This window comes from Scyliorhinus torazame, chromosome 16, assembly GCF_047496885.1.
Source record: "Scyliorhinus torazame isolate Kashiwa2021f chromosome 16, sScyTor2.1, whole genome shotgun sequence".
Lineage (NCBI taxonomy): Eukaryota > Metazoa > Chordata > Chondrichthyes > Carcharhiniformes > Scyliorhinidae > Scyliorhinus > Scyliorhinus torazame.
The window spans coordinates 194,425,551-194,497,639 of record NC_092722.1 but is presented as its reverse complement, the minus strand read 5'-3'; the positions used below and the strand labels follow the sequence as shown (position 1 = coordinate 194,497,639).

The 72,089-nt window shown below is 53.9% G+C and overlaps 1 protein-coding gene across 1 annotated transcript; it reads right to left on the bottom strand.

The window, feature by feature from the left end:
* Positions 1 to 17,560: 17,560 nt before the first annotated feature.
* On the bottom strand, positions 17,561 to 62,750 carry LOC140392322 (uncharacterized). Its single transcript, XM_072477637.1, has 5 exons — positions 62,661 to 62,750; positions 59,529 to 59,583; positions 34,999 to 36,100; positions 25,388 to 25,560; positions 17,561 to 17,690 (listed from the first exon to the last, which is right to left on the bottom strand). Exons 1-5 carry the CDS (start codon positions 62,731 to 62,733, stop codon positions 17,561 to 17,563), a joined length of 1,533 nt encoding a protein of 510 aa, XP_072333738.1. The 5' UTR covers positions 62,734 to 62,750.
* Between the last annotated feature and the right edge of the window lie 9,339 nt (positions 62,751 to 72,089).

Here is a 72,089-nt window from a genome sequence, read left to right as displayed (position 1 = left end):
CCCCACCAGTACTGTACCCCAGTGTTATACAGTGACAGACCCGTCCCCACCAGTACTGTACCCCAGTGTTATACAGTGACAGACCCGTCCCCACCAGTACTGTACCCCAGTGTTATACAGTGACAGACCCGTCCCCACCAGTACTGTACCCCAGTGTCATACAGCGACAGACCCGTCCCCACCAGTACTGTACCCCAGTGTTATACAGTGACAGACCCGTCCCCACCAGTACTGTACCCCAGTGTTATACAGTGACAGACCCGTCCCCATCAGTACTGTACCCCAGTGTTATACAGTGACAGACCCATCCCCACCAGTACTGTACCCCAGTGTTATACAGTGACAGACCCGTCCCCACCAGTACTGTACCCCAGTGCTATACAGTGACAGATCCGTTCCCACCAGTACTGTACCCCAGTGTTATACAGTGACAGACCCGTCCCCACCAGTACTGTACCCCAGTGTTATACAGTGACAGACCCGTCCCCACCAGTACTGTACCCCAGTGTTATACAGTGACAGACCCGTCCCCACCAGTACTGTACCCCAGTGTTATACAGTGACAGACCCGTCCCCACCAGTACTGTACCCCAGTGTTATACAGTGACAGACCCGTCCCCACCAGTACTGTACACCAGTGTTATACAGTGACAGACCCATCCCCACCAGTACTGCATCCCAGTGTTATACAGTGACAGACCCGTCCCCACCAGTACTGTACCCCAGTGTTATACAGGGACAGACCTGTCCCCACCAGTACTGCATCCCAGTGTTACACAGTGACAGACCCGTCCCCACCAGTACTGTACCCCAGTGTTATACAGTGACAGTCCCGTCCCCACCAGTACTGTACCCCAGTGTTATACAGTGACAGACCCGTCCCCACCAGTACTGTACCCCAGTGTTATACAGTGACAGACCCGTCCCCACCAGTACTGTACCCCAGTGTTATACAGTGACAGACCCGTCCCCACCAGTACTGTACCCCAGTGTTATACAGTGACAGACCCGTCCCCACCAGTACTGTACCCGAGTGTTATACAGTGACAGACCCATCCCCACCAGTACTGTACCCCAGTGTTATACAGTGACAGACCCATCCCCACCAGTACTGTACCCCAGTGTTATACAGTGACAGACCCATCCCCACCAGTACTGTACCCCAGTGTTATAGTGACAGACCCATCCCCACCAGTACTGTACCCCAGTGTTATACAGTGACAGACCCGTCCCCACCAGTACTGTACCCCAGTGTTATACAGTGACAGACCCGTCCCCACCAGTACTGTACCCCAGTGTTATACAGTGACAGACCCGTCCGCACCAGTACTGTACCCCAGTGTTATACAGTGACAGACCCGTCCCCACCAGTGCTGTATCCCAGTGTTATACAGTGACAGACGCGTCCCCACCAGTACTGTACCCCAGTGTTATACAGTGACAGACGCATCCCCACCAGTACTGTACCCCAGTGTTATACAGTGACAGACCCGTCCCCACCAGTACTGTACCCCAGTGTTATACAGTGACAGACCAGTCCCCACCAGTACTGTACCCCAGTGTTATACAGTGACAGACCCGTCCCCACCAGTACTGTACCCCAGTGTTATACAGTGACAGACCCGTCCCCACAAGTACTGTACCACAGTGTTATACAGTGACAGACCCGTCCCCACCAGTACTGTACCACAGTGTTATACAGTGACAGTCCCGTCCCCACCAGTGCTGTACCCCAGTGTTATACAGTGACAGACCCGTCCCCACCAGTACTGTACACCAGTGTTATACAGTGACAGTCCCGTCCCCACCAGTGCTGTACCCCAGTGTTATACAGTGACAGACCCGTCTCCACCAGTACTGTACCCCAGTGTTATACAGTGACAGAGCCTTCCCCACCAGTACTGTACCCCAGTGTTATACAGTGACAGACCCGTCCCCACCAGTACTGTACCCCAGTGTTATACAGTGACAGACCCGTCTCCACCAGTACTGTACCCCAGTGTTATATAGTGACAGACCCGTCCCCACCAGTTCTGTACCCCAGTGTTATACAGTGACAGACCAGTCCCCACCAGTACAGTACCCCAGTGCTATACAGTGAAAGACCCGTCTCCACCAGTACTGTACCCCAGTGTTATAGAGTGACAGACCAGTCCCCACCAGTACTGTACCCCAGTGTTATACAGTGACAGACCCGTCTCCACCAGTACAGTACCCCAGTGTTATACAGTGACAGACCAGTCCCCACCAGTACTGTACCCCAGTGTTATACAGTGACAGACCCATCCCCACCAGTACTGTACCCCAGTGTTATACAGTGACAGACCCATCCCCACCAGTACTGTACCCCAGTGCTATACAGTGACAGACCAGTCCCCACCAGTACTGTACCCCAGTGCTATACAGTGACCGATCCGTTCCCACCAGTACTGTACCCCAGTGTTATACAGTGACAGACCCGTCCCCACCAGTACTGTACCCCAGTGTTATACAGTGACAGAGCCTTCCCCACCAGTACTGTACCCCAGTGTTATACAGTGACAGACCCGTTCCGACTAGTACTGTACCCCAGTGTTAAACTTGACAGACCCATCCCCACCAGTACTGTACCCCAGTGTTATACAGTGACAGACCCGTTCCGACTAGTACTGTACCCCAGTGTTAAACTTGACAGACCCATCCCCACCAGTACTGTACCCCAGTGTTATACAGTGACAGACCCGTCTCCACCAGTACTGTACCCCAGTGTTATACAGTGACAGACCCGTCCCCACCAGTACTGTACCCCAGTGTTATACAGTGACAGACCAGTCCCCACCAGTACTGTACCCCAGTGTTATACAGTGACAGACCAGTCCCCACCAGTACTGTACCCCAGTGTTATACAGTGACAGACCCGTCCCCACCAGTACTGTACCCCAGTGTTATACAGGGACAGACCCGTCCCCACCAGTACTGCATCCCAGTGTTACACAGTGACAGACCCGTCCCCACCAGTACTGTACCCCAGTGTTATACAGTGACAGACCCGTCCCCACCAGTACTGTACCCCAGTGTTATACAGTGACAGACCCATCCCCACCAGTACTGTACCCCAGTGTTATACAGTGACAGACCCGTCCCCGCCAGTACTGTACCCCAGTGTTATACAGTGACAGACCCGTCCCCACCAGTACTGTACCCCAGTGTTATACAGTGACAGACCCGTCCCCACCAGTACTGTACCCCAGTGTTATACAGTGACAGACCCGTCCCCACCAGTACTGTACCCCGTGTTATACAGTGACAGACCCGTCCCCACCAGTACTGTACCCGAGTGTTATACAGTGACAGACCCATCCCCACCAGTACTGTACCCCAGTGTTATACAGTGACAGACCCATCCCCACCAGTACTGTACCCCAGTGTTATAGTGACAGACCCATCCCCACCAGTACTGTACCCCAGTGTTATACAGTGACAGACCCGTCCCCACCAGTACTGTACCCCAGTGTTATACAGTGACAGACCCGTCCCCACCAGTACTGTACCCCAGTGTTATACAGTGACAGACCCGTCCGCACCAGTACTGTACCCCAGTGTTATACAGTGACAGACCCGTCCCCACCAGTGCTGTATCCCAGTGTTATACAGTGACAGACGCGTCCCCACCAGTACTGTACCCCAGTGTTATACAGTGACAGACCCATCCCCACCAGTACTGTACCCCAGTGTTATACAGTGACAGACCCGTCCCCACCAGTACTGTACCCCAGTGTTATACAGTGACAGACCAGTCCCCACCAGTACTGTACCCCAGTGTTATACAGTGACAGACCCGTCCCCACCAGTACTGTACCCCAGTGTTATACAGTGACAGACCCGTCCCCACAAGTACTGTACCACAGTGTTATACAGTGACAGACCCGTCCCCACCAGTACTGTACCACAGTGTTATACAGTGACAGTCCCGTCCCCACCAGTGCTGTACCCAGTGTTATACAGTGACAGACCCGTCCCCACCAGTACTGTACACCAGTGTTATACCATGACAGTCCCGTCCCCACCAGTGCTGTACCCCAGTGTTATACAGTGACAGACCCGTCTCCACCAGTACTGTACCCCAGTGTTATACAGTGACAGAGCCTTCCCCACCAGTACTGTACCCCAGTGTTATACAGTGACAGACCCGTCCCCACCAGTACTGTACCCCAGTGTTATACAGTGACAGACCCGTCTCCACCAGTACAGTACCCCAGTGTTATACAGTGACAGACCAGTCCCCACCAGTACTGTACCCCAGTGTTATACAGTGACAGACCCATCCCCACCAGTACTGTACCCCAGTGTTATACAGTGACAGACCCATCCCCACCAGTACTGTACCCCAGTGCTATACAGTGACAGACCAGTCCCCACCAGTACTGTACCCCAGTGCTATACAGTGACCGATCCGTTCCCACCAGTACTGTACCCCAGTGTTATACAGTGACAGAGCCTTCCCCACCAGTACTGTACCCCAGTGTTATACAGTGACAGACCCGTTCCGACTAGTACTGTACCCCAGTGTTAAACTTGACAGACCCATCCCCACCAGTACTGTACCCCAGTGTTATACAGTGACAGACCCATCCCCACCAGTACTGTATCCAGTGTTATACAGTGACAGACCCGTCCCCACCAGTACTGTACCCCAGTGTTATACAGTGACAGACCCATCCCCACCAGTACTGTACCCCAGTGTTACACAGTGACAAACCTGACCCCACCAGTACTGTACCCCAGTGTTATACAGTGACAGACCCGTCCCCACCAGTACTGTACCCCAGTGTTATACAGTGACAGACCCGTCCCCACCAGTACTGTAGCCCAGTGTTATACAGTGACAGACCCGTCCCCACCAGTAGTGTACCCCAGTGTTATACACTGACAGACCCATCCCCACGAGTACTGTACCCCAGTGTTATACAGTGACAGACCCGTCCCCACCAGTACTGTATCCCAGTGTAATACAGTGACAGACCCATCCCCACCAGTACTGTACCCCAGTGTTATACAGTGACAGACCCATCCCCACGAGTACTGTACCCCAGTGTTATACAGTGACAGACCCGTCCCCACCAGTACTGTACACCAGTGTTATACAGTGACAGACCCATCCCCACCAGTACTGTACCCCAGTGCTATACAGTAACAGACCCATCCCCACCAGTACTGTACCCCAGTATTATACAGTGACAGTCCCGTCCCCACCAGTGCTGTACCCCAGTGTTATACAGTGACAGACCCGTCTCCACCAGTACTGTACCCCAGTGTTATACAGTGACAGAGCCTTACCCACCAGTACTGTACCCCAGTGTTATACAGTGACAGAGCCTTCCCCACCAGTACTGTACCCCAGTGTTATACAGTGACAGAGCCTTACCCACCAGTACTGTACCCCAGTGTTATACAGTGACAGAGCCTTCCCCACCAGTACTGTACCCCAGTGTTATACAGTGATAGACCCGTCCCCACCAGTACTGTACCCCAGTGTTATACAGTGACAGACCTGTCCCCACCAGTACTGTACCCCAGTGTTGTACAGTGACAGATCCGTCCCCACCAGTACTGTACCCTAGAGTTACACAGTGACAGACCCGTCCCCACCAGTACTGTACCCCAGTGTTATACAGTGACAGACCCGTCCCCACCAGTACTGTACCCCAGTGTTATACAGTGACAGACCCGTCTCCACCAGTACTGTACCCCAGTGTTATATAGTGACAGACCCGTCCCCACCAGTACTGTACCCCAGTGTTATACAGTGACAGACCAGTCCCCACCAGTACAGTACCCCAGTGCTATACAGTGACAGACCCGTCTCCACCAGTACTGTACCCCAGTGTTATACAGTGACAGACCCGTCTCCACCAGTACAGTACCCCAGTGTTATACAGTGACAGACCAGTCCCCACCAGTGCTGTACCCCAGTGTTATACAGTGACAGACCCATCCCCACCAGTACTGTACCCCAGTGTTATACAGTGACAGACCCATCCCCACCAGTACTGTACCCCAGTGCTATACAGTGACAGACCAGTCCCCACCAGTACTGTACCCCAGTGCTATACAGTGACAGATCCGTTCCCACCAGTACTGTACCCCAGTGTTATACAGTGACAGACCCGTCCCCACCAGCACTGTACCCCAGTGTTATAGAGTGACAGACCCATCTCCACCAGTACTGTACCCCAGTGTTATACAGTGACAGAGCCTTCCCCACCAGTACTGTACCCCAGTGTTATACAGTGACAGAGCCTTCCCCACCAGTACTGTACCCCAGTGTTATACAGTGACAGACCCGTTCCGACTAGTACTGTACCCCAGTGTTAAACTTGACAGACCCATCCCCACCAGTACTGTACCCCAGTGTTATACAGTGACAGACCCATCCCCACCAGTACTGTATCCAGTGTTATACAGTGACAGACCCATCCCCACCAGTACTGTACCCCAGTGTTATACAGTGACAGACCCATCCCCACCAGTACTGTACCCCAGTGTTATACAGTGACAAACCTGACCCCACCAGTACTGTACCCCAGTGTTATACAGTGACAGACCCGTCTCCACCAGTACTGTACCCCAGTGTTATATAGTGACAGACCCGTCCCCACCAGTACTGTACCCCAGTGTTATACAGTGACAAACCTGACCCCACCAGTACTGTACCCCAGTGTTATACAGTGACAGACCCATCCCCACCAGTACTGTACCCCAGTGTTATACAGTAACAGACTCGTCCCCACCAGTACTGTACCCCAGTGTCATACAGCGACAGACCCGTCCCCACCAGTACTGTATCCCAGTGTTATACAGTAACAGACTCGTCCCCACCAGTACTGTACCCCAGTGTTATACAGTGACAGACCCGTCCCCACCAGTACTGTACCCCAGTGTTATACAGTGACAGACCCGTCCCCACCAGTACTGTACCCCAGTGTTATACAGTGACAGACCCGTCCCCACCAGTACCGTACCCCAGTGTTATACAGTGACAGACCCGTCCCCACCAGTACTGTACCCCAGTGTTATACAGTGACAGACCCGTCCCCACCAGTACTGTACCCCAGTGTTATACAGTGACAGACCCGTCCCCACCAGTACTGTACCCCAGTGTTATACAGTGACAGACCCGTCCCCACCAGTACTGTACCCCAGTGTCACACAGTGACAGACCCGTCCCCACCAGTACTGTACCCCAGTGTTATACAGTGACAGACCCGTCCCCACCAGTACTGTACCCCAGTGTTATACAGTGACAGACCCGTCCCCACCAGTACTGTACCCCAGTGCTATACAGTGACAGACCCATCCCCACCAGTACTGTACCCCAGTGTTATATAGTGACAGACCCGTCCCCACCAGTACTGTACCCCAGTGTCACACAGTGACAGACCCGTCCCCACCAGTACTGTACCCCAGTGCTATACAGTGACAGACCCATCCCCACCAGTACTGTACCCCAGTGTTATACAGTGACAGACCCGTCCCCACCAGTACTGTACCCCAGTGTTATACAGTGACAGACCCGTCCCCACCAGTACTGTACCCCAGAGTTATACAGTGACAGACCCGTCCCCACCAGTACTGTACCCCAGTGTCACACAGTGACAGACCCGTCCCCACCAGTACTGTACCCCAGTGCTATACAGTGACAGACCCATCCCCACCAGTACTGTACCCCAGTGTTATACAGTGACAGACCCGTCCCCACCAGTACTGTACCCCAGTGTTATACAGTGACAGACCTGCCCCCACCAGTACTGTGCCCAAGTATTATACAGTGACAGACCCATCCCCACCAGTACTGTACCCCAGTGTTATACAGTGACAGACCCATCCCCACCAGTACTGTACCCCAGTGTTATACAGTGACAGACCCGTCCCCACCAGTACTGTACCCCAGTGTTATACAGTGACAGACCCGTCCCCACCAGTACTGTACCCCAGTGTTATACAGTGACAGACCCGTCCCCACCAGTACTGTACCCCAGTGTTATACAGTGACAGACCCGTCCCCACCAGTACTGTACCCCAGTGTTATACAGTGACAGACCCGTCCCCACCAGTACTGTACCCCAGTGTCATACAGCGACAGACCCGTCCCCACCAGTACTGTACCCCAGTGTTATACAGTGACAGACCCGTCCCCACCAGTACTGTACCCCAGTGTTATACAGTGACAGACCCGTCCCCATCAGTACTGTACCCCAGTGTTATACAGTGACAGACCCATCCCCACCAGTACTGTACCCCAGTGTTATACAGTGACAGACCCGTCCCCACCAGTACTGTACCCCAGTGCTATACAGTGACAGATCCGTTCCCACCAGTACTGTACCCCAGTGTTATACAGTGACAGACCCGTCCCCACCAGTACTGTACCCCAGTGTTATACAGTGACAGACCCGTCCCCACCAGTACTGTACCCCAGTGTTATACAGTGACAGACCCGTCCCCACCAGTACTGTACCCCAGTGTTATACAGTGACAGACCCGTCCCCACCAGTACTGTACCCCAGTGTTATACAGTGACAGACCCGTCCCCACCAGTACTGTACACCAGTGTTATACAGTGACAGACCCATCCCCACCAGTACTGCATCCCAGTGTTATACAGTGACAGACCCGTCCCCACCAGTACTGTACCCCAGTGTTATACAGGGACAGACCTGTCCCCACCAGTACTGCATCCCAGTGTTACACAGTGACAGACCCGTCCCCACCAGTACTGTACCCCAGTGTTATACAGTGACAGTCCCGTCCCCACCAGTACTGTACCCCAGTGTTATACAGTGACAGACCCGTCCCCACCAGTACTGTACCCCAGTGTTATACAGTGACAGACCCGTCCCCACCAGTACTGTACCCCAGTGTTATACAGTGACAGACCCGTCCCCACCAGTACTGTACCCCAGTGTTATACAGTGACAGACCCGTCCCCACCAGTACTGTACCCGAGTGTTATACAGTGACAGACCCATCCCCACCAGTACTGTACCCCAGTGTTATACAGTGACAGACCCATCCCCACCAGTACTGTACCCCAGTGTTATACAGTGACAGACCCATCCCCACCAGTACTGTACCCCAGTGTTATAGTGACAGACCCATCCCCACCAGTACTGTACCCCAGTGTTATACAGTGACAGACCCGTCCCCACCAGTACTGTACCCCAGTGTTATACAGTGACAGACCCGTCCCCACCAGTACTGTACCCCAGTGTTATACAGTGACAGACCCGTCCGCACCAGTACTGTACCCCAGTGTTATACAGTGACAGACCCGTCCCCACCAGTGCTGTATCCCAGTGTTATACAGTGACAGACGCGTCCCCACCAGTACTGTACCCCAGTGTTATACAGTGACAGACGCATCCCCACCAGTACTGTACCCCAGTGTTATACAGTGACAGACCCGTCCCCACCAGTACTGTACCCCAGTGTTATACAGTGACAGACCAGTCCCCACCAGTACTGTACCCCAGTGTTATACAGTGACAGACCCGTCCCCACCAGTACTGTACCCCAGTGTTATACAGTGACAGACCCGTCCCCACAAGTACTGTACCACAGTGTTATACAGTGACAGACCCGTCCCCACCAGTACTGTACCACAGTGTTATACAGTGACAGTCCCGTCCCCACCAGTGCTGTACCCCAGTGTTATACAGTGACAGACCCGTCCCCACCAGTACTGTACACCAGTGTTATACAGTGACAGTCCCGTCCCCACCAGTGCTGTACCCCAGTGTTATACAGTGACAGACCCGTCTCCACCAGTACTGTACCCCAGTGTTATACAGTGACAGAGCCTTCCCCACCAGTACTGTACCCCAGTGTTATACAGTGACAGACCCGTCCCCACCAGTACTGTACCCCAGTGTTATACAGTGACAGACCCGTCTCCACCAGTACTGTACCCCAGTGTTATATAGTGACAGACCCGTCCCCACCAGTTCTGTACCCCAGTGTTATACAGTGACAGACCAGTCCCCACCAGTACAGTACCCCAGTGCTATACAGTGAAAGACCCGTCTCCACCAGTACTGTACCCCAGTGTTATAGAGTGACAGACCAGTCCCCACCAGTACTGTACCCCAGTGTTATACAGTGACAGACCCGTCTCCACCAGTACAGTACCCCAGTGTTATACAGTGACAGACCAGTCCCCACCAGTACTGTACCCCAGTGTTATACAGTGACAGACCCATCCCCACCAGTACTGTACCCCAGTGTTATACAGTGACAGACCCATCCCCACCAGTACTGTACCCCAGTGCTATACAGTGACAGACCAGTCCCCACCAGTACTGTACCCCAGTGCTATACAGTGACCGATCCGTTCCCACCAGTACTGTCCCCCAGTGTTATACAGTGACAGACCCGTCCCCGCCAGTACTGTACCCCAGTGTTATACAGTGACAGAGCCTTCCCCACCAGTACTGTACCCCAGTGTTATACAGTGACAGACCCGTTCCGACTAGTACTGTACCCCAGTGTTAAACTTGACAGACCCATCCCCACCAGTACTGTACCCCAGTGTTATACAGTGACAGACCCGTTCCGACTAGTACTGTACCCCAGTGTTAAACTTGACAGACCCATCCCCACCAGTACTGTACCCCAGTGTTATACAGTGACAGACCCGTCTCCACCAGTACTGTACCCCAGTGTTATACAGTGACAGACCCGTCCCCACCAGTACTGTACCCCAGTGTTATACAGTGACAGACCAGTCCCCACCAGTACTGTACCCCAGTGTTATACAGTGACAGACCAGTCCCCACCAGTACTGTACCCCAGTGTTATACAGTGACAGACCCGTCCCCACCAGTACTGTACCCCAGTGTTATACAGGGACAGACCCGTCCCCACCAGTACTGCATCCCAGTGTTACACAGTGACAGACCCGTCCCCACCAGTACTGTACCCCAGTGTTATACAGTGACAGACCCGTCCCCACCAGTACTGTACCCCAGTGTTATACAGTGACAGACCCATCCCCACCAGTACTGTACCCCAGTGTTATACAGTGACAGACCCGTCCCCGCCAGTACTGTACCCCAGTGTTATACAGTGACAGACCCGTCCCCACCAGTACTGTACCCCAGTGTTATACAGTGACAGACCCGTCCCCACCAGTACTGTACCCCAGTGTTATACAGTGACAGACCCGTCCCCACCAGTACTGTACCCCGTGTTATACAGTGACAGACCCGTCCCCACCAGTACTGTACCCGAGTGTTATACAGTGACAGACCCATCCCCACCAGTACTGTACCCCAGTGTTATACAGTGACAGACCCATCCCCACCAGTACTGTACCCCAGTGTTATAGTGACAGACCCATCCCCACCAGTACTGTACCCCAGTGTTATACAGTGACAGACCCGTCCCCACCAGTACTGTACCCCAGTGTTATACAGTGACAGACCCGTCCCCACCAGTACTGTACCCCAGTGTTATACAGTGACAGACCCGTCCGCACCAGTACTGTACCCCAGTGTTATACAGTGACAGACCCGTCCCCACCAGTGCTGTATCCCAGTGTTATACAGTGACAGACGCGTCCCCACCAGTACTGTACCCCAGTGTTATACAGTGACAGACCCATCCCCACCAGTACTGTACCCCAGTGTTATACAGTGACAGACCCGTCCCCACCAGTACTGTACCCCAGTGTTATACAGTGACAGACCAGTCCCCACCAGTACTGTACCCCAGTGTTATACAGTGACAGACCCGTCCCCACCAGTACTGTACCCCAGTGTTATACAGTGACAGACCCGTCCCCACAAGTACTGTACCACAGTGTTATACAGTGACAGACCCGTCCCCACCAGTACTGTACCACAGTGTTATACAGTGACAGTCCCGTCCCCACCAGTGCTGTACCCAGTGTTATACAGTGACAGACCCGTCCCCACCAGTACTGTACACCAGTGTTATACCATGACAGTCCCGTCCCCACCAGTGCTGTACCCCAGTGTTATACAGTGACAGACCCGTCTCCACCAGTACTGTACCCCAGTGTTATACAGTGACAGAGCCTTCCCCACCAGTACTGTACCCCAGTGTTATACAGTGACAGACCCGTCCCCACCAGTACTGTACCCCAGTGTTATACAGTGACAGACCCGTCTCCACCAGTACAGTACCCCAGTGTTATACAGTGACAGACCAGTCCCCACCAGTACTGTACCCCAGTGTTATACAGTGACAGACCCATCCCCACCAGTACTGTACCCCAGTGTTATACAGTGACAGACCCATCCCCACCAGTACTGTACCCCAGTGCTATACAGTGACAGACCAGTCCCCACCAGTACTGTACCCCAGTGCTATACAGTGACCGATCCGTTCCCACCAGTACTGTACCCCAGTGTTATACAGTGACAGAGCCTTCCCCACCAGTACTGTACCCCAGTGTTATACAGTGACAGACCCGTTCCGACTAGTACTGTACCCCAGTGTTAAACTTGACAGACCCATCCCCACCAGTACTGTACCCCAGTGTTATACAGTGACAGACCCATCCCCACCAGTACTGTATCCAGTGTTATACAGTGACAGACCCGTCCCCACCAGTACTGTACCCCAGTGTTATACAGTGACAGACCCATCCCCACCAGTACTGTACCCCAGTGTTACACAGTGACAAACCTGACCCCACCAGTACTGTACCCCAGTGTTATACAGTGACAGACCCGTCCCCACCAGTACTGTACCCCAGTGTTATACAGTGACAGACCCGTCCCCACCAGTACTGTAGCCCAGTGTTATACAGTGACAGACCCGTCCCCACCAGTAGTGTACCCCAGTGTTATACACTGACAGACCCATCCCCACGAGTACTGTACCCCAGTGTTATACAGTGACAGACCCGTCCCCACCAGTACTGTATCCCAGTGTAATACAGTGACAGACCCATCCCCACCAGTACTGTACCCCAGTGTTATACAGTGACAGACCCATCCCCACGAGTACTGTACCCCAGTGTTATACAGTGACAGACCCGTCCCCACCAGTACTGTACACCAGTGTTATACAGTGACAGACCCATCCCCACCAGTACTGTACCCCAGTGCTATACAGTAACAGACCCATCCCCACCAGTACTGTACCCCAGTATTATACAGTGACAGTCCCGTCCCCACCAGTGCTGTACCCCAGTGTTATACAGTGACAGACCCGTCTCCACCAGTACTGTACCCCAGTGTTATACAGTGACAGAGCCTTACCCACCAGTACTGTACCCCAGTGTTATACAGTGACAGAGCCTTCCCCACCAGTACTGTACCCCAGTGTTATACAGTGACAGAGCCTTACCCACCAGTACTGTACCCCAGTGTTATACAGTGACAGAGCCTTCCCCACCAGTACTGTACCCCAGTGTTATACAGTGATAGACCCGTCCCCACCAGTACTGTACCCCAGTGTTATACAGTGACAGACCTGTCCCCACCAGTACTGTACCCCAGTGTTGTACAGTGACAGATCCGTCCCCACCAGTACTGTACCCTAGAGTTACACAGTGACAGACCCGTCCCCACCAGTACTGTACCCCAGTGTTATACAGTGACAGACCCGTCCCCACCAGTACTGTACCCCAGTGTTATACAGTGACAGACCCGTCTCCACCAGTACTGTACCCCAGTGTTATATAGTGACAGACCCGTCCCCACCAGTACTGTACCCCAGTGTTATACAGTGACAGACCAGTCCCCACCAGTACAGTACCCCAGTGCTATACAGTGACAGACCCGTCTCCACCAGTACTGTACCCCAGTGTTATACAGTGACAGACCCGTCTCCACCAGTACAGTACCCCAGTGTTATACAGTGACAGACCAGTCCCCACCAGTGCTGTACCCCAGTGTTATACAGTGACAGACCCATCCCCACCAGTACTGTACCCCAGTGTTATACAGTGACAGACCCATCCCCACCAGTACTGTACCCCAGTGCTATACAGTGACAGACCAGTCCCCACCAGTACTGTACCCCAGTGCTATACAGTGACAGATCCGTTCCCACCAGTACTGTACCCCAGTGTTATACAGTGACAGACCCGTCCCCACCAGCACTGTACCCCAGTGTTATAGAGTGACAGACCCATCTCCACCAGTACTGTACCCCAGTGTTATACAGTGACAGAGCCTTCCCCACCAGTACTGTACCCCAGTGTTATACAGTGACAGAGCCTTCCCCACCAGTACTGTACCCCAGTGTTATACAGTGACAGACCCGTTCCGACTAGTACTGTACCCCAGTGTTAAACTTGACAGACCCATCCCCACCAGTACTGTACCCCAGTGTTATACAGTGACAGACCCATCCCCACCAGTACTGTATCCAGTGTTATACAGTGACAGACCCATCCCCACCAGTACTGTACCCCAGTGTTATACAGTGACAGACCCATCCCCACCAGTACTGTACCCCAGTGTTATACAGTGACAAACCTGACCCCACCAGTACTGTACCCCAGTGTTATACAGTGACAGACCCGTCTCCACCAGTACTGTACCCCAGTGTTATATAGTGACAGACCCGTCCCCACCAGTACTGTACCCCAGTGTTATACAGTGACAAACCTGACCCCACCAGTACTGTACCCCAGTGTTATGCAGTGACAGACCAGTCCCCACCAGTACAGTACCCAAGTGCTATACAGTGACAGACCCGTCTCCACCAGTACTGTACCCCAGTGTTATACAGTGACAGACCCGTCTCCACCAGTACAGTACCCCAGTGTTATACAGTGACAGGCCAGTCCCCACCAGTACTGTACCCCAGTGTTATACAGTGACAGACCCATCCCCACCAGTACTGTACCCCAGTGTTATACAGTGACAGACCCATCCCCACCAGTACTGTACCCCAGTGCTATACAGTGACAGATCCGTTCCCACCAGTACTGTACCCCAGTGTTATACAGTGACAGACCCGTCCCCACCAGCACTGTACCCCAGTGTTATCGAGTGACAGACCCATCTCCACCAGTACTGTACCCCAGTGTTATACAGTGACAGAGCCTTCCCCACCAGTACTGTACCCCAGTGTTATACAGTGACAGACCCGTTCCGACTAGTACTGTACCCCAGTGTTAAACTTGACAGACCTATCCCCACCAGTACTGTACCCCAGTGTTATACAGTGACAGACCCATCCCCACCAGTACTGTATCCAGTGTTATACAGTGACAGACCCATCCCCACCAGTACTGTACCCCAGTGTTATACAGTGACAGACCCATCCCCACCAGTACTGTACCCCAGTGTTATACAGTGACAAACCTGACCCCACCAGTACTGTACCCCAGTGTTATACAGTGACAGACCCGTCCCCACCAGTACTGTACCCCAGTGTTATACAGTGACAGACCCGTCCCCACCAGTACTGTACCCCAGTGTAATACAGTGACAGATCCATCCCCACCAGTACTGTACCCCAGTGTTATACAGTGACAGACCCATCCCCACCAGTACTGTACCCCAGTGTTATACAGTGACAAACCTGACCCCACCAGTACTGTACCCCAGTGTTATACAGTGACAGACCCATCCCCACGAGTACTGTACCCCAGTGTTATACAGTGACAGACCCGTCCCCACCATTACTGTACCCCAGTGTTATACACTGACAGACCCATCCCCACGAGTACTGTACCCCAGTGTTATACAGTGACAGACCCGTCCCCACCATTACTGTACCCCAGTGTAATACAGTGACAGACCCATCCCCACCAGTACTGTACCCCAGTGTTATACAGTGACAGACCCATCCCCACGAGTACTGTACCCCAGTGTTATACAGTGACAGACCCATCCCCACCAGTACTGTACCCCAGTGTTATAGAGTGACAGACCCGTCTCCACCAGTACTGTACCCGAGTGTTATACAGTGACAGACCCGTCCCCACTAGTACTGTATCCCAGTGTTATACAGTGCCAGACCCGTCCCCACCAGTACTGTACCCCAGTGTTATACAGTGACAGACCCGTCCCCACCAGTACTGTACCCCAGTGTTATACAGTGACAGACTCGTCCCCACGAGTACTGTACCCCAGTGTCACACACTGACAGACCCGTCCCCACCAGTACTGTACCCGTGTTACACAGTGACAGACCCGTCCCCACCAGTACTGTACCCCAGTGCTATACAGTGCCAGACCCATCCCCACCAGTGCTGTACCCCAGTGTTATACAGTGACAGACCTGTCCCCACCAGTACTGTACCCCAGTGTTATACAGTGACAGACCCGTCCCCACCAGTACTGTACCACAGTGTTATACAGTGACAGTCCCGTCCCCACCAGTACTGTACCCCAGTGTTATACAGTGACAGACCAGTCCCCACCAATACTGTACCCCAGTGTTATACAGTGACAGACCCGTCCCCACCAGTACTGTATCCCAGTGTTATACAGTGACAGACCCGTCCCCACCGGTACTGTACCCCAGTGTTATACAGTGACAGACCCGTCCCCACCAGTACTGTACCCCAGTGTTATACAGTGACAAACCTGTCCCCAGCAGTACTGTACCCCAGTGTTATACATTGACAGACCCGTCCCCACCGGTACTGTACCCCCGTGTTATGCAGTGACAGACCTGTCCCCACCAGTACTGTACCCCAGTGTTATACACTGACAGACCCGTCCCCACCAGTACTGTATCCCAGTGTTATACAGCGACAGACCCGTCCCCACCAGTACTGTATCCCAGTGTTATACAGTGACAGACCCGTCCCTACCTGTACTGTATCCCAATGTTATACAGTGACAGACCCGTCCCCATTAATACTGTATCCCATTGTTATACACTGACAGACCCGCCCCCACCAGTACTGTATCCCAGTGTTATACAGTGACAGACCCGTCCCCATTAATACTGTATCCCATTGTTATACACTGACAGACCCGTCCCCACCAGTACTGTATCCCAGTGTTATACAGTGACAGACCCGTCCCCACCAGTACTGTACCCCAGTGTTATACACTGACAGACCCGTCCCCACCAGTACTGTATCCCAGTGTTATACAGTGACAGACCCGTCCCCACCAGTACTGTACCCAGTGTTATACAGTGACAGATCAGTCCCCACCTGTACTATATCCCAATGTTATACAGTGACAGACCCGTCCCCACCAGTACTGTATCCCAGTGTTATACAGTGACAGACCCGTCCCCACCAGTACTGCATCCCAGTGTTATACAGTGACAGATCAGTCCCCACCTGTACTATATCCCAATGTTATACAGTGACAGACCCGTCCCCACCAGTACTGTACCCCAGTGTTATACAGTGACAGACCCGTCCCCACCAGTACTGTACCCAGTGTTATACAGTGACAGATCAGTCCCTACCTGTACTATATCCCAATGTTATACAGTGACAAACCTGTCCCCATTAATACTGTATCCCAGTATTATATCACAGCTGATGATAAAGTCAAAAATCGCCCCACCTGATAGCTTCTCACTGTCTCGGTGTCACCAAGCTAGTATTCTGGAAATGCCATTTGCATTACAGTCTCTTCCTCCTGTAATCCTCTGAATGCTCTGTAATGACGATTAGCTTTGCAAACAGCCCAAATGCTGGTGGAACAGAATGATCAATATCTGCCACTTTCCCATTCTCTGCATTGCTACAGCTTCTGTCCCCAAATGAACACAAGAAGAATGAGCCCAATATCGTGAGCAGAGTGTGACAGCCAGTTTACATGCTAATGATCACCATTAATACTGGTGAAAAAATATAGGTCTCTAACTAGAGCAAGAGACAAGCTTGTTGGTGTATCGAGATCCCACTTTACCGGGTGGTGTATGGATAAAAACCTGGGTTCTAATTAATCCTGGTTAAGGAATTACTGGAGGCTGTGGCTAAATCAAGATGTATGAATTCAATGTTTGGAGAACAAGGTAGGCTTTATCAGCAATGAATGCTTTTTGAACAGTTCGGAGTTTGTTTTATTTTCTGTCAGTGTTTCTCTGTCCCTTCGGGAAGCATCTGACTCCTGTTGGGAAGAGGACCTGTCCATTCAACCACCTACACTCCCACCACCCCACCCGATCAGCACGTCAGGCTGGATACAGCAGGTAATAGACAACGCACCAGAGTCATTTACAGCACAGAGGCCCATTCGGCCCATCGAGTGTGTGCCAGTTCTCCATGGAGTAACCTACTCGCTGGCTCGATCCCCACAGCTCTGCTGGTTAATTCCTTCAGATGGCCCTCCAATTCCCTTTGAGATCATTGATTGTGAGAAGAGAATGTCTTTTTGCCTTGGCAACCTCGTCCTGACTCTGGAGAGGACCACAGAAATCAGCACTGTGGAATATGAATTTCAGTGCTGGTGCAATGCAAGGTGCTTAATCCATAAGTCCCAATGACTGGCAGATTGTATCAAACAGCACGTCCCAATAGGCAGACTGCTAACCATGTTCAACCGTCCCGTCCTTGCAAAAATTCATCACATAATGTCTAATGTCAGATGTGATTCTGTGATTGCTGAACAATCCCAAGTGTGCTAAAAATTACACTAACGACTGATTTAAGATTATTGGTTGGGCTCGCAATATCATTCACCTACTCGTGCTAGAAGCTACATCTACTTAAATACAGGGACCTGTCCTTAGCAAGCAAAAGGAACCTGTCCAGGCATTGTGCCTTTTTTGAACTAAAAAGCATGGAGCACAGTTTCCTGGTACATTTTCCTTGGCAACGCGCTGACCAATCAGAATCAGCTTGCCTACAAGGCCTATTAGGCCCACAAGATGATGAGGGGCATGGGTAGAGTGGATGGGCAGGCACTTTTTCCCAGGGTGGAGGGGTCAGTCAGCAGGGGTCATAGGTTTACGGTCTGTGGGGAAAAGTGTAGAGATGTGCGAGGCAGGTTTTTTTACACAGAGGGTGGTGAGTGCCTGGAAAGCGTTCCCAGGGGAGGTTGTGGAAGCAGATACATTAACGGTGTTCAAAAGGCATCTCGACAAACACATGGATAGGATGGGGAGAGAGGGACACGGCACTAGGAAGTGCTGAGGGTTTTGGCCAAGGTTGGTATCATGACCGGTACAGGCTTGGAGGGCCGAAGGGCCTGTTCCTGTGCTGCATTGTTCTTTGTTCTACAAATCAGCACACCCAAGCAGTATAAATTGTTGCCGACCATTGAAATTTGGTTTCTCGGGTCTGTTTTGATGAGTGTAGGATAAAAAGCTTCAACAGCATGTCTCTTTTCCAAAACTACAGAAACTTTGTGTCAGATTATTCCTTGCTCCTGTCCATAACTAATTTAAACTTTCTGATACAAAGATAGTTTTTACTCAAATGTCAGCTGGTCCACTTGGCCCCGCCTCCTTTCCCTGTGCCAGGTCCAGCAATGCCCCATTTCCCTGTGCCAGGTCCAATGCCCCATTTCCCTGGGCCAGGTCCAGCAATGTCCCATTTCCCTGTGCCAGGTCCAATGCACCATTTCCCTGTGCCAGGTCCAATGCCCCATTTCCCTGTGCCAGGTCCAATGCCCCATTTCCCTGTGCCAGGTCCAGCAATGCCCCATTTCTCTGTGCCAGGTCCAATGCCCCATTTCCCTGGGCCAGGTCCAATGCCCCATTACCCTGTGTCAGGTCCAGCAATGCGCCATTTCCCTGTGCCTGGCCCAGCAATGCCCCATTACCCTGTGTCAGGTCCAGCAATGCCCCATTTCCCTGTGCCAGGTCCAATGCCCCAATACCCTGTGCCAGGTCCAGCAATGTCCCATTTCCCTGTGCCAGGTCCAGCAATGCCCCATTTCCCTGTGCCAGGTCCAGAAATGTCCCATTTCCCTGTGCCAGGTCCAGCAATGCCCCATTACCCTATGCCAGGTCCAGCAATGCTCCATTTCCCTGTGCCAGGTCCAATGCCCCATTTCCCTGTGCCAGGTCCAGCAATGCCCCATTTCCCTGTGCCAGGTCCAGCAATGCCCCATTACCCTGTGCCAGGTCCAGCAATGCTCCATTTCCCTGTGCCAGGTCCAATGCCCCATTTCCCTGTGCCAGGTCCAGCAATGCCCCATTTCCCTGTGCCAGGTCCAGCAATGCCCCATTTCCCTGTGCCAGGTCCAATGCCCCATTTCCCTGGGCCAGGTCCAGCAATGCCCCATTACCCTGTGCCAGGTCCAGCAATGCCCCATTTCCCTGTGCCAGGTCCAGCAATGCCCCATTTCCCTGTGCCAGGTCCAATGCCCCATTTCCCTGTGCCAGGTCCAATGCACCATTTCCCTGTGCCAGGTCCAGCAATGCCACATTTCCCTGTGCCAGGTCCAGCAATGCCCCCATTTCCGTGTGCCAGGTCCAATGCCCCATTTCCCTGTGCCAGGTCCAATGCCCCATTTCCCTGTGCCAGGTCCAGCAATGCCCCATTTCCCTGTGCCAGGTCCAGCAATGCTCCATTTCCCTGTGCCAGGTCCAGCAATGCCCCCATTTCCCTGTGCCAGGTCCAATGTCCCATTTCCCTGTGCCAGGTCCAGCAATGTCCCATTTCCCTGTGCCAGGTCCAGCAATGCCCCATTTCCCTGTGCCAGGTCCAATGCCCCATTTCCCTGGGCCAGGTCCAATGCCCCATTACCCTGTGTCAGGTCCAGCAATGCCCCATTTCCCTGTGCCTGGCCCAGCAATGCCCCATTATCCTGTGCCAGGCCCAATGCACCATTTCCCTGAGTCAGGTCCAGCAATGCCCCATTTCCCTGTGCCAGGTCCAATGCCCCAATACCCTGTGCCAGGTCCAGCAATGTCCCATTTCCCTGTGCCAGGTCCAGCAATGCCCCATTTCCCTGGGCCAGGTCCAATGCCCCATTACCCTGTGCCAGATCCAGCAATGTCCCATTTCCCTGTGCCAGGTCCAGCAATGCCCCATTTCCCTGTGCCAGGTCCAGCAATGCCCCATTTCCCTGTGCCAGGTCCAGCAATGCCCCATTTCCCTGTGCCAGGTCCAGCAATGCCCCATTACCCTGTGCCAGGTCCAGCAATGCCCCATTACCCTGTGCCAGGTCCAGCAATGCTCCATTTCCCTGTGCCAGGTCCAATGCCCCATTTCCCTGTGCCAGGTCCAGCAATGCCCCATTTCCCTGTGCCAGGTCCAGCAATGCCCCATTACCCTGTGCCAGGTCCAGCAATGTCCCATTTCCCTGTGCCAGGTCCAGCAATGCCCCATTTCCCTGGGCCAGGTCCAGCAATGCCCCATTTCCCTGTGCCAGGTCCAGCAATGCCCCATTTCCCTGTGCCAGGTCCAGCAATGCCCCATTTCCCTGTGCCAGGTCCAGCAATGTCCCATTTCCCTGTGCCAGGTCCAGCAATGCCCCATTTCCCTGTGCCAGGTCCAGCAATGCCCCATTTCCCTGTGCCAGGTCCAGCAATGTCCCATTTCCCTGTGCCAGGTCCAGCAATGCCCCATTACCCTGTGCCAGGTCCAACAATGTCCCATTTCCCTGTGCCAGGTCCAATGCCCCATTTCCCTGTCCAGGTCCAGCAATGTCCCATTTCCCTGTGCCAGGTCCAGCAATGCCCCATTACCCTGTGCCAGGTCCAGCAATGTCCCATTTCCCTGTGCCAGGTCCAATGCCCCATTTCCCTGTGCCAGGTCCAGCAATGCCCCATTTCCCTGTGCCAGGTCCAGCAATGCTCCATTTCCCTGTGCCAGGTCCAATGCCCCATTTCCCTGTGCCAGGTCCAATGTCCCATTTCCCTGTGCCAGGTCCAGCAATGCCCCATTTCCCTGTGCCAGGTCCAGCAATGCCCCATTTCCCTGTGCCAGGTCCAGCAATGTCCCATTTCCCTGGGCCAGGTCCAGCAATGCCCCATTTCCCTGTGCCAGGTCCAGCAATGCCCCATTTCCCTGTGCCAGGTCCAGCAATGTCCCATTTCCCTGTGCCAGGTCCAGCAATGCCCCATTTCCCTGTGCCAGGTCCAGCAATGCCCCATTACCCTGTGCCAGGTCCAGCAATGCCCCATTACCCTGTGCCAGGTCCAGCAATGCTCCATTTCCCTGTGCCAGGTCCAATGCCCCATTTCCCTGTGCCAGGTCCAGCAATGTCCCATTTCCCTGGGCCAGGTCCAGCAATGCCCCATTTCCCTGTGCCAGGTCCAGCAATGCCCCATTTCCCTGTGCCAGGTCCAGCAATGTCCCATTTCCCTGTGCCAGGTCCAGCAATGCCCCATTTCCCTGTGCCAGGTCCAGCAATGCCCCATTACCCTGTGCCAGGTCCAGCAATGCCCCATTACCCTGTGCCAGGTCCAGCAATGCTCCATTTCCCTGTGCCAGGTCCAATGCCCCATTTCCCTGTGCCAGGTCCAGCAATGCCCCATTTCCCTGGGCCAGGTCCAGCAATGTCCCATTTCCCTGTGCCAGGTCCAGCAATGCCCCATTTCCCTGTGCCAGGTCCAGCAATGCCCCATTTCCCTGTGCCAGGTCCAGCAATGCCCCATTCCCCTGTGCCAGGTCCAGCAATGCCCCATTTCCCTGTGCCAGGTCCAGCAATGTCCCATTTCCCTGTGCCAGGTCCAGCAATGCCCCATTTCCATGTGCCAGGTCCAGCAATGCCCCATTTCCCTGTGCCAGGTCCAATGCCCCATTTCCCTGTGCCAGGTCCAGCAATGTCCCATTTCCCTGTGCCAGGTCCAGCAATGCCCCATTTCCCTGTGCCAGGTCCAGCAATGCCCCATTACCCTGTGCCAGGTCCAGCAATGCCCCATTTCCCTGTGCCAGGTCCAGCAATGTCCCATTTCCCTGTGCCAGGTCCAGCAATGCCCCATTTCCCTGTGCCAGGTCCAATGCCCCATTTCCCTGTGCCAGGTCCAATGCCCCATTTCCCTGTGCCAGGTCCAGCAATGTCCCATTTCCCTGTGCCAGGTCCAGCAATGTCCCATTACCCTGTGCCAGGTCCAGCAATGCCCCATTTCCCTGTGCCAGGTCCAGCAATGCCCCATTTCCCTGTGCCAGGTCCAGCAATGCCCCATTTCCCTGTGCCAGGTCCAGCAATGTCCCATTTTGAGTTGGGGCAAGAATATGCTGATCACAAAAGTGCTACTGAACATATTTTAGAAATTCCTCCCCCCCCTTTCCCTTTACTCTAACGTTAATGAAAATGGTATTTGGATAATTAACGTTCCCCGGTATCACCACTCTACAGTTCTTGCAGATCTCATTTCCCTGCAGATTTGTTCCTCCATCTCTCTCTCTCTCTCTCTCGGTTTAGTAACATGTTAACAGTTTTCTTGCTGCTCAACTCTAACCAAATGGTTTCTGACCCTGCCCCTCACGGACCACCCCCTCTTTCCAACGTTGCAATGTGTCCCCTATTCAGTTCAGTCACTCACCTCTCTCCCTTTCCTCCCACCTCCCTTCCCTCCCTCCTTTCTGAACATTATTTCCAACAGTTCTCACTATTTTTAAGCCTGTTTCTGTTCTTGTCATTACATCAATTTTTCACCTGGCTGTTTGTGTTTGTAGTTCTTCAACCTTATTCACCAAACGTTGTACCTTTGCGTCCATGCTTTGTAATCATGTATTTTCATTTCCCCATGGCCTTTCTCAGTCTGATCCAATCTAAAATGGTTCTTTCTCTCGTAACACCGTAAGACAGAGGGTGCGCGATCTGTCGGCCGCATTGCTCCCGAGCGGGAGCGTGACGGGGTCCGTAGATGCCAGGGCGAGTCTCCAAAGAGCTTCCCGAGATCTACCCAGATCCTGCGATCAGGATCCAAGCCTCGGAAATCCAAGTAGGGTTAAAGCCTGATCCGGCGTGCTGACCAGGGATCTACCAGGGCCCTGGAATCTACCGGCCTCCCCAGGGAGACTCTAGCCGGGCGCCGGTCAGTACTGGCCCACATAAACGTGGACCAGGCCTAACGGCACCCGGGGGTCCCCCAGGACATTGGAGGCCCCTGGGTGGTCGGGGATAGGGTAGAGTGGCCCTCTGGCCCACCCCTTGAACACCTTGGCACTGCCACTCTGTCACTACCAAGGTGCCTGGTTGGCGATGCAAAGCCGGCAGGGGCGCTGCTGGGGTGCGAGGGTGGCAGTGCCAGGGTGGGAGGGCCAAGGCCTGCTTGAGGGGTGGGCCATGCCCATGAAAACAGGGTGGAGGGGCAGTATGAAAGATGGTGGGGTGCAAGGCGGGGCCTCTGAAGGTGGGGGGGTGAAGGTGGGGGTCCTGGATGGGGGAGGCCTGAAAGAGGCGCGGAAAGGCCTGAAAAAGGGGAGACTACAGCAATCCCATAACGGGATGTCATCACTTGGGAAGGTGGGGGGGGTGAGGTTGGACATTCTGAATTCTCCCTCAGTGTACCTGAACAGGTGCCGGAGTGTGGCGACTGGGGGATTTTCACAGTAACTTCACTGCAGTGTTAATGTAAGCCTACTTGTGACACTAATAAAGATTATTATTAGTATTGAGGTGCAACCCGTTCCTTTCAAGTAGGTTCCTCCTGCCCCAGGACTGGGCCCAATGCCGAGTGAATCTGAACCCCTTGCCTCAAGCCACGCATTGATCATCCTGAGTTTCCTATTTCTACTCTGGATGGTGCATGGAATTAGGAGCAATCCAGCGATTCTGGGATTCAGCAAACTCCATTGTCCCCTTACGCACATAAATGCACACATTTACACGTGAACGCACACACATCTTTGTACGCTCATGTACACACATATGCCAATACAAAAGAAATCACATTTGCACACAAAGTTACAAATAGTCATAGAATTTACAGTGCAGAAGGAGGCCATTCGGCCCATCGAGTCTGCACCGGCTCTTGGAAAGAGCACCCTACCCAAGATCAACACCTCCACCCTATCCCCATAACCCAGTACTAAGGGCAATTTATCATGGCCAATTCACCTAACCTGCACATCTTTGGACTGTGGGAGGAAACCGGAGCACCCGGAGGAAACCCACGCACACACGGGGAGGATGTGCAGACTCCGCACAGGCAGAGACCCAAGCCGGAATCGAACCTGCGACCCTGGAGCTGTGAAACAATTGTGCTATCCACAATGCTACCGTGCTGCCCTAAATATACACACACAAAAATGCATACATTTACACACGCATGTATACACGTATGAACAGATGCATGTGTACATACACACACGTACACATGCACACACATGTGCACTTTCTCACTCTTTCCAGTTTTGCTCTGTTAGTTGGCTGTTCTAAGCTCTCCTGGATGAGTCTATTAGCTCAGCACCGAGCAGAAATCGAAGCTGGGACCTCCCAGTCCACCAGGGCGAAACGGTTTGCTTCATTCCCACAAACCACTCGTTACCAACTCTTTATCTCACTGACCCAGCCGAGCAGAGGGAGGAGCTGGAGAAATTTACTTTGAAGAAAAATAACAGACCTTTTTCATCAGCACAAGTTGTCCTGTTGTTTTGTCCCTCACCCGGAACCAGTTATCCCCCAGCTGTTGGACACAATGGAACTCCACACAGGGCCGGTAGTAACTGATGTATCCGTGTTCAGCTCGACTCAATGCTAACCTGGCTCCATCTCGCTGACAGGAAAGAATAATGAAGTTCAGATTATAACCCAACCACTCAACCTCAATTCTAATGGGGCCAATTCAGCAGTGGAGAAGGTTGAAGAAATTTGCATATTCACAGCCGAAAGCGGCACGATTTAGCTAAATGGGAAGAAAGTGCCATTGCGGGCGCGGTCAGCCACCTGTTTCCAGGTGTTACAACGCTATCAAACGCCACTCGGATTAGACAGGGGCCTCAGCGGCTGCACACACGTTTCAACGCTGAGGAGCTCCTCGCACCGGAATTCCTCAGCGTAGCGAGAGGGACGTCCTGATCTCTGGGACCTCCAACCCCCACCCCCCCCTCCCACCCGCAGCCCCCAATGATGGGGTCCCCCTCACTGCGCTCACTTTAATATGCAGAATTGCCAAAAAGGGAACCCGCCCACAATGGGTGGGATTAACATCACAACGTCCCACAAGATCGCGCTGGATCTCACGCGGCATTGCGAGCCGGGTAGATGTGGGAAGCAGGGCCTCCGGCTTCTAACGGCCACGGTGCACTGCTTTCCTTTTTTGAATAAATTTAGAGTACCCAATTACTTCCTTCCCATTAAGGGGCAATTCAGCGTGGCCAATCCACCTACCCTGCACATCTTTGGGTTGTGGGGGTGAAACACACGCAAACACGGGGAGAATGCGCAAACTCCACACGGACAGTGACCCAGAGCCGGGATCGAACCTGGGACCTCGGCGCCGCAGTCCCAGTGCTAACCACTGCGCCACATGCCGCCCTTTCGCGCTGCTTTTCAAGCCCAGCATGGCCGTTGGATAGCTCCCTCGGTGTCCCAAAGCACCCCGCAGCTGATGAAGTGCAGCAATCAATCTGTGCACAGCAAGATTCCACAACAGTAATGTGAAGCTGACCCAGCAGTGTTAGTGATGCTGGTTGAGGGATAAATATTGGCCAGGATAATGGCGTGAACTCTCCTGCTCTTCGTCGAATATTGGCCGTGTGATCTTTTACGTCCACTTGGGAGAGCAGACGGATCCTTCACATCTGATCTGAAAGATGGCATCTCACAGTGCAGCACTCCCTCAGTACTGAGCCTCTGACAGTGCAGAACTCCCTCACTCAGTACTGAGCCTCTGACAGTGCAGCACACCCTCAGTACTGACCCTCTGACAGTGCAGCACTCCCTCAGTACTGAGCCTCTGACAGTGCAGAACTCCCTCACTCAGTACTGAGCCTCTGACAGTGCAGCACACCTTCAGTACTGTCCCTCTGACAGTGCAGCACTCCCTCAGTACTGACCCTCTGACAGTGCAGCACTCCCTCAGTACTGAGCCTCTGACAGTGCAGCACTCCCTCAGTACTGACCCTCTGACAGTGTGGCACTCCCTCAATACTGACCCTCTGACAGTGCAGCACTCCCTCAGTCCTGACCCTCTGACAGTGCAGCACTCCCTCAGTACTGACCCTCTGACAGTGCAGAACTCCCTCACTCAGTACTGAGCCTCTGACAGTGCAGAACTCCCTCACTCAGTACTGAGCCTCTGACAATGCAGCACACCCTCAGTACAGACCCTCTGACAGTGCAGCACTCCCTCAGTACTGAGCCTCTGACAGTGCAGAACTCCCTCACTCAGTACTGAGCCTCTGACAGTGCAGCACACCCTCAGTACTGACCCTCTGACAGTGCAGCACTCCCTCAGTACTGAGCCTCTGACAGTGCAGCACTCCCTCAGTACTGACCCTCTGACAGTGTGGCACTCCCTCAATACTGACCCTCTGACAGTGCGGCACTCCCTCAATACTGACACTCTGATAGTGCAGCACTCCCTCAGTACTGAGCCTCTGACAGTGCAGAACTCCCTCACTCAGTACTGAGCCTCTGACAGTGCAGCACACCCTCAGTACTGACCCTCTGACAGTGCAGCACTCCCTCAGTACTGAGCCTCTGACAGTGCAGCACTCCCTCAGTACTGACCCTCTGACAGTGTGGCACTCCCTCAATACTGACACTCTGACAGTGTGGCACTCCCTCAATACTGACACTCTGACAGTGCAGCACTCCCTCAGTACTGAGCCTCTGACAGTGCAGAACTCCCTCACTCAGTACTGAGCCTCTGACAGTGCAGCACACCCTCAGTACTGACCCTCTGCCAGTGCAGCACTCCCTCAGTACTGAGCCTCTGACAGTGCAGCACTCCCTCAGTACTGACCCTCTGACAGTGTGGCACTCCCTCAATACTGACACTCTGATAGTGCAGCACTCCCTCAGTACTGACCCTCTGACAGTGCAGCACTCCCTCAGGACTGACCCTCTGACAGTGCAGCACTCCCTCAGTACTGACCCTCTGACAGTGCAGCACTCCCTCAGGACTGACCCTCTGACAGTGCAGCACTCCCTCAGTACTGACCCTCTGACAGTGCAGCACTCCCTCAGTACTGACCCTCTGACAGTGCAGCACTCCCTCAGGACTGACCCTCTGACAGTGCAGCACTCCCTCAGTACCGACCCTCTGACAGTTCGGTGCTCCCTCAGTACTGACCCTCTGACAGTGCAGAACTCCCTCACTCAGTACTGAGCCTCTGACAGTGCAGCACTCCCTCAGTACTGACCCTCTGCCAGTGCAGCACTCCCTCAGTACTGACCCTCTGACAGTGCAGCACTCCCTCAGTACTGACCCTCTGACAGTGCAGCACTCCCTCAGTACTGACCCTCTGACAGTGCAGCACTCCCTCAGTACTGACCCTCTGACAGTGCAGCACTCCCTCAGTACTGACCCTCTGAGAGTGTGGCACTCCCTCAATACTGACACTCTGATAGTGCAGGTCTCCCTCAGTACTGACCCTCTGACAGTGCAGCACTCCCTCAGTACTGACTATCTGAAGTGCTGGACTCCCTCAGTACTGACCCTCTGACAGTGCAGCACTCCCTCAGTACTGACCCTCTGACAGTGCAGCACTCCCTCAGTACTGACCCTCTGACAGTGCAGCACTCCCTCAGTACTGACCCTCTGACAGTGCAGCACTCCCTCAGTACTGACCCTCTGACAGTGCAGCACTCCCTCAGTACTGACCCTCTGACAGTGCAGCACTCCCTCAGTACCGACCCTCTGACAGTGCAGTACTCCCTCAGTACTGACCCTCTGACAGTGCAGCACTCCCTCAGTACTGACTCTCTGACAGTGCAGCACTCCCTCAGTACTGACGCTCTGACAGTGCAGCACTCCCTCAGTACTGACCCTCTGACAGTGCAGCGCTCCCTCAGTACTGACTCTCTGACAGTGCAGCACTCCCTCAGTACTGACTCTCTGACAGTGCAGCACTCCCTCAGTACTGACCCTCTGACAGTGCAGCACTCCCTCAGTGCTGACCCTCTGACAGTGCAGCGCTCACTCAGTACTGACCCTCTGACAGTGCGGCACTCCCTCAGTACTGACCCTCTGACAGTGCAGCACTCCCTCAGTGCTGACCCTCTGACAGTGCAGCGCTCACTCAGTACAGACCCTCTGACAGTGCGGCACTCCCTCAGTATTGACCCTCTGACAGTGCAGCACTCCCTCAGTGCTGACCCTCTGACAGTGCAGCACTCCCTCAGTACTGACCCTCTGACAGTGCAGCACTCCCTCAGTGCTGACCCTCAGACACTGCGGCACTCCCTCAGTACTGACCCTCCGACAGTGCATCACTGACCCTCTGACACTGCGGCACTCCCTCAGTACTGACCCTCTGACAGTGCAGCACTCCCTCAGCACTGACCCTCTGACAGGGCAGCACTCCCTCAGCACTGACCCTCTGACAGTGCAGCACTCCCTCAGTGCTGACCCTCAGACACTGCGGCACTCCCTCAGTACTGACCCTCTGACAGTGCAGCACTCCCTCAGTGCTGACCCTCTGACAGTGCAGCACTCCCTCAGTACTGACCCTCTGACAGTGCGGCACTCTCTCACTACAGACCCTCTGACAGTGCAGCACTCCCTCAGTGCTGACCCTCAGACACTGCGGCACTCCCTCAGTGCTGACCCTCTGACAGTGCAGCTCTCACTCAGTACTGACCCTCTGACAGTGCGGCACTCCCTCAGTACTGACCCTCTGACAGTGCAGCACTCCCTCAGTGCTGACCCTCTGACAGTGCAGCGCTCACTCAGTACAGACCCTCTGACAGTGCGGCACTCCCTCAGTATTGACCCTCTGACAGTGCAGCACTCCCTCAGTGCTGACCCTCTGACAGTGCAGCACTCCCTCAGTACTGACCCTCTGACAGTGCAGCACTCCCTCAGTGCTGACCCTCAGACACTGCGGCACTCCCTCAGTACTGACCCTCCGACAGTGCATCACTGACCCTCTGACACTGCGGCACTCCCTCAGTACTGACCCTCCGACAGTGCGGCACTCCCTCAGCACTGACCCTCTGACAGGGCAGCACTCTCTCAGCACTGACCCTCTGACAGGGCAGCACTCCCTCAGCACTGACCCTCTGACAGGGCAGCACTCCCTCAGCACTGACCCTCTGACAGTGCGGCGCTCCCTCAGTACTGACCCTCTGACAGTGCAGCACTCCCTCAGTACTGACCCTCTGACAGTGCAGCACTCCCTCAGTACTGACCCTCTGACACTGCGGCACTCCCTCAGTACTGACCCTCTGACAGTGCGGCACTCCCTCAGTACTGACCCTCTGACAGTGCAGCACTCCCTCAGTGCTGACCCTCTGACAGTGCGGCACTCCCTCAGTACTGACCCTCTGACAGTGCAGCACTCCCTCAGTGCTGACCCTCTGACAGTGCAGCGCTCCCTCAGTACTGACTCTCTGACAGTGCAGCACTCCCTCAGTACTGACCCTCTAACAGTGCAGCACTCCCTCAGTACTGACCCTCTGACAGTGCAGCACTCCCTCAGTGCTGACCCTCTGACAGTGCAGCGCTCACTCAGTACTGACCCTCTGACAGTGCGGCACTCCCTCAGTACTGACCCTCTGACAGTGCAGCACTCCCTCAGTGCTGACCCTCTGACAGTGCAGCGCTCACTCAGTACAGACCCTCTGACAGTGCGGCACTCCCTCAGTATTGACCCTCTGACAGTGCAGCACTCCCTCAGTGCTGACCCTCTGACAGTGCAGCACTCCCTCAGTACTGACCCTCTGACAGTGCAGCACTCCCTCAGTGCTGACCCTCAGACACTGCGGCACTCCCTCAGTACTGACCCTCCGACAGTGCATCACTGACCCTCTGACACTGCGGCACTCCCTCAGTACTGACCCTCTGACAGTGCAGCACTCCCTCAGCACTGACCCTCTGACAGGGCAGCACTCCCTCAGCACTGACCCTCTGACAGTGCAGCACTCCCTCAGTGCTGACCCTCAGACACTGCGGCACTCCCTCAGTACTGACCCTCTGACAGTGCAGCACTCCCTCAGTGCTGACCCTCTGACAGTGCAGCACTCCCTCAGTACTGACCCTCTGACAGTGCGGCACTCTCTCAGTACTGACCCTCTGACAGTGCAGCACTCCCTCAGTGCTGACCCTCAGACACTGCGGCACTCCCTCAGTACTGACCCTCCGACAGTGCGGCACTCCCTCAGCACTGACCCTCTGACAGGGCAGCACTCTCTCAGCACTGACCCTCTGACAGGGCAGCACTCCCTCAGCACTGACCCTCTGACAGTGCGGCGCTCCCTCAGTACTGACCCTGTGACAGTGCAGCACTCCCTCAGTACTGACCCTCTGACAGTGCAGCACTCCCTCAGTACTGACCCTCTGACACTGCGGCACTCCCTCAGTACTGACCCTCTGACAGTGCGGCACTCCCTCAGTACTGACCCTCAGACAGTGCGGCACTCCCTCAGTACTGACCCTCTGACAGTGCGGCGCTCCCTCAGTACTGACCCTCTGGCAGTGCAGCACTCCCTCAGTACTGACCCTCTGACAGTGCAGCACTCCCTCAGTGCTGACCCTCTGACAGTGCGGCACTCCCTCAGTACTGACCCTCTGACAGTGCAGCACTCCCTCAGTGCTGACCCTCTGACAGTGCAGCGCTCACTCAGTACAGACCCTCTGACAGTGCGGCACTCCCTCAGTATTGACCCTCTGACAGTGCAGCACTCCCTCAGTGCTGACCCTCTGACAGTGCAGCACTCCCTCAGTACTGACCCTCTGACAGTGCAGCACTCCCTCAGTACTGACCCTCCGACAGTGCAGCACTCCCTCAGTGCTGACCCTCTGACAGTGCAGCGCTCACTCAGTACAGACCCTCTGACAGTGCGGCACTCCCTCAGTATTGACCCTCTGACAGTGCAGCACTCCCTCAGTGCTGACCCTCTGACAGTGCAGCACTCCCTCAGTACTGACCCTCTGACAGTGCAGCACTCCCTCAGTGCTGACCCTCAGACACTGCGGCACTCCCTCAGTACTGACGCTCTGACAGTGCAGCACTCCCTCAGCACTGACCCTCTGACAGGGCAGCACTCCCTCAGTACTGACCCTCTGACAGTGCAGCACTCCCTCAGCACTGACCCTCTGACACTGCGGCACTCCCTCAGTACTGACCCTCAGACAGTGCGGCACTCCCTCAGTACTGACCCTCTGACAGTGCGGCGCTCCCTCAGTACTGACCCTCTGGCAGTGCAGCACTCCCTCAGTACTGACCCTCTGACAGTGCAGCACTCCCTCAGTACTGACCCTCTGACAGTGCAGCACTCCCTCAGTACTGACCCTCTGACACTGCGGCACTCCCTCAGTACTGACTCTCTGACACTGCGGCACTCCCTCAGTACTGACCCTCTGACAGTGCGGCACTCCCTCAGTACTGACCCTCAGACAGTACAGCACTCCCTCAGTACTGACCCTCTGACACTGCGGCACTCCCTCAGTACTGACTCTCTGACACTGTGGCACTCCCTCAGTACTGACCCTCTGACAGTGCGGCACTCCCTCAGTACTGACCCTCAGACAGTGCGGCACTCCCTCAGTACTGACCCTCTGACAGTGCGGCGCTCCCTCAGTACTGACCCTCTGACAGTGCAGCACTCCCTCAGTACTGACCCTCTGACAGTGCAGCACTCCCTCAGTACTGGCCCTCTGACAGTGCGGCACTGCCTCAGTACTGACCCTCAGACAGTGCGGCACTCCCTCAGTACTGACCCTCAGACAGTGCGGCACTCCCTCAGTACTGACCCTCTGACAGTGCAGCACTCCCTCAGCACTGACCCTCTGACAGTGCGGCACTGCCTCAGTACTGACCCTCAGACAGTGCGGCACTCCCTCAGTACTGACCCTCTGACAGTGCAGCACTCCCTCAGTACTGACCCTCTGACAGTGCCGTACTCCCTCAGTACTGACCCTCTGACAGTGCAGCACTCCCTCAGTACTGACCCTCTGACAGTGCAGCACTCCCTCAGTACTGACCCTCTGACAGTGCAGCACTCCCTCAGTACTGAACCTCTGACAGTACAGTACTCCCTCAGTACTGACCCTCTGACAGTGCAGCACTCCCTAAGTACCGACCCTCTGACAGTGCAGCACTCCCTCAGTCCTGACCCTCTGACAGTGCAGCACTCCCTCAGTACTGACTCTCTGACAGTGCAGCACTCCCTCAGTACTGAACCTCTGACAGTGCGGCACTCCCTCAGTACCGACCCTCTGACAGTGCAGCACTCCCTCAGTCCTGACCCTCTGACAGTGCAGCACTTCCTCAGTACTGACTCTCTGACAGTGCAGCACTCCCTCAGTACTGACCCTCTGACAGTGCAGTGCTCCCTCAGTACTGACCCTCTGACAGTGCAGCACTCCCTCAGTACTGAACCTCTGACAGTGCGGCACTCCCTCAGTACTGACCCTCTGACAGTGCAGCACTCCCTCAGTCCTGACCCTCTGACAGTGCAGCACTTCCTCAGTACTGACTCTCTGACAGTGCAGCACTCCCTCAGTGCTGACCCTCTGACAGTGCAGCGCTCACTCAGTACTGACCCTCTGACAGTGCAGCACTCCCTCAGTACTGAACCTCTGACAGTGCGGCACTCCCTCAGTACTGACCCTCTGACAGTGCAGCACTCCCTCAGTACTGAATCTCTGACAGTGCAGCACTCCCTCAGTACTGACCCTCTGACAGTGCAGCACTCCCTAAGTACCGACCCTCTGACAGTGCAGCACTCCCTCAGTCCTGACCCTCTGACAGTGCAGCACTCCCTCAGTACTGACTCTCTGACAGTGCAGCACTCCCTCAGTACTGAACCTCTGACAGTGCGGCACTCCCTCAGTACCGACCCTCTGACAGTGCAGCACTCCCTCAGTCCTGACCCTCTGACAGTGCAGCACTTCCTCAGTACTGACTCTCTGACAGTGCAGCACTCCCTCAGTACTGACCCTCTGACAGTGCAGCACTCCCTCAGTACTGACCCTCTGACAGTGCAGTGCTCCCTCAGTACTGACTCTCTGACAGTGCAGCACTCCCTCAGTGCTGACCCTCTGACAGTGCAGCGCTCACTCAGTACTGACCCTCTGACAGTGCAGCACTCCCTCAGTGCTGACCCTCTGACAGTGCAGCACTCCCTCAGTACTGACCCTCTGACAGTGCAGCACTCCCTCAGTGCTGACCCTCTGACACTGCGGCACTCCCTCAGTACTGACCCTCTGACAGTGCGGCACTCCCTCAGTACTGACCCTCTGACAGTGCATCACTGACCCACTGACACTGCGGCACTCCCTCAGTACTGACCCTCTGACAGTGCGGCACTCCCTCAGTACTGACCCTCAGACAGTGCGGCACTCCCTCAGTACTGACTCTCTGACAGTGCGGCGCTCCCTCAGTACTGACCCTCTGGCAGTGCAGCACTCCCTCAGTACTGACCCTCTGACAGTGCAGCACTCCCTCAGTACTGACCCTCTGACACTGCGGCACTCCCTCAGTACTGACCCTCTGACAGTGCGGCGCTCCCTCAGTACTGACCCTCTGACAGTGCAGCACTCCCTCAGTACTGACCCTCTGATAGTGCAGCACTCCCTCAGTACTGACCCTCTGACAGTGCAGCACTCCCTCAGTACTGACCCTCTGACAGTGCAGCACTCCCTCAGTACTGACCCTCTGACAGTGCGGCATTCCCTCAGTACTGACCCTCTGACAGTGCTGCATTCCCTCAGTACTGGCAGTGGAATGTGAGCCTGGCTTATGAGCTCAAGACTCTGGAGGGAGCTTAAACTCACAACCTTCTGACTCAGAGACAGGACTGTTACCCAGTGAGCCTGAGGTTACAGGGAAGTGATGATGGACTGAAGGATCCAATATTTCTTACTTCATCCCTTTTGGTGGGCACCCTGCTTCAGCTTTCCCGCACCATGTCCACTGCCCTCCCACAGCAGCAGATCCTCCAATCCTAAACTCACAAAACAAAATGGCACAGCGGCCAGGGGTCAATCTCCCTATTCCCAATTTGACAGTAACCCTCATTCAACAAGGAAGCAACCACCTACCATGGTCACAATCATTCTGTCCATGAAGTATTCCCTCTTTCGATTTGACAGGACAAGTCCCGAATCTAACAGGTCAAAAAATTGGCTGTTTCCCAAAATGCCCTCAATGTAAATCTGTCTCAACTGATCTAGAACGTGAGCAGTGGCGTCCCTCCTGATCCTGGAACACGCCAGCTCAATGGACTTCCTGATCAACGGGTCAGGTGGAGGTTGGGTGTCTTTTTGCTTCTTCTTCCTCCTTCTCTTCTTTACAAGGTCTTCTTTGTGTGAGGTCTGATGCTGTCTCGCTGGGGTGGCAGTGCCCGGGCAGTCTGGCTGGAACGTGTCTTCTATGGGTCGTGACGTGGAGTCAATCCGGAGCTGGCTATCTGGACAGGCTGAATTCCCGAAAATCACAGACGCCGATTGCTGGGATTCACGGTCTTCATCTGTCCTCCCAACTGGTTTGTCCCTCTTTTGTCTTGGATCAGTGTACATGTCGACTGAACCTCCATCGCAACTGCACGCTTCACAATACAAATCCTCCTCATTTGTCCCCACTATCCAACCCTGCGACTTGGGTACTGAGGGGAAAGGCCCAGCCCCCCCAGGCTTTAGCCTGAAGTTTTCGTTCTGGCTGGACTCAGTTTCAAAGTTGGGCACTTTCACAAACATCCTATCGTCTTGTTCCATGGTGTTCCCTGCTCTGACCTTGCTCAACCGTCCTACTGGACCTTGTACATTCCCGACACTCAGATTGCCTTCAACCAAGCCTGGTTTGGGACTTGTCCCGAAACTGAAGGGGACGGTACTGGACGCTGAGCCCTTGACATGGTTGCTGCTTCGACTCGGAGTGTCCTCACAAAGAGAAGGGTTGTGTCCGACGGAGTGTACCGGACCAGCCTCTGTGTAAATGCAGGGGCCACACGAAAAGGTGTACTGGAATCTGCAGTCTGCCTGTGGCCGGGTCTCGCTGACGGGGAGGGTGGTTACGTGGGGGTGACTCTGCAGACCCCCGGAAGGCACCAGCTGAGCAGTGAAGTCCATATCGCTCTCAGTCGCAATCAGTGGCTCGAATCGTGCGCAGACTTCAGCTTCTCCGCTGTTAGCAGAAATCACGTCCCTGTTGGAAAAGCAGCAATTAGAGAGAGATAGACTTCTGATTTTAAAAAACAGGATAAAGGACATGGGCAACAGGTGGGGATGTGGTTTTGAGACCAGGAAGAGATTAGCCATGGTCTGATTGAATGGTGGGGCGGTTTCGGGGCTAAATTGCCGACTTCTGCTCCTCATTCCTATGTTCCAGTGTTCACTGCACAGTGTTGAGGCTGGGGGTTAAAGCTGGGGGTCAAAGCTGGGGTTCGGAGCCGGGGTTCCGAGCCGGGGTTCGGAGCCGGGGTTCCGAGCCGGGGTTCCGAGCCGGGGTTCCGAGCCGGGGTTCGGGGCCGGGGTTCGGGGCCGGGGTTCGGGGCCGGGGTTCCGAGCCGGGGTTCCGAGCCGGGGTTCCGAGCCGGGGTTCGGGGCCGGGGTCCGGGGCCGGGGTCCGGGGCCGGGGTTCGGGGCTGGGGTCCGGGGCCGGGGTTCCGAGTCGGGGTTCCGAGCCGGGGTTCCGAGCCGGGGTCCGGGGCCGGGGTCCGGGGCCGGGGTCCGGGGCCGGGGTCCGGGGCCGGGGTTCCGAGCCGGGGTTCCGAGCCGGGGTTCGGGGCCGGGGTTCCGAGCCGGGGTTCGGAGCCGGGGTTCGGGGCCGGGGTTCGGGGCCGGGGTTCCGAGCCGGGGTTCCGAGCCGGGGTTCCGAGCCGGGGTTCGGGGCCGGGGTCCGGGGCCGGGGTCCGGGGCCGGGGTCCGGGGCCGGGGTCCGGGGCCGGGGTATGGGGCCGGGGTTCCGGGCCGGGGTTCCAGGCCGGGGTTCCGGGCCGGGGTTCGGGGCCGGGGTTCGGAGCCGGGGTTCGGGGTCGGGGTTCGGAGCCGGGGTTCGGGGCCGGGGTTCGGGGCCGGGGTTCCGAGCCGGGGTTCCGAGCCGGGGTTCCGAGCCGGGGTCCGGGGCCGGGGTCCGGGGCCGGGGTCCGGGGCCGGGGTCCGGGGCCGGGGTATGGGGCCGGGGTTCCGGGCCGGGGTTCCGGGCCGGGGTTCCGGGCCGGGGTTCGGGGCCGGGGTTCGGAGCCGGGGTTCGGGGTCGGGGTTCGGGGTCGGGGTTCGGGGCCGGGGTTCGGGGCCGGGGTTCGGGTTCGGGGCCGGGGTCCGGAGCCGGGGTTCCGAGCCGGGGTTCCGAGCCGGGGTTCGGAGCCGGGGTTCCGAGCCGGGGTTCGGAGCCGGGGTTCGGGGCCGGGGTACGGGGCCGGGGTTCCGGGCCGGGGTTCGGGGCCGGGGTCCGGAGCCGGGGTCCGGGGCCGGGGTTCGGGGCCGGGGTACGGGGCCGGGGTTCGGGGCCGGGGTTCGGGGCCGGGGATGGGTTCGGGGCCGGGGTTCGGAGCCGGGGTTCCGAGCCGGGGTTCCGAGCCGGGGTTCCGAGCCGGGGTTCCGGGCCGGGGTTCGGGGTCGGGGTTCGGAGCCGGGGTTCGGGGCCGGGGTTCGGAGCCGGGGTTCGGGGCCGGGGTTCGGAGCCGGGGTTCGGAGCCGGGGTTCGGAGCCGGGGTTCGGGGCCGGGGTTCGGTGCCGGGGTTCGGAGCCGGGGTTCGGGGCCGGGGTTCGGAGCCGGGGTTCGGGGCCGGGGTTCGGGGCCGGGGTTCGGGGCCGGGGTTCGGAGCCGGGGTTCGGAGCCGGTGTTCGGAGCCGGGGTTCGGAGCCGGGGTTCGGGGCCGGGGTTCGGAGCCGGGGTTCGGAGCCGGGGTTCGGAGCCGGGGTTCGGAGCCGGGGTTCGGAGCCGGGGTTCGGAGCCGGGGTTCAGAGACGGGGTTCGGAATCGGGGTTCGGGGCCGGGATTCGGAGTCGGGGTTCCGAGCTGGGGTTCCGAGCCGGGGTTCCGAGCTGGGGCGGATGTGAAACTTGAAAAATCAATTTTCATGTTTTGCAGCTACTTTTCTGCTCGTGAAATTTAGGAGAATTGGGATTAGGGACTGGAATAGGGACAGTCACCACACAGGGTTAGATACAGAGTAAAGCTCCCTCTACACTGTCCCCATCAAACACTCCCAGGACAGGTACAGCACGGGGTTAGATACAGAGTAAAGCTCCCTCTACACTGTCCCCATCAGACACTCCCAGGACAGGTACAGCTCAGGATTAGATACAGAGTAAAGATCTCTCTACACTATCCCCATCAAACACTCCCAGGACAGGTACAGCACAGGGTTAGATACAGAGTAAAGCTCCCTCTACACTGTCCCCATCAAACACTCCCAAGACAGGTACAGCACAGGGTTAGATACAGAGTAAAGCTTCCTCTACACTGTCCCCATCAGACACTCCCAGGACAGGTACAGCTCAGGATTAGATACAGAGTAAAGATCCCTCGACACTATCCCCATCAAACATTCCCAGGACAGGTAAAGCACAGGGTTAGATACAGAGTAAAGCTCCCTCTACACTGTCCCCATCAAACACTCCCAGGACAGGTACAGCACGGGGTTAGATACAGAGTAAAGCTCCCTCTACACTGTCCCCATCAGACACTCCCAGGACAGGTACAGCTCAGGATTAGATACAGAGTAAAGATCCCTCTACACTATCCCCATCAAACACTCCCAGGACAGGTACAGCACAGGGTTAGATACAGAGTAAAGCTCCCTCTACACTGTCCCCATCTAACACTCCCAAGACAGGTACAGCACAGGGTTAGATACAGAGTAAAGCTTCCTCTACACTGTCCCCATCAGACACTCCCAGGACAGGTACAGCTCAGGATTAGATACAGAGTAAAGCTCCCTCTACACTGTCCCCATCAGACACTCCCAGGACAGGTACAGCTCAGGATTAGATACAGAGTAAAGATCCCTCTACACTATCCCCATCAAACACTCCCAGGACAGGTACAGCACAGGGTTAGATACAGAGTAAAGCTCCCTCTACACTGTCCCCATCAAACACTCCCAAGACAGGTACAGCACAGGGTTAGATACAGAGCAAAGCTTCCTCTACACTGTCCCCATCAGACACTCCCAGGACAGGTACAGCTCAGGATTAGATACAGAGAAAAGCTCCCTCTACACTGTCCCCATCAAACACTCCCAGAGACAGGTACAGCATGGGGTTAGATACAGAGTAAAGCTCCCTCCACACTGTCCCCATCAAACACTCCCAGGACAGGTACAGCACGGGGTTAGATACAGAGTAAAGCTCCCTCTACACTGTCCCCATCAAACACTCCCAGAGACAGGTACAGCACGGGGTTAGATACAGAGTAAAGCTCCCTCTGTACTGTCCCCATCAAACACTCCCAGGACAGGTACAGCACGGGGTTAGATACAGAGTAAAGCTCCCTCTACACTGTCCCCATCAAACACTCCCAGAGACAGGTACAGCATGGGGTTAGATACAGAGTAAAGCTCCCTCCACACTGTCCCCATCAAACACTCCCAGGGCAGGTACAGCACGGGGTTAGATACAGAGTAAAGCTCCCTCCACACAGTCCCATCAAACACACCCACGACAGGTACAGCACGGGGTTAGATACAGAGTAAAACTCCCTCTGCGCTGTCCCCATCAAACACTCCCAGGACAGGTACAGCACGGGGTTAGATACAGAGTAAAGCTCCCTCTACACTGTCCCCATCAAACACTCCCAGGACAGGTAGAGCACGGGGTTTGATACAGAGTAAAACTCCCTCTACACTGTCCCCATCAAACACTCCCAGGACAGGTACAGCACGAGGTTAGATACAGAGTAAAGCTCCCTCTACACTGTCCCCATCAAACACTCCAAGGACAGGTACAGCACGGGGTTAGATACAGAGTAAAACTCCCTCTACACTGTCCGCATCAAACACTCCCACGACAGGTACAGCACGGGGTTAGATACAGAGTAAAGCTCCCTCTACACTGTCCCCATCAAACACTCCCAGGACAGGTACAGCACGGGGTTAGATACAGAGTAAAGCTCCCTCTACACTGTCCCCATCAAACACTCCCAGGACAGGTACAGCATGGGGTTAGATACAGAGTAAAGCTCCCACTACACTGTCCCCATCAAACACTCCCAGAGACAGGTACAGCATGGGGTTAGATACAGAGTAAAGCTTCCTCTACACTGTCCCCATCAAACACTCCCAGGGCAGGTACAGCACGGGGTTAGATCCAGAGTAAAGCTCCCACTACACTGTCCCCATCAAACACTCCCAGGACAGGTACAGCACGGGGTTAGATCCAGAGTAAAGCTCCCTCTACACTGTCCCCATCAAACACTCCCGGGACAGGTACAGCACGGGGTTAGATACAGAGTAAAGTTCCCTCTACACTGTCCCCAACAAACACTCCCAGGACAGGTACAGCACGTGGTTAGATACAGAGTAAAGCTCCCTCTACACTGTCCCCATCAAACACTCCCAGGACAGGTACAGCACGGGGTTAGATACAGAGTAAAGCTCCCTCTACACTGTCTCCATCAAACACTCCCAGGACAGGTGCAGCACGGGGTTAGAGACAGAGTAAAGCTCCCTCTACACTGTCCCCATCAAACACTCCCAGGACAGGTACAGCACGGGGTTAGATACAGAGTAAAGCTCCCTCTACACTGTCTCCATCAAACACTCCCAGGACAGGTGCAGCACGGGGTTAGAGACAGAGTAAAGCTCCCTCTACACTGTCCCCATCAAACACTCCCCGGACAGGTACAGCACGGGGTTAGATACAGAGGAAAGCTCCCTCTACACTGTCCCCATCAAACACTCCCAGGACAGGTACAGCACGGGGTTAGATACACAGAGTAAAGCTCCCTCTACACTGTCCCCATCAAACACTCCCAGGACAGGTACAGCACGGGGTTAGATACAGAGTAATGCTCCCTCTACACTGTCCCCATGAAACACTCCCGGGACAGGTACAGCACGGGGTTAGATACAGAGTAAAGCTCCCTCTACACTGTCCCCATCAAACACTCCCAGAGACAGGTACAGCATGGGGTTAGATACAGAGTAAAGCTTCCTCTACACTGTCCCCATCAAACACTCCCAGGACAGGTAGAGCACGGGGTTTGATACAGAGTAAAACTCCCTCTACACTGTCCCCATCAAACACTCCCACGACAGGTACAGCACGGGGTTAGATACAGAGTAAAGCTCCCTCTACACTGTCCCCATCAAACACTCCCAGGACAGGTACAGCACGGGGTTAGATACAGAGTAAAGCTCCCTCTACACTGTCCCCATCAAACACTCCCAGGACAGGTACAGCATGGGGTTAGATACAGAGTAAAGCTCCCACTACACTGTCCCCATCAAACACTCCCAGAGACAGGTACAGCATGGGGTTAGATACAGAGTAAAGCTTCCTCTACACTGTCCCCATCAAACACTCCCAGGACAGGTAGAGCACGGGGTTTGATACAGAGTAAAACTCCCTCTACACTGTCCCCATCAAACACTCCCACGACAGGTACAGCACGGGGTTAGATACAGAGTAAAGCTCCCTCTACACTGTCCCCATCAAACACTCCCAGGACAGGTACAGCACGGGGTTAGATACAGAGTAAAGCTCCCTCTACACTGTCCCCATCAAACACTCCCAGGACAGGTACAGCATGGGGTTAGATACAGAGTAAAGCTCCCACTACACTGTCCCCATCAAACACTCCCAGGACAGGTACAGCACGGGGTTAGATACAGAGTAAAGCTCCCTCTACACTGTCCCCATCAAACACTCCCAGAGACAGGTACAGCATGGGGTTAGATACAGAGTAAAGCTCCCTCTACACTGTCCCCATCAGACACTCCCAGGACAGGTACAGCTCAGGATTAGATACAGAGTAAAGATCCCTCTACACTATCCCCATCAAACACTCCCAGGACAGGTACAGCACAGGGTTAGATACAGAGTAAAGCTCCCTCTACACTGTCCCCATCAAACACTCCCAAGACAGGTACAGCACAGGGTTAGATACAGAGCAAAGCTTCCTCTACACTGTCCCCATCAGACACTCCCAGGACAGGTACAGCTCAGGATTAGATACAGAGAAAAGCTCCCTCTACACTGTCCCCATCAAACACTCCCAGAGACAGGTACAGCATGGGGTTAGATACAGAGTAAAGCTCCCTCCACACTGTCCCCATCAAACACTCCCAGGACAGGTACAGCACGGGGTTAGATACAGAGTAAAGCTCCCTCTACACTGTCCCCATCAAACACTCCCAGAGACAGGTACAGCACGGGGTTAGATACAGAGTAAAGCTCCCTCTGTACTGTCCCCATCAAACACTCCCAGGACAGGTACAGCACGGGGTTAGATACAGAGTAAAGCTCCCTCTACACTGTCCCCATCAAACACTCCCAGAGACAGGTACAGCATGGGGTTAGATACAGAGTAAAGCTCCCTCCACACTGTCCCCATCAAACACTCCCAGGGCAGGTACAGCACGGGGTTAGATACAGAGTAAAGCTCCCTCCACACAGTCCCATCAAACACACCCACGACAGGTACAGCACGGGGTTAGATACAGAGTAAAACTCCCTCTGCGCTGTCCCCATCAAACACTCCCAGGACAGGTACAGCACGGGGTTAGATACAGAGTAAAGCTCCCTCTACACTGTCCCCATCAAACACTCCCAGGACAGGTAGAGCACGGGGTTTGATACAGAGTAAAACTCCCTCTACACTGTCCCCATCAAACACTCCCAGGACAGGTACAGCACGAGGTTAGATACAGAGTAAAGCTCCCTCTACACTGTCCCCATCAAACACTCCAAGGACAGGTACAGCACGGGGTTAGATACAGAGTAAAACTCCCTCTACACTGTCCGCATCAAACACTCCCACGACAGGTACAGCACGGGGTTAGATACAGAGTAAAGCTCCCTCTACACTGTCCCCATCAAACACTCCCAGGACAGGTACAGCACGGGGTTAGATACAGAGTAAAGCTCCCTCTACACTGTCCCCATCAAACACTCCCAGGACAGGTACAGCATGGGGTTAGATACAGAGTAAAGCTCCCACTACACTGTCCCCATCAAACACTCCCAGAGACAGGTACAGCATGGGGTTAGATACAGAGTAAAGCTTCCTCTACACTGTCCCCATCAAACACTCCCAGGACAGGTACAGCACGGGGTTAGATCCAGAGTAAAGCTCCCACTACACTGTCCCCATCAAACACTCCCAGGACAGGTACAGCACGGGGTTAGATCCAGAGTAAAGCTCCCTCTACACTGTCCCCATCAAACACTCCCGGGACAGGTACAGCACGGGGTTAGATACAGAGTAAAGTTCCCTCTACACTGTCCCCAACAAACACTCCCAGGACAGGTACAGCACGTGGTTAGATACAGAGTAAAGCTCCCTCTACACTGTCCCCATCAAACACTCCCAGGACAGGTACAGCACGGGGTTAGATACAGAGTAAAGCTCCCTCTACACTGTCTCCATCAAACACTCCCAGGACAGGTGCAGCACGGGGTTAGAGACAGAGTAAAGCTCCCTCTACACCGTCCCCATCAAACACTCCCAGGACAGGTACAGCACGGGGTTAGATACAGAGTAAAGCTCCCTCTACACTGTCTCCATCAAACACTCCCAGGACAGGTGCAGCACGGGGTTAGAGACAGAGTAAAGCTCCCTCTACACTGTCCCCATCAAACACTCCCCGGACAGGTACAGCACGGGGTTAGATACAGAGGAAAGCTCCCTCTACACTGTCCCCATCAAACACTCCCAGGACAGGTACAGCACGGGGTTAGATACACAGAGTAAAGCTCCCTCTACACTGTCCCCATCAAACACTCCCAGGACAGGTACAGCACGGGGTTAGATACAGAGTAATGCTCCCTCTACACTGTCCCCATGAAACACTCCCGGGACAGGTACAGCACGGGGTTAGATACAGAGTAAAGCTCCCTCTACACTGTCCCCATCAAACACTCCCAGAGACAGGTACAGCATGGGGTTAGATACAGAGTAAAGCTTCCTCTACACTGTCCCCATCAAACACTCCCAGGACAGGTAGAGCACGGGGTTTGATACAGAGTAAAACTCCCTCTACACTGTCCCCATCAAACACTCCCACGACAGGTACAGCACGGGGTTAGATACAGAGTAAAGCTCCCTCTACACTGTCCCCATCAAACACTCCCAGGACAGGTACAGCACGGGGTTAGATACAGAGTAAAGCTCCCTCTACACTGTCCCCATCAAACACTCCCAGGACAGGTACAGCATGGGGTTAGATACAGAGTAAAGCTCCCACTACACTGTCCCCATCAAACACTCCCAGAGACAGGTACAGCATGGGGTTAGATACAGAGTAATGCTTCCTCTACACTGTCCCCATCAAACACTCCCAGGACAGGTAGAGCACGGGGTTTGATACAGAGTAAAACTCCCTCTACACTGTCCCCATCAAACACTCCCACGACAGGTACAGCACGGGGTTAGATACAGAGTAAAGCTCCCTCTACACTGTCCCCATCAAACACTCCCAGGACAGGTACAGCACGGGGTTAGATACAGAGTAAAGCTCCCTCTACACTGTCCCCATCAAACACTCCCAGGACAGGTACAGCATGGGGTTAGATACAGAGTAAAGCTCCCACTACACTGTCCCCATCAAACACTCCCAGAGACAGGTACAGCATGGGGTTAGATACAGAGTAAAGCTTCCTCTACACTGTCCCCATCAAACACTCCCAGGACAGGTACAGCACGGGGTTAGATACAGAGGAAAGCTCCCTCTACACTGTCCCCATCAAACACTCCCAGGACAGGTACAGCACGGGGTTAGATACAGAGTAAAGCTCCCTCTACACTGTCCCCATCAAACACTCCCAGGACAGGTACAGCACGGGGTTAGATACAGAGTAATGCTCCCTCTACACTGTCCCCATCAAACACTCCCGGGACAGGTACAGCACGGGGTTAGATACAGAGTAAAGCTCCCTCTACACTGTCCCCAACAAACACTCCCAGGACAGGTACAGCATGGGGTTAGATACAGAGTAAAGCTTCCTCTACACTGTCCCCATCAAACACTCCCAGGACAGGTAGAGCACGGGGTTTGATACAGAGTAAAACTCCCTCTACACTGTCCCCATCAAACACTCCCACGACAGGTACAGCACGGGGTTAGATACAGAGTAAAGCTCCCTCTACACTGTCCCCATCAAACACTCCCAGGACAGGTACAGCTCGGGGTTAGATACAGAGTAAAGCTCCCTCTACACTGTCCCCATCAAACACTCCCAGGACAGGTACAGCATGGGGTTAGATACAGAGTAAAGCTCCCACTACACTGTCCCCATCAAACACTCCCAGGACAGGTACAGCACGGGGTTAGATACAGAGTAAAGCTCCCTCTACACTGTCCCCATCAAACACTCCCAGAGACAGGTACAGCATGGGGTTAGATACAGAGTAAAGCTCCCTCTACACTGTCCCCATCAGACACTCCCAGGACAGGTACAGCTCAGGATTAGATACAGAGTAAAGATCCCTCTACACTATCCCCATCAAACACTCCCAGGACAGGTACAGCACAGGGTTAGATACAGAGTAAAGCTCCCTCTACACTGTCCCCATCAAACACTCCCAAGACAGGTACAGCACAGGGTTAGATACAGAGCAAAGCTTCCTCTACACTGTCCCCATCAGACACTCCCAGGACAGGTACAGCACGGGGTTAGATACAGAGTAAAGCTCCCTCTACACTGTCCCCATCAAACACTCCCAGAGACAGGTACAGCACGGGGTTAGATACAGAGTAAAGCTCCCTCTGTACTGTCCCCATCAAACACTCCCAGGACAGGTACAGCACGGGGTTAGATACAGAGTAAAGCTCCCTCTACACTGTCCCCATCAAACACTCCCAGAGACAGGTACAGCATGGGGTTAGATACAGAGTAAAGCTCCCTCCACACTGTCCCCATCAAACACTCCCAGGGCAGGTACAGCACGGGGTTAGATACAGAGTAAAGCTCCCTCCACACAGTCCCATCAAACACACCCACGACAGGTACAGCACGGGGTTAGATACAGAGTAAAACTCCCTCTACACTGTCCCCATCAAACACTCCCAGGACAGGTACAGCACGAGGTTAGATACAGAGTAAAGCTCCCTCTACACTGTCCCCATCAAACACTCCAAGGACAGGTACAGCACGGGGTTAGATACAGAGTAAAACTCCCTCTACACTGTCCGCATCAAACACTCCCACGACAGGTACAGCACGGGGTTAGATACAGAGTAAAGCTCCCTCTACACTGTCCCCATCAAACACTCCCAGGACAGGTACAGCACGGGGTTAGATACAGAGTAAAGCTCCCTCTACACTGTCCCCATCAAACACTCCCAGGACAGGTACAGCATGGGGTTAGATACAGAGTAAAGCTCCCACTATACTGTCCCCATCAAACACTCCCAGGACAGGTACAGCATGGGGTTAGATACAGAGTAAAGCTCCCACTACACTGTCCCCATCAAACACTCCCAGGACAGGTACAGCACGGGGTTAGATACAGAGTAAAGCTCCCTCTACACTGTCCCCATCAAACACTCCCAGAGACAGGTACAGCATGGGGTTAGATACAGAGTAAAGCTCCCTCTACACTGTCCCCATCAGACACTCCCAGGACAGGTACAGCTCAGGATTAGATACAGAGTAAAGATCCCTCTACACTATCCCATCAAACACTCCCAGGACAGGTACAGCACAGGGTTAGATACAGAGTAAAGCTCCCTCTACACTGTCCCCATCAAACACTCCCAAGACAGGTACAGCACAGGGTTAGATACAGAGCAAAGCTTCCTCTACACTGTCCCCATCAGACACTCCCAGGACAGGTACAGCACGGGGTTAGATACAGAGTAAAGCTCCCTCTACACTGTCCCCATCAAACACTCCCAGAGACAGGTACAGCACGGGGTTAGATACAGAGTAAAGCTCCCTCTGTACTGTCCCCATCAAACACTCCCAGGACAGGTACAGCACGGGGTTAGATACAGAGTAAAGCTCCCTCTACACTGTCCCCATCAAACACTCCCAGAGACAGGTACAGCATGGGGTTAGATACAGAGTAAAGCTCCCTCCACACTGTCCCCATCAAACACTCCCAGGGCAGGTACAGCACGGGGTTAGATACAGAGTAAAGCTCCCTCCACACAGTCCCATCAAACACACCCACGACAGGTACAGCACGGGGTTAGATACAGAGTAAAACTCCCTCTACACTGTCCCCATCAAACACTCCCAGGACAGGTACAGCACGAGGTTAGATACAGAGTAAAGCTCCCTCTACACTGTCCCCATCAAACACTCCAAGGACAGGTACAGCACGGGGTTAGATACAGAGTAAAACTCCCTCTACACTGTCCGCATCAAACACTCCCACGACAGGTACAGCACGGGGTTAGATACAGAGTAAAGCTCCCTCTACACTGTCCCCATCAAACACTCCCAGGACAGGTACAGCACGGGGTTAGATACAGAGTAAAGCTCCCTCTACACTGTCCCCATCAAACACTCCCAGGACAGGTACAGCATGGGGTTAGATACAGAGTAAAGCTCCCACTATACTGTCCCCATCAAACACTCCCAGAGACAGGTACAGCATGGGGTTAGATACAGAGTAAAGCTTCCTCTACACTGTCCCCATCAAACACTCCCAGGACAGGTACAGCACGGGGTTAGATACAGAGTAATGCTCCCTCTACACTGTCCCCATCAAACACTCCCGGGACAGGTACAGCACGGGGTTAGATACAGAGTAAAGCTCCCTCTACACTGTCCCCAACAAACACTCCCAGGACAGGTACAGCATGGGGTTAGATACAGAGTAAAGCTTCCTCTACACTGTCCCCATCAAACACTCCCAGGACAGGTAGAGCACGGGGTTTGATACAGAGTAAAACTCCCTCTACACTGTCCCCATCAAACACTCCCACGACAGGTACAGCACGGGGTTAGATACAGAGTAAAGCTCCCTCTACACTGTCCCCATCAAACACTCCCAGGACAGGTACAGCTCGGGGTTAGATACAGAGTAAAGCTCCCTCTACACTGTCCCCATCAAACACTCCCAGGACAGGTACAGCATGGGGTTAGATACAGAGTAAAGCTCCCACTACACTGTCCCCATCAAACACTCCCAGGACAGGTACAGCACGGGGTTAGAGACAGAGTAAAGCTCCCTCTACACTGTCCCCATCAAACACTCCCAGAGACAGGTACAGCATGGGGTTAGATACAGAGTAAAGCTCCCTCTACACTGTCCCCATCAGACACTCCCAGGACAGGTACAGCTCAGGATTAGATACAGAGTAAAGATCCCTCTACACTATCCCCATCAAACACTCCCAGGACAGGTACAGCACAGGGTTAGATACAGAGTAAAGCTCCCTCTACACTGTCCCCATCAAACACTCCCAAGACAGGTACAGCACAGGGTTAGATACAGAGCAAAGCTTCCTCTACACTGTCCCCATCAGACACTCCCAGGACAGGTACAGCTCAGGATTAGATACAGAGAAAAGCTCCCTCTACACTGTCCCCATCAAACACTCCCAGAGACAGGTACAGCACGGGGTTAGATACAGAGTAAAGCTCCCTCTACACTGTCCCCATCAAACACTCCCAGAGACAGGTACAGCATGGGGTTAGATACAGAGTAAAGCTCCCTCTACACTGTCCCCATCAGACACTCCCAGGACAGGTACAGCTCAGGATTAGATACAGAGTAAAGATCCCTCTACACTATCCCCATCAAACACTCCCAGGACAGGTACAGCACAGGGTTAGATACAGAGTAAAGCTCCCTCTACACTGTCCCCATCAAACACTCCCAAGACAGGTACAGCACAGGGTTAGATACAGAGCAAAGCTTCCTCTACACTGTCCCCATCAGACACTCCCAGGACAGGTACAGCACGGGGTTAGATACAGAGTAAAGCTCCCTCTACACTGTCCCCATCAAACACTCCCAGAGACAGGTACAGCACGGGGTTAGATACAGAGTAAAGCTCCCTCTGTACTGTCCCCATCAAACACTCCCAGGACAGGTACAGCACGGGGTTAGATACAGAGTAAAGCTCCCTCTACACTGTCCCCATCAAACACTCCCAGAGACAGGTACAGCATGGGGTTAGATACAGAGTAAAGCTCCCTCCACACTGTCCCCATCAAACACTCCCAGGGCAGGTACAGCACGGGGTTAGATACAGAGTAAAGCTCCCTCCACACAGTCCCATCAAACACACCCACGACAGGTACAGCACGGGGTTAGATACAGAGTAAAACTCCCTCTACACTGTCCCCATCAAACACTCCCAGGACAGGTACAGCACGAGGTTAGATACAGAGTAAAGCTCCCTCTACACTGTCCCCATCAAACACTCCAAGGACAGGTACAGCACGGGGTTAGATACAGAGTAAAACTCCCTCTACACTGTCCGCATCAAACACTCCCACGACAGGTACAGCACGGGGTTAGATACAGAGTAAAGCTCCCTCTACACTGTCCCCATCAAACACTCCCAGGACAGGTACAGCACGGGGTTAGATACAGAGTAAAGCTCCCTCTACACTGTCCCCATCAAACACTCCCAGGACAGGTACAGCATGGGGTTAGATACAGAGTAAAGCTCCCACTATACTGTCCCCATCAAACACTCCCAGAGACAGGTACAGCATGGGGTTAGATACAGAGTAAAGCTTCCTCTACACTGTCCCCATCAAACACTCCCAGGACAGGTACAGCACGGGGTTAGATACAGAGTAATGCTCCCTCTACACTGTCCCCATCAAACACTCCCGGGACAGGTACAGCACGGGGTTAGATACAGAGTAAAGCTCCCTCTACACTGTCCCCAACAAACACTCCCAGGACAGGTACAGCATGGGGTTAGATACAGAGTAAAGCTTCCTCTACACTGTCCCCATCAAACACTCCCAGGACAGGTAGAGCACGGGGTTTGATACAGAGTAAAACTCCCTCTACACTGTCCCCATCAAACACTCCCACGACAGGTACAGCACGGGGTTAGATACAGAGTAAAGCTCCCTCTACACTGTCCCCATCAAACACTCCCAGGACAGGTACAGCTCGGGGTTAGATACAGAGTAAAGCTCCCTCTACACTGTCCCCATCAAACACTCCCAGGACAGGTACAGCATGGGGTTAGATACAGAGTAAAGCTCCCACTACACTGTCCCCATCAAACACTCCCAGGACAGGTACAGCACGGGGTTAGATACAGAGTAAAGCTCCCTCTACACTGTCCCCATCAAACACTCCCAGAGACAGGTACAGCATGGGGTTAGATACAGAGTAAAGCTCCCTCTACACTGTCCCCATCAGACACTCCCAGGACAGGTACAGCTCAGGATTAGATACAGAGTAAAGATCCCTCTACACTATCCCCATCAAACACTCCCAGGACAGGTACAGCACAGGGTTAGATACAGAGTAAAGCTCCCTCTACACTGTCCCCATCAAACACTCCCAAGACAGGTACAGCACAGGGTTAGATACAGAGCAAAGCTTCCTCTACACTGTCCCCATCAGACACTCCCAGGACAGGTACAGCTCAGGATTAGATACAGAGAAAAGCTCCCTCTACACTGTCCCCATCAAACACTCCCAGAGACAGGTACAGCATGGGGTTAGATACAGAGTAAAGCTCCCTCCACACTGTCCCCATCAAACACTCCCAGGACAGGTACAGCACGGGGTTAGATACAGAGTAAAGCTCCCTCTACACTGTCCCCATCAAACACTCCCAGAGACAGGTACAGCACGGGGTTAGATACAGAGTAAAGCTCCCTCTGTACTGTCCACATCAAACACTCCCAGGACAGGTACAGCACGGGGTTAGATACAGAGTAAAGCTCCCTCTACACTGTCCCCATCAAACACTCCCAGAGACAGGTACAGCATGGGGTTAGATACAGAGTAAAGCTCCCTCCACACTGTCCCCATCAAACACTCCCAGGGCAGGTACAGCACGGGGTTAGATACAGAGTAAAGCTCCCTCCACACAGTCCCATCAAACACACCCACGACAGGTACAGCACGGGGTTAGATACAGAGTAAAACTCCCTCTACACTGTCCCCATCAAACACTCCCAGGACAGGTACAGCACGAGGTTAGATACAGAGTAAAGCTCCCTCTACACTGTCCCCATCAAACACTCCAAGGACAGGTACAGCACGGGGTTAGATACAGAGTAAAACTCCCTCTACACTGTCCGCATCAAACACTCCCACGACAGGTACAGCACGGGGTTAGATACAGAGTAAAGCTCCCTCTGCACTGTCCCCATCAAACACTCCCAGGACAGGTACAGCACGGGGTTAGATACAGAGTAAAGCTCCCACTATACTGTCCCCATCAAACACTCCCAGAGACAGGTACAGCATGGGGTTAGATACAGAGTAAAGCTTCCTCTACACTGTCCCCATCAAACACTCCCAGGACAGGTACAGCACGGGGTTAGATCCAGAGTAAAGCTCCCACTACACTGTCCCCATCAAACACTCCCAGGACAGGTACAGCACGGGGTTAGATCCAGAGTAAAGCTCCCTCTACACTGTCCCCATCAAACACTCCCGGGACAGGTACAGCACGGGGTTAGATACAGAGTAAAGTTCCCTCTACACTGTCCCCAACAAACACTCCCAGGACAGGTACAGCACGTGGTTAGATACAGAGTAAAGCTCCCTCTACACTGTCCCCATCAAACACTCCCAGGACAGGTACAGCACGGGGTTAGATACAGAGTAAAGCTCCCTCTACACTGTCTCCATCAAACACTCCCAGGACAGGTGCAGCACGGGGTTAGAGACAGAGTAAAGCTCCCTCTACACTGTCCCCATCAAACACTCCCAGGACAGGTACAGCACGGGGTTAGATACAGAGTAAAGCTCCCTCTACACTGTCTCCATCAAACACTCCCAGGACAGGTGCAGCACGGGGTTAGAGACAGAGTAAAGCTCCCTCTACACTGTCCCCATCAAACACTCCCCGGACAGGTACAGCACGGGGTTAGATACAGAGGAAAGCTCCCTCTACACTGTCCCCATCAAACACTCCCAGGACAGGTACAGCACGGGGTTAGATACACAGAGTAAAGCTCCCTCTACACTGTCCCCATCAAACACTCCCAGGACAGGTACAGCACGGGGTTAGATACAGAGTAATGCTCCCTCTACACTGTCCCCATGAAACACTCCCGGGACAGGTACAGCACGGGGTTAGATACAGAGTAAAGCTCCCTCTACACTGTCCCCATCAAACACTCCCAGAGACAGGTACAGCATGGGGTTAGATACAGAGTAAAGCTTCCTCTACACTGTCCCCATCAAACACTCCCAGGACAGGTAGAGCACGGGGTTAGATACAGAGTAAAACTCCCTCTACACTGTCCCCATCAAACACTCCCACGACAGGTACAGCACGGGGTTAGATACAGAGTAAAGCTCCCTCTACACTGTCCCCATCAAACACTCCCAGGACAGGTACAGCACGGGGTTAGATACAGAGTAAAGCTCCCTCTACACTGTCCCCATCAAACACTCCCAGGACAGGTACAGCATGGGGTTAGATACAGAGTAAAGCTCCCACTACACTGTCCCCATCAAACACTCCCAGAGACAGGTACAGCATGGGGTTAGATACAGAGTAAAGCTTCCTCTACACTGTCCCCATCAAACACTCCCAGGACAGGTAGAGCACGGGGTTTGATACAGAGTAAAACTCCCTCTACACTGTCCCCATCAAACACTCCCACGACAGGTACAGCACGGGGTTAGATACAGAGTAAAGCTCCCTCTACACTGTCCCCATCAAACACTCCCAGGACAGGTACAGCACGGGGTTAGATACAGAGTAAAGCTCCCTCTACACTGTCCCCATCAAACACTCCCAGGACAGGTACAGCATGGGGTTAGATACAGAGTAAAGCTCCCACTACACTGTCCCCATCAAACACTCCCAGAGACAGGTACAGCATGGGGTTAGATACAGAGTAAAGCTTCCTCTACACTGTCCCCATCAAACACTCCCAGGACAGGTACAGCACGGGGTTAGATACAGAGGAAAGCTCCCTCTACACTGTCCCCATCAAACACTCCCAGGACAGGTACAGCACGGGGTTAGATACAGAGTAAAGCTCCCTCTACACTGTCCCCATCAAACACTCCCAGGACAGGTACAGCACGGGGTTAGATACAGAGTAATGCTCCCTCTACACTGTCCCCATCAAACACTCCCGGGACAGGTACAGCACGGGGTTAGATACAGAGTAAAGCTCCCTCTACACTGTCCCCAACAAACACTCCCAGGACAGGTACAGCATGGGGTTAGATACAGAGTAAAGCTCCCTCTACACTGTCCCCATCAAACACTCCCAGGACAGGTACAGCACGGGGTTAGATACAGAGTAAAGCTCCCTCTACACTGTCTCCATCAAACACTCCCAGGACAGGTGCAGCACGGGGTTAGAGACAGAGTAAAGCTCCCTCTACACTGTCCCCATCAAACACTCCCAGGACAGGTACAGCACGGGGTTAGATACAGAGGAAAGCTCCCTCTACACTGTCCCCATCAAACACTCCCAGGACAGGTACAGCACGGGGTTAGATACAGAGTAAAGCTCCCTCTACACTGTCCCCATCAAACACTCCCAGGACAGGTACAGCACGGGGTTAGATACAGAGTAATGCTCCCTCTACACTGTCCCCATCAAACACTCCCGGGACAGGTACAGCACGGGGTTAGATACAGAGTAAAGCTCCCTCTACACTGTCCCCAACAAACACTCCCAGGACAGGTACAGCATGGGGTTAGATACAGAGTAAAGCTCCCTCTACACTGTCCCCATCAAACACTCCCAGGACAGGTACAGCACGGGGTTAGATACAGAGTAAAGCTCCCTCTACACTGTCTCCATCAAACACTCCCAGGACAGGTGCAGCACGGGGTTAGAGACAGAGTAAAGCTCCCTCTACACTGTCCCCATCAAACACTCCCAGGACAGGTGCAGCACGGGGTTAGATACAGAGTAAAGCTCCCTCTACACTGTCCCCATCAAACACTCCCAGGGCAGGTACAGCACGGGGTTAGATACAGAGTAAAGCTCCCTCCACACAGTCCCATCAAACACACCCACGACAGGTACAGCACGGGGTTAGATACAGAGTAAAACTCCCTCTGCGCTGTCCCCATCAAACACTCCCAGGACAGGTACAGCACGGGGTTAGATACAGAGTAAAGCTCCCTCTACACTGTCCCCATCAAACACTCCCAGGACAGGTAGAGCACGGGGTTTGATACAGAGTAAAACTCCCTCTACACTGTCCCCATCAAACACTCCCAGGACAGGTACAGCACGAGGTTAGATACAGAGTAAAGCTCCCTCTACACTGTCCCCATCAAACACTCCAAGGACAGGTACAGCACGGGGTTAGATACAGAGTAAAACTCCCTCTACACTGTCCGCATCAAACACTCCCACGACAGGTACAGCACGGGGTTAGATACAGAGTAAAGCTCCCTCTACACTGTCCCCATCAAACACTCCCAGGACAGGTACAGCACGGGGTTAGATACAGAGTAAAGCTCCCTCTACACTGTCCCCATCAAACACTCCCAGGACAGGTACAGCATGGGGTTAGATACAGAGTAAAGCTCCCACTATACTGTCCCCATCAAACACTCCCAGAGACAGGTACAGCATGGGGTTAGATACAGAGTAAAGCTTCCTCTACACTGTCCCCATCAAACACTCCCAGGACAGGTACAGCACGGGGTTAGATCCAGAGTAAAGCTCCCACTACACTGTCCCCATCAAACACTCCCAGGACAGGTACAGCACGGGGTTAGATCCAGAGTAAAGCTCCCTCTACACTGTCCCCATCAAACACTCCCGGGACAGGTACAGCACGGGGTTAGATACAGAGTAAAGTTCCCTCTACACTGTCCCCAACAAACACTCCCAGGACAGGTACAGCACGTGGTTAGATACAGAGTAAAGCTCCCTCTACACTGTCCCCATCAAACACTCCCAGGACAGGTACAGCACGGGGTTAGATACAGAGTAAAGCTCCCTCTACACTGTCTCCATCAAACACTCCCAGGACAGGTGCAGCACGGGGTTAGAGACAGAGTAAAGCTCCCTCTACACTGTCCCCATCAAACACTCCCAGGACAGGTACAGCACGGGGTTAGATACAGAGTAAAGCTCCCTCTACACTGTCTCCATCAAACACTCCCAGGACAGGTGCAGCACGGGGTTAGAGACAGAGTAAAGCTCCCTCTACACTGTCCCCATCAAACACTCCCCGGACAGGTACAGCACGGGGTTAGATACAGAGGAAAGCTCCCTCTACACTGTCCCCATCAAACACTCCCAGGACAGGTACAGCACGGGGTTAGATACACAGAGTAAAGCTCCCTCTACACTGTCCCCATCAAACACTCCCAGGACAGGTACAGCACGGGGTTAGATACAGAGTAATGCTCCCTCTACACTGTCCCCATGAAACACTCCCGGGACAGGTACAGCACGGGGTTAGATACAGAGTAAAGCTCCCTCTACACTGTCCCCATCAAACACTCCCAGAGACAGGTACAGCATGGGGTTAGATACAGAGTAAAGCTTCCTCTACACTGTCCCCATCAAACACTCCCAGGACAGGTAGAGCACGGGGTTTGATACAGAGTAAAACTCCCTCTACACTGTCCCCATCAAACACTCCCACGACAGGTACAGCACGGGGTTAGATACAGAGTAAAGCTCCCTCTACACTGTCCCCATCAAACACTCCCAGGACAGGTACAGCACGGGGTTAGATACAGAGTAAAGCTCCCTCTACACTGTCCCCATCAAACACTCCCAGGACAGGTACAGCATGGGGTTAGATACAGAGTAAAGCTCCCACTACACTGTCCCCATCAAACACTCCCAGAGACAGGTACAGCATGGGGTTAGATACAGAGTAAAGCTTCCTCTACACTGTCCCCATCAAACACTCCCAGGACAGGTAGAGCACGGGGTTTGATACAGAGTAAAACTCCCTCTACACTGTCCCCATCAAACACTCCCACGACAGGTACAGCACGGGGTTAGATACAGAGTAAAGCTCCCTCTACACTGTCCCCATCAAACACTCCCAGGACAGGTACAGCACGGGGTTAGATACAGAGTAAAGCTCCCTCTACACTGTCCCCATCAAACACTCCCAGGACAGGTACAGCATGGGGTTAGATACAGAGTAAAGCTCCCACTACACTGTCCCCATCAAACACTCCCAGAGACAGGTACAGCATGGGGTTAGATACAGAGTAAAGCTTCCTCTACACTGTCCCCATCAAACACTCCCAGGACAGGTACAGCACGGGGTTAGATACAGAGGAAAGCTCCCTCTACACTGTCCCCATCAAACACTCCCAGGACAGGTACAGCACGGGGTTAGATACAGAGTAAAGCTCCCTCTACACTGTCCCCATCAAACACTCCCAGGACAGGTACAGCACGGGGTTAGATACAGAGTAATGCTCCCTCTACACTGTCCCCATCAAACACTCCCGGGACAGGTACAGCACGGGGTTAGATACAGAGTAAAGCTCCCTCTACACTGTCCCCAACAAACACTCCCAGGACAGGTACAGCATGGGGTTAGATACAGAGTAAAGCTCCCTCTACACTGTCCCCATCAAACACTCCCAGGACAGGTACAGCACGGGGTTAGATACAGAGTAAAGCTCCCTCTACACTGTCTCCATCAAACACTCCCAGGACAGGTGCAGCACGGGGTTAGAGACAGAGTAAAGCTCCCTCTACACTGTCCCCATGAAACACTCCCGGGACAGGTACAGCACGGGGTTAGAGACAGAGGAAAGCTCCCTCTACACTGTCCCCATCAAACACTCCCAGGACAGGTACAGCACGGGATTAGATACAGAGTAAAACTCCCTCCAGACTGTCTCCATCAAACACTCCCAGGACAGGTGCAGCACGGGGTTAGAGACAGAGTAAAGCTCCCTCTACACTGTCCCCATCAAACACTCCCAGGACAGGTACAGCACGAGGTTAGATACAGAGTAAAGCTCCCTCTACACTGTCCCCATCAAACACTCCCAGGACAGGTACAGCTCAGGGTTAGATACAGAGTAAAGCTCCCTCTACACTGTCCCCATCACACACTCCCAGGACTGGTACAGCACGGGGTTAGATACAGAGTAAAGCTCCCTCTACATTGTCCCCATCAAACACTCCCAGGACAGGTACAGCACGGGGTTAGATACAGAGTAAAGCTCCCTCTACACTGTCCGCATCAAACACTCCCAGGACAGGTACAGCACGGGGTTAGATACAGAGTAAAGCTCCCTCCACACTGTCCCCATCAAACACACCCAGGACAGGTACAGCACGGGGTCAGATACAGAGTAAAGCTCCCTCTACACTGTCCCCATCAAACACTCCCAGGACAGGTACAGCACGGTGTTAGATACAGAGTAAAGCTCCCTCTACACTGTCCCCATCAAACACTCCCAGGAGAGGTACAGCATGGGGTTAGATACAGAGTAAAGCTCCCACTACACTGTCCCCATCAAACACTCCCAGAGACAGGTACAGCATGGGGTTAGATACAGAGTAAAGCTTCCTCTACACTGTCCCCATCAAACACTCCCAGGACAGGTACAGCACGGGGTTAGATACAGAGGAAAGCTCCCTCTACACTGTCCCCATCAAACACTCCCAGGACAGGTACAGCACGGGGTTAGATACAGAGTAAAGCTCCCTCTACACTGTCCCCATCAAACACTCCCAGGACAGGTACAGCACGGGGTTAGATACAGAGTAATGCTCCCTCTACACTGTCCCCATCAAACACTCCCGGGACAGGTACAGCACGGGGTTAGATACAGAGTAAAGCTCCCTCTACACTGTCCCCAACAAACACTCCCAGGACAGGTACAGCATGGGGTTAGATACAGAGTAAAGCTCCCTCTACACTGTCCCCATCAAACACTCCCAGGACAGGTACAGCACGGGGTTAGATACAGAGTAAAGCTCCCTCTACACTGTCTCCATCAAACACTCCCAGGACAGGTGCAGCACGGGGTTAGAGACAGAGTAAAGCTCCCTCTACACTGTCCCCATCAAACACTCCCAGGACAGGTGCAGCACGGGGTTAGAGACAGAGTAAAGCTCCCTCTACACTGTCCCCATCAAACACTCCCAGGACAGGTACAGCACGGGGTTAGATACAGAGGAAAGCTCCCTCTACACTGTCCCCATCAAACACTCCCAGGACAGGTACAGCACGGGATTAGATACAGAGTAAAACTCCCTCCAGACTGTCTCCATCAAACACTCCCAGGACAGGTGCAGCACGGGGTTAGAGACAGAGTAAAGCTCCCTCTACACTGTCCCCATCAAACACTCCCAGGACAGGTACAGCACGAGGTTAGATACAGAGTAAAGCTCCCTCTACACTGTCCCCATCAAACACTCCCAGGACAGGTACAGCTCAGGGTTAGATACAGAGTAAAGCTCCCTCTACACTGTCCCCATCACACACTCCCAGGACTGGTACAGCACGGGGTTAGATACAGAGTAAAGCTCCCTCTACATTGTCCCCATCAAACACTCCCAGGACAGGTACAGCACGTGGTTAGATACAGAGTAAAGCTACCTCTACACTGTCCCCATCAAACACTCCCAGGACAGGTACAGCACGGGGTTAGATACAGAGTAAAGCTCCCTCTACACTGTCCGCATCAAACACTCCCAGGACAGGTACAGCACGGGGTTAGATACAGAGTAAAGCTCCCTCCACACTGTCCCCATCAAACACACCCAGGACAGGTACAGCACGGGTTAGATACAGAGTAAAGCTCCCTCTACACTGTCCCCATCAAACACTCCCAGGACAGGGGCTCTGGGAGGGACCTACCTTCCTCCGCACGGGCCCGCTGTGTGACTCCGCAAGGTGGCACCCGTGCCAAAGTATGGCACCGCACACATGCACGGAGCAGCTTGCGGCCGCCGTGCGCATGTGTGGCCGTGCAGTGTGGACAGCAGGGCCCCGCCGGTAGCCAGACTGTGGGACGCACAGCAGGGCTCTGCCAGCACCCTGGAGAACGGAGAATCACCCCAACCTTTCAAGGAAAAAGTCCGGAATGATTGTCGCCAGTTTTCAAGCGGGCGTGCGGACTTAGTCCCCAAAAGGGAGATTCCCGCCCAACATTATTAACTTCAGTTTTGAGTGTCTCCCCTCGCCACCTCTCATTGTGAAGATGTAAATGCCAAGCTCCGATCACTCCCTGTGAACTGAATCTTCTCTAATGTTGGGTTTTTGACCAGCACTTCAACAAAGACAGTTTGTTCATTACTTTTTAAAAATCAGGAATTTATTTTGAGCTTTGAACGTCAATAAACCACAGATTAGAAATGCTCAGAAAGACACTTACTCAAAAAAGCCTGACTCCTCCAACTCTGCTCGACTCAGTGAGGGCTCCTCACAGCCTGAAAGTAAAAACCAGCAAACGGTTACATCTATCCTCACAAAAACAAAGAGAAGTAAAGAATTCTAATTTTCACAGTGCCGTTCACATCCACAGGATATCTGACAGCACATTCCAACCAGGCAAATACTTTACAAATGTAGTCACGGATATAATGTGCAACACACGGCTGATGATTTGTGCACAGTAAGATCCCACACACAGCAAGACAACGATGACCAGAGCACTGCTTCCGTGACCTTGATTAAAGGAGAAATATTGTCCAGCGCATCACAGAGAATACCCCTGTTCTTCTAAATAGTGTAATGAGAGGGCAGAGGAGGCATTGGTTTAGTGTACTGTCCAAATAATAGCACCTCCGATAGTGCAGCACTCCCTCAGTACTGACCCTCTGACAGTGCGGCACTCCCTCAGTACTGACCCTCTGACAGTGCAGCACTCCCTCAGTACTGACCGTCTGACAGTGCGGCACTCACTCAGTACTGACCCTCTGTCAGTGCGGCACTCCCTCAGTACTGACCCTCTGACAGTGCAGCACTCCCTCAGTACTGACCCTCTGAAAGTGCAGCACTCCCTCAGTACTGACCCTCTGTCAGTGCGGCACTCCCTCAGTACTGACCCTCTGACAGTGCGGCACTCCCTCAGTACTGACCCTCTGTCAGTGCAGCACTCCCTCAGTACTGACCCTCTGAAAGTGCAGCACTCCCTCAGTACTGACCCTCTGACAGTGCAGCACTCCCTCAGTACTGACCCTCTGACAGTGCGGCACTCCCTCAGTACTGACCCTCTGTCAGTGCAGCACTCCCTCAGTACTGACCCTCTGACAGTGCTGCACTCCCTCAGTACTGACCCTCTGACAGTGCAGCACTCCCTCAGTGCTGACCCTCTGACAGTGCGGCACTCCCTCAGTACTGACCCTCTGACAGTGCAGCACTCCCTCAGTACTGACCCTCTGACTGTGCTGCACTCCCTCAATACTGACCCTGTGACAGTGCAGCACACCCTCAGTGCTGACCCTCTGACAGTGCAGCACTCCCTCAGTACTCACCCTCTGACAGTGCAGCACTCCCTCAGTACTGACCCTCTGACAGGGCAGCACTCCCTCAGTACTGACCCTCTGACAGGGCAGCACTCCCTCAGTACTGACCCTCTGACAGTGCAGCACTCCCTCAGTACTGACCCTCTGACAGTGCGGCACTCCCTCAGTACTGACCCTCTCACAGGGCAGCACTCCCTCAGTACTGATCCTCTGACAGTGCGGCACTCCCTCAGTACTGACCCTCTGACAGTGCTGCACTCCCTCAGTACTGACCCTCTGACAGTGCGGCACTCCCTCAGTACTGACCCTCTGACAGTGCAGCACTCCCTCAGTACTGACCCTCTGACAGTGCAGCACTCCCTCAGTACTGACCCTCTGACAGTGCGGCACTCCCTCAGTACTGACCCTCTGACAGTGTAGCACTCCCTCAGTACTGACCCTCTGACAGTGCAGCACTCCCTCAGTACTGACCCTCTAACAGTGCAGCACTCCCTCAGTACTGACCCTCTGACAGTGCGGCACTCCCTCAGTACTGACCCTCTGACAGTGTAGCACTCCCTCAGTACTGACCCTCTGACAGTGCAGCACTCCCTCAGTACTGACCCTCTAACAGTGCAGCACACCCTCAGTACTGACCCTCTTGACAGTGCAGCGCTCCCTCAGTACTGACCCTCTGACAGTGCAGCACACCCTCAGTACTGACCCTATGACAGTGCAGCACTCCCTCAGTACTGACCGTCTGACAGTGCGGCACTCCCTCAGTACTGACCCTCTGTCAGTGCGGCACTCCCTCAGTACTGACCCTCTGACAGTGCAGCACTCCCTCAGTACTGACCCTCTGAAAGTGCAGCACTCCCTCAGTACTGACCCTCTGTCAGTGCGGCACTCCCTCAGTACTGACCCTCTGACAGTGCAGCACTCCCTCAGTACTGACCCTCTGACAGTGCAGCACTCCCTCAGTACTGACCCTCTGACAGTGCGGCACTCCCTCAGTACTGACCCTCTGACAGTGCAGCACTCCCTCAGTACTGACCCTCTGACAGTGCAGCACTCCCTCAGTACTGACCCTCTGACAGTGCAGCACTCCCTCAGTACTGACCCTCTGTCAGTGCAGCACTCCGTCAGTACTGACCCTCTGACAGTGCTGCACTCCCTCAGTACTGACCCTCTGACAGTGCAGCACTCCCTCAGTGCTGACCCTGACAGTGCGGCACTCCCTCAGTACTGACCCTCTGACAGTGCAGCACTCCCTCAGTACTGACCCTCTGACTGTGCTGCACTCCCTCAATACTGACCCTGTGACAGTGCAGCACACCCTCAGTGCTGACCCTCTGACAGTGCAGCACTCCCTCAGTACTCACCCTCTGACAGTGCAGCACTCCCTCAGTACTGACCCTCTGACAGGGCAGCACTCCCTCAGTACTGACCCTCTGACAGGGCAGCACTCCCTCAGTACTGACCCTCTGACAGTGCAGCACTCCCTCAGTACTGACCCTCTGACAGTGCGGCACTCCCTCAGTACTGACCCTCTCACAGGGCAGCACTCCCTCAGTACTGATCCTCTGACAGTGCGGCACTCCCTCAGTACTGACCCTCTGACAGTGCTGCACTCCCTCAGTACTGACCCTCTGACAGTGCGGCACTCCCTCAGTACTGACCCTCTGACAGTGTGGCACTCCCTCAGTACTGACCCTCTGACAGTGCGGCACTCCCTCAGTACTGACCCTCTGACAGTGCAGCACTCCCTCAGTACTGACCCTCTGACAGTGCGGCACTCCCTCAGTACTGACCCTCTGACAGTGTGGCACTCCCTCAGTACTGACCCTCTGACAGTGCGGCACTCCCTCAGTACTGACCCTCTGACAGTGTGGCACTCCCCGAGTACCTCAGTGTTCATCTGAAATTGATGCTAAAATCTCTGGAGTGGAATTTATGATCACAAAGTCTGACTCAGTGAGCATTACCCCCGGTGCCACACCAACATTTGATGCCACCCTCCCCATCACTGCCTCCTGCAAGTACCAAGCACAGAAATGAACCTTTGTTACTGAATTCCTCTCCATCGCCTTCAGTCAGCAGCGGATCCAGGGAGTCAGAAATGAGGGAATTCATCCTGAGTGCCCCGCGCTCTGTGCAGACAGAAAACAAACAGTGAGACAGCAGCATTCACTCTGTCCTTTATTATATCAAACGCAAAGTTAATGTTTGCCACCAAAACAATATTATTGTCCCAAAATTTGAGTCAAGCAACATTTTGGGGAAAATTGTGAAAATGGTGAAAGCCCTCAATATCCTTTCCTCTCTCCTTACCCCATTCCCTCTCTCCTTTTCCCGATTCCCTCTCTCCTTTCCCCATTCTCTCTCTCCTTTCCCCATTCCCTCTCTCCTTTTTCCGATTCCCTCTCTCCTTTCCCCATTCCCTCTCTCCTTTCCCCTTTCCCTCTCTCCATTCCCTCTCTCCATTCCCTCTCTCCTTTCCCCATTCCCTCTCTCCTTTCCCCATTCCCCCCTTCATTCCCATTCTCTCTCTCCTTTCCCCCATTCTCTCTCTCCTTTTCCCATTCCCTTTCTCCTTTTCCCATTCCCTCTCTGCTTTCCCCCATTCCTTTTCTCCGTTTCCCATTCTCTCTCTCCTTTCACCCATTCCCTCTCTCCTTTCCCCATTCCCTCTCTCCTTTCCCCATTCCTTCTCTCCTTTCCCCATTCCTTTTCTCCTTTCCCCCATTCCCTCTCTCCTTTCCCCCATTCCTTTTCTCCTTTTTCCATTCTCTCTCTCCTTTCACCCATTCTCTCTCTCCTTTCCCCATTCCCTCTCTCCTTTCCCCATTCCCTCTCTCCTTTCCCCCATTCCTTCTCTCCTTTCCCCCATTCCTTTTCTCCTTTCCCCATTCCTTCTCTCCTTTCCCCATTCCTTCTCTGCTTTCCCCACTCTCTCTCCTTTCACCCATTCTCTCTTTCCTTTCCCCCCTTCCCTCTCTCCTCCCTCTCTCCATTTTCTCTCTCCATACCCCATTCCCTCTCCTTTCCCCATTCCCTCTCCTTTCCCCCATTCCCTCTCTCCTTTCCCCCAATCCCTCTCTCCTCCCTCTCTCTTCGTACCGCATTCCCTCTCTCCTCTGTCTCTCTTCATTCCCTCTCTCTATTTCCCCTCTCCCCTCTCTCTCCATTCCCCCATTCTCTCTTTCACCCTCTCTCCTTCCTAACTCTCTCTCTTTCCTTTCTCACTCTCTCTTACTATCTCTCCTTTCTCTCCCTCTCTTTTCTCCCTCTCTCCTTTCTCACTCTCCTTTCTCACTCACTCCCCTTTCTCTGTCTCCCTTCTCACTGTCTCCCTCTCCTTTCTCTCTCTCCCTTTTCACTCTCTCTCTCCCCCTTCTCATCCTCCTTTCTTTCTCTTTCTCTCTCTCCTTTCTCACTCTCTCCTTTCTCTTTTTCTCTCCTTCCTCTCTCCTTTCTCTCTCACTCTCTCTCCTTTCTTTCCCTTCTTTCTCTCTCTCTCCTTTCTCTCTCACTCTCTCTGTCTCCGGGCCGCTCTCTTTCTTCCGGGTTTGCCGCCTGACTGATGGGCGGAGCGGCCGAGTCGCGGCTTCCTGCCCCCGGCGCAGCGCCCACATCCCCAAATAACCCAAACCCCATCCTCCTCGGACCCCAACTCCCCCCCCCAGGACCCCAACTCCCCCCCCCCCCCAGGACCCCAACTCTCTCCCCCCCCCCAGGACGCCAATTCCCCCCGGACCCCAACTCCCCCCCCCCCCCCAGGACCCCAACTCCCCCCCCCCCCCAGGACCCCAACTCCCCCCCCCCCCCGGACCCCAACTCCCCCCCCCCCCGGACCCCAACTCCCCCCCCCCCCGGACCTCAACTCCCCCCCCCCGGACCCCAACTCCCCCCCCCCCCGGACCCCAACTCCCCCCCCCCCCCGGACCCCAACTCCCCCCCCCCCCTGACCCCAACTCCCCCCCCCCCGGACCCCAACTCCCCCCCCCCTGGACCCCAACTCCCCCCCCCCCCCCCGGACCCCAACTCCCCCCCCCCCCCGGACCCCAACTCCCCCCCCCCCCCGGACCCCAACTCCCCCCCCCCCCCCCCCCCGGACCCCAACTCCCCCCCCCCCCCGGACCCCAACTCCCCCCCCCCCCCGGACCCCAACTCCCCCCCCCCAACTCCCCCCCCCGGACCCCAACTCCCCCCCCGGACCCCAACTTCTCCCCCCCCAGGACCCCAACTCCCCCCCCCAGGACTCCAACTCCCCCCCCCCAGGACCCCAACTCCCCCCCCCCCAGGACCCCAACTCCCCCCCCGGACCCCAACTCCCCCCCCCCCCCCGGACCCCAACTCACCCCCCCCCCCCCAACTCACCCCCCCCCCGGACCCCAACTCCCCCCCCGGACCCCAACTTCTCCCCTCCAGGACCCCAACTCTCCCCCCACCCCAGGACCCCAACTCCCCCCCCCCCAGGACCCCAACTCCTCCCCCCCCCCCAGGACCCCAACTCCCCCCCCCCCAGGACCACAACTACCCCCCCCCAGGACCCCAACTACCCCCCCCCCAGGACCCCAACTACCCCCCCCCAGGACCCCAACTACCCCCAGGACCCCAACTACCCCCCCAGGACCCCAACTACCCCCCCAGGACCCCAACTACCCCCCCCAGGACCCCAACTACCCCCCCCAGGACGCCAGCACCCCCCCCCAACTTCCTCCCCATCCTCCAATGACCCCCAAGCCCCACCCCCGCCCTCCATCCTCCCAGGACCCCAACCTCTCCCCTGGGCCCCAACGTCGCCATTGCCAGGACCCCAATCCCCCCCCACCCCCCCCCCGTCCTCCAGCATCGCAAGGACCCCAACTTACTCCACCATCCTCCCAGGACCCTAACTTGCCCCACCTCCAGGACCAACCCAGCTCCAACACTGACACCAACTCCCCTCCCCCTCTCAGGGACCCAACCCCTCCCCCAGGACCCCGTCATAAAAACCCACCTGGTTCACTGTTGTCCTTTCGGGAAGGAAATCTGCCGTCCTTACCCGGTCTGGCCACATGTGACTCCAGGCCCACAGCAATGTTATAATGGCGAGTTGGAGTCTATTTGCCAGCGATGACCACACCCCATCCAAAATAGGCCTATCACCACTATCTCGGGGCAGTCAAGAATGCCAATTAATATTGGCCTTTCCAGTGACACCCAGATCCTGAGAATATTTTTTTTTTTATAAATGTGAACGGATTTGAATATAGTGACAAAGATTTAATGTATTTTCATCGAGAAATTTGAACACTTTACTTCTAAACGCACCCCGTTCTGCGAAATGTGCACCTGGGCCATTCTGGCTGAATCTTACTAATTAAATTCTCTACTCTCTTTCCTAACCTGCTCACTCCCGTTCTCGGTTTCCAGCCTTCAGATTCTAACCCCCCCCCCCCCCCCGCTTTGCCACGCGCGCCCCCTGCCACCCCCACCACCAGTTTGCTAAAGGGTGATCTTGGGTCGTGTCTGGGTTCTACCACACGGTGGCAGCCCTGCTACATGGGATGAGAGCATCAAGACCCGCGACTCTCCGAACTGTGGGAGAGATAGAGCGAGGGAGAGAAAGAAACACAAAGACAGGATTCAGTTAATTTAAAATCTGGAATAAACGGCTAGTATTGGTAATGGTGACCATGAAAATACTGATTTGTCATAAAATCGGTCTGGTTCACTAATGTCCTTCAGGGAAGGGAATCTCGATCCTTACTCTTACCCAGATGGATCTATATGTGACTCCAGACCCACGGCCATGTGGTTGACTCTTAACTGTCCCTCTGAGACGGCCCAACAGCCACTCATTTGTATCAGGATGAGCAATCATTGAGTCAGAGTTTTACAGCATAGAAAGAGGCTGTTCGGCCATTGCAGCTGCACCAGCCTTCAAGCACCTATCCCTGTCCCATTTTCCAGCATTTGGTCCATAGCCTTGTCTGCTTTGGCCTTTTAAGTGCTCATCAAAATGCTGCTTTAAATATTGTGAGGGTTCCCGTCTCTACCACCCTTCCAGGCAGCGAGTCCCAGATTCCCACCCCGCTCTGGGTGAAAAGGTTTCCCCCTCCAATCACATCTAAAATCTCCTGCACCGACCTTAAATCCCGGCCCCCTGGTTACTGACCCTCTACTAAGGGTTCTTCCTATCCACCCTATCAATGTCCCTCATAATTTTGTAAACCTCGATCAGGCCTCCCCACAGCCTTCTCTGCTGTAAGGAACACAACCCCAGCCTCTCCAGCCTGCCTTTGTATCTGGTTCACGAATGTCCTTTAGGGAAGGAAATCTGCCGTCCTTACCCGGTCTGGCCTACCTGTGACTCCAGACCCACAGCAACGTGGGTGACTCTTAAATTCCCTCTGAAATGGCCCAGCCACTCAGTTGTATTCAACCGGTACACAAACACAAAAAAGTAACAAAACCGGACGGACCATCCGGCATCGACCCAGGCACCGGAAACGACAACAGCAAACCCAGCCCTGCCGACCCTGCAACGTCCTCCTCACTAATATCTGGGGGCTCGTGCCAAAGTTGGGACTTAGCCTCACAGACTAGTTAAGCAACAGCCTGACATAGTCACACTCACAGACTCATACCTTACAGACAATGTCCCAGACACCACTATCACCATTCCTGGGTATGTCCTGTCTCACCGGCAGGACAGGCCCAGCAGACGTGGTGGCACAGTGGTATACAGTCGGGAGGGAGTTATCCTGGGAGTCCTCAACATCGACTCCGGACCCCATGAAGTCAGGTTAAACATGATTACCACGTACCGGCCACCATCAGCTAATGAATCAGTTCTCCTCCATGTTGAACACCGCTTGGAGGAAGCTCTGAGGGTGGCAAGGGTGCAGAATATGCTCTGGGTGGGGATTTCAATGCCCATCACCAAGAGTGGCTCAGTAGCACCAACAGACCGAGCTGGCTGGATCAATAAGGACAGAGCTGCGAGACTGGGACTGCAGCAATGGTGAGGGAACCAACAGACTTGAGCTGATCCTCACCAATCTGCCTGCTGCAGATGCATCTGTCCATGCCAGTATCGATAGAAGTGACCACCGCACAGTCCTTGGGAGACAAAGTCTCGGCTTCACATTGAGGATACCCTCCATCGTGTTAGAACAACAAAGAACAAAGAACAAAGAAATGTACAGCACAGGAACAGCCCCTTCGGCCCTCCAAGCCCGTGCCGACCATGCTGCCCGACTAAACTACAATCTTCTACACTTCCTGGGTCCGTATCCCTCTATTCCCATCCTATTCATGTATTTGTCAAGATATCCCTTAAATGTCACTATCGTCCCTGCTTCCACCACCTCCTCCGGTATAGAGTTCCAGGCACCCACTACCCTCTGTGTAAAAAACTTGCCTCGTACATCTACTCTAAACCTTGCCCCTCTCACCTTAAACCTATGCCCCCTAGTAATTGACCCCTCTACCTTGGGGAAAAGCCTCTGACTATCCACTCTGTCTATGCCCCTCATAATTTTGTATACCTCTATCAGGTCTCCCCTCAACCTCCTGCGTTCCAGTGAGAACAAACCGAGTTTATTCAACCACTCCTCATAGCTAATGCCCTCCATACCAGGCAACATTCTGGTAAATCTCTTCTGCACCCTCTCTAAAGCCTCCACATCCTTCTGGTAGTGTGGCGACCAGAATTGAACACTATACTCCAAGTGTGGCCTAACTAAGGTTCTATACAGCTGCAACATGACTTGCCAATTCTTATACTCAATGCCCCGGCCAATGAAGGCAAGCATGCCGTATGCCTTCTTGACTACCTTCTCCACCTGTGTTGCCCCTTTCAATGACCTGTGGACCTGTACTCCTAGATCTCTTTGACTTTCAATACTCTTGAGGGTTCTACCATTCACTGTATATTCCCTACCTGCATTAGATCTTCCAAAATGCATTACCTCACATTTGTCCGGATTAAACTCCATCTGCCATCTCTCCGCCCAAGTCTCCAAACAATCTAAATCCTGCTGTATCCTCTGACAGTCCTCATCGCTATCCGCAATTCCACCAACCTTTGTGTCGTCTGCAAACTTACTAATCAGACCAGTTACATTTTCCTCCAAATCATTTATATATACTACAAACAGCAAAGGTCCCAGCACTGATCCCTTTGGAACACCACTGGTCACAGCCCTCCAATTAGAAAAGCATCCTTCCATTGCTACTCTCTGCCTTCTATGGCCTAGCCAGTTCTGTATCCACCTTGCCAGCTCACCCCTGATCCCGTGTGACTTCACCTTTTGTACTAGTCTACCATGAGGGACCTTGTCAAAGGCCTTACTGAAGTCCATATAGACAACATCCACTGCCCTACCTGCATCAATCATCTTAGTGACCTCCTCGAAAAACTCTATCAAGTTAGTGAGACACGACCTCCCCTTCACAAAACCATGCTGCCTCTCACTAATACGTCCATTTGCTTCCAAATGGGAGTAGATCCTGTCTCGAAGAATTCTCTCCAGTAATTTCCCTACCACTGAAGTAAGGCTCACCAGCCTGTAGTTCCCTGGATTATCCGTGCTACCCTTCTTAAACAGTGTTGTGTGGCACTACCACCGTGCTCAATGGGATAGACTTCAAACAGATCTAGCAACTCCAGACTGGGCGTCCATGAGGCTGGGGGCCATCAGCAGCAGAATTGTATCAACCACAATCTGTAACCTCCTGGCCCGGCATATCCCCCACTCCCCCATTACCCCCCAGCCAGGGGATCAACCCTGGTTCAATGAAGAGTGCAGGAGAGCATGTCAGGAGCAACACCAGGCAGACCGAACAATGAGATGTCAACCTGGTGAAGCTACAACACAGGACTACTTGTGTGTCACACAGCATAAGCAGCAAGTGATAGAGCTAAGCGATTCCACAATGAACGCATCAGATCTAAGCTCTGCAGTCCTGCCGTGAATGGTGGTGGACAATTAAACAACTCACTAGGCCCAACCATCTTCAGCTGCTCCATCAATGACCTCCCTTCCATCATAAGGTCAGAAGTGGGGATGTTTGCGGGTGACTGCACAATGTTCAGCACCATTCGCGACTCCTCAGATAATGAAGCAGTCCGTGTCCAAATGCAGCAAGACCTGGACAATATCCAGGCTCGGGCTGACAAGCGGCAAGTTACATTTGTGCCACACAAGTGCCAGGCAATGACCATCTCCTACAAGAGAGGATCTAACTATCTCCCCCTTGACATTCAATGGCATTACCATCGCTGAATCCCCACAATCGACATCCTGGGGGTTACCATCAATCAGAAACTGAACTGGACCCAGCCACGTTAATACTGTGGCTACCAGGGCAGGTCAAAGGCTGGGAATCCTACGGCAAATAACTCACCTCCTGATCCCCCAAAGCCAGCACCACCCATAAGGCACAAGTCAGGAGTGTGATGGAATACTCTCCACTTGCCTGGATGAGTGCAGCTCCAACAACACAAGAAGCTCAACACCATCCAGGACAAAGCAGCCCCGCTTGATTGCTCCCCTTCCACAAACATTCAAACCCTCCACCACCAACGAATAGTGGCAGCCGTGTGTACCATCTACAAGATGCACTGCAGTAACTCACCAAGATTCCTACGACAGCACCTTCCAAACCCACGACCACTACCATCGAGAAGGACAAGAGCAGCAGATACTTGGGAACCCCACCACCTGGAGGTTCCCCTCCAAGTCATTCACCACCCTGACTTGGAAATATATCACTGTTCCTTCACTGTCACTGGGGCAACATCCTGGAACTCCCTCCCTAACAGCACAGTGGGTGTACCTACACCTCAAGGACTGCCGTGGTTCCAGAAGATAACTCACCACCACCTTCTGAAGGGTAACTAGGGATATGTAATAAATGCTGGCCGAATCAGCAACACCCACATTCCGTAAATGAATTTTTAAAAACTCTCCAGCCCAGGCAACATCCTGGTGAATCTCCTCTGCACCCTCTCCAGGGACACAGTCACCAAATATGCGGCAGGTCATTTAATAATAATAACAATAATCTTCGTTAGTGTCACAAGTAGGCTTACATTAACACTGCAAAGAACTTACTGTGAAAATCTCCTAGTCGCCACATTCCGGCGCATGTTCGGGTACACCGAGGGAGAATTCAAAATGTCCAATTCACCTAACAGCACGTCTTTCGGGACTTGTGGGAGGAAACCGGAGCACCCGGAGGCAGACATGGGGAGAACGTGCAGACTCCGCACAAACAGTGACCCAAGCCGGGAATCAAACCTGGGACCCTGGAGCTGTGAAGCAACAGTGCTAAGGACTGAGACGAGGAGGAATTTCTTCACTCAGAGGGACACTCAGTCATTGAGAATGTTCAAGTCTGAGATGATAGATTTCTACATATTAAAAACATCATGAGATACGGGATTTGGGCAGGAAAGTGTTGAAGTAGATCACACATCATCGCATCGAATGGCAGAGTTGACTTGAAGGGCTGGATGGCCTATTCCTGCTACTATTTCTTAAGTTTAATAACTACTGGTCTTGTCAATGACACTGTCATCCTGTGAATTAATAAAAAAGGGAAGCTGAGGAGGGTGAATCCTCTTTTGCTATCTGTGGGGTGAATCTGCAAATCTTGTGCTCCAATACGTGGCCCCCTCCGGGAAAATGACATCAAGGCCTTCACATCAGGAGGTATCTTTCCTGCCAACTCATGGTGTTAGGGCTATGCCTCTGAATTCACTGCACCAAGGGAGGGAGGTTGATCAGATGGGGTGAGGGATGTGTGACCTCTCTCAAGATATCTGCACTCTGGAGTCTAATGAAAATACACGGCAATCCTCGCCACTCAATCAGCCTCATATAAGTGGTCAGCTCGTTCATTAGTGTTCAGTGTCATTAGTTCATTAGAAGGGGCTGGTTTAGCACAGTAGGCTAAACAGCTGGCTTGTAATGCAGAACAAGGCCATCAGCACGGTTCAATTCCCATACCAGCCTCCCCGAACAGGCGTCGGAATGTGGCGACTAGGGGCTTTTCACAGTAACTTCATTTGAAGCCTACTTGTGACAATAAGTGATTTTCAGTTTCATTTTTATTTTTCATTTTCAGCTAAACCGATCACTGAGCATCCTAATGCACTAACTGACTTGATACAATTTGCCTTTTAGTGCACATTAAAATCCTTTCACTTCTGCCACGTTTGAGTGACCTCTGCTTTCAACATCATTTCTGTACCCAGGATTGAAGTCATCGGTATGGAATTTGGAGTCAGTTTTCACGGTGAATTTAGAGTCGGTTTTGTAACCATCTGGGATGGCCACTTCCAACTAGGTACAGAGAAACTCGCAAAGCCTGGCGGGTAAATGGACAAGCCAAGAATCAGGCAGGCTCAGAGCCTGAAATGCATATTTGTCAGCAAAAAGTCCAGACGGTATCGAAACTCCGACCAATCAGCATTTTAATGGGGCCGATTA

Bases quoted from the DNA above. Each gene is read 5' to 3' on its own strand.
- LOC140392322 (XM_072477637.1), bottom strand. From the start codon at position 62,733: ATGAATTCCCTCATTTCTGACTCCCTGGATCCGCTGCTGACTGAAGGC. The intron at 36,101-59,528 runs GTAAGTGTCTTT...CTTTTCCAACAG, and splicing joins GAGGAGTCAGGCTTTTTTGA to GGACGTGATTTCTGCTAACA. The intron at 25,561-34,998 runs GTAGGTGGTTGC...CTTTCCTGTCAG, and splicing joins ACAGAATGATTGTGACCATG to CGAGATGGAGCCAGGTTAGC.